The sequence below is a fragment of the Eucyclogobius newberryi genome, unplaced genomic scaffold (genome assembly GCF_026437365.1).
Source record: "Eucyclogobius newberryi isolate DKJ021-1_F unplaced genomic scaffold, fEucNew1.0.hap1 SCAF_22, whole genome shotgun sequence".
Taxonomy (NCBI): Eukaryota; Metazoa; Chordata; class Actinopteri; order Gobiiformes; family Gobiidae; genus Eucyclogobius; species Eucyclogobius newberryi.
Window position 1 is genome coordinate 10338813 of NW_027315857.1, and position 66591 is coordinate 10405403.

The following is a 66591-nucleotide window of genomic DNA, read 5'->3' on the forward strand; positions in this document are numbered from 1 at the left end:
CCTAAGGACGACCTCCCAGCTGCTCAGACTTGTCAGCTTCATGTAAACTCTGCCTATGCTGCACTATACAAACTGTCTGCTACATTTAAGTTACTGGAAGACAGGTTTTACAAGTGGAAACCAAATACATGATCTAGTTGAAACATATGACATGTTAGAACAAGTTAAGGGTTGATAGTGTTAGCCATACTACACTATATCAAACTGTCCCAAGAAGCAATTAAAAACTGAGATTATTTTCAGTCAGTCGTTGGAATTAAAAAAGTGAAAGTTTGACACATTCAGATACTGAGAATCATAATAAGTTAGCATTTAACATTTGCGGCCTGACCTGCATCGTGCTAACCTCAACATAACAAGGTTGATTTATAAGTAATATAATAACATTTTTCAAGCCAAGTGTGGTAGCTTTAAACACAATAAAGGCTCATTTATGCTCCATGTCTGCACTTTGCTCTGTGTAGTTCAAGCACCATAGCTTTCTTTATACTTCCAACAGTTTTTATTGTCTGTGTTCTGGAAAATGACCACAAGGAACTTGCATACGGACCGAACGACAGACAAACAGAGGACGGACAGAAGCTTCTGTGCGTATCTGTATGTGTCTGGAACGCAGAGCATAAATGAGCCTTTCAGATCATTGTTAGGTATCAGAATTACATTACAAAAACACGCTTGACTGTATTTACCATATTAGACATTATTTGTATTGCGTGCCTTTGGTTTTATATTATATATCTTATATTGTATACGGTACAATGAAAACCACAAATTACTTTTTACAAAGTTGTAATGAACATGACTTGATGGTTGAAAAACGAGTCTGGTGATGATTTATGGAGAATTCCAAGAATGTTTTTGTTGAGGGAACCGCTTTATAACATGGTTAAATGCTCATAATATGTGGCTATTAATATCTTTCAGTATTCCGCCCATTTGTCTTTGCAGAAGGCGCGTTATTAAAAAGATGACACAAATAGAGACAATCAATCAGCTGACTGGAGGAGGAGGAGGTATATTTGGCACAGATAATGAGACCGCGGCTGACATCTGCTGTCATCTCGGGCCTGTCTAGGAACTGCTGAACAATAAAGGATTGAATGACACGGACAGAAAAGCAAAAGTACACGTCATCACAGCACAAATGACCTGATGATACAGCATTTTGTAATAACGGAAACATTTGCCACTCGATTTTGATACATGCTAAAGGCTCAATTTGAAAAACACTTTTTAGACAAGAGAATGTTATTTTTAACACAAGATCTTATACTAGTTGTGATTCAGTAAAGGTCACTGTGATAATTATGGGATTTTCAGTATTGATACTTAATTTGAGTCAATACTCACAATGCTTTTAGTGCTGGGTTTTTAAACCTGTGAATGATATAAGATCATGTTGAAATATCAATTTTCAAAGTATATAAATTGCTGCAAAAAAAACCCCAGAAGGAATAAAATAATATTTCTGAACATTGGTGTTTAATTTGGTAAATTCAAATTTGTGTGAGACATGAGACCAAAACATTTGCAGGCATCTTACTGCATCTTTATCATTATTATTATTGGGAGAACCAAACACATACTGTAATTCTCATTTTCGCACTTGCAAATATTACCAAATGTCGCAAAGCTAAGTGTGTATTTGCAGGTCGTTTTCACCGAGCCCACAGAAACAGCATGAGTCATGAAGAGCCACTCACTGTAGAAAGCTTTGCGTCAGCTGCTTTCTCTGGAATATGCCTCGTAGGTTTGGCACCCGAGGGAGCCAGGCAGTCGGAGTCAAACACACAGCACATGAGCACATTTCAACACTTCTCACTTCCATAACAAAATGTGGGCAAATTGCAACGCTCACATTGACTATTGATCACATCTTATAGATTCTCAAGAACAAAGTGGCATTCAGGTGAGCTAGAGTTCACATTTTTGCATATATCCAACCACAACAGGTCCAGTGTTGTTTAGGAATAAACAGCAAACAAAAAATATCTACTAGGGATGGGACAAGATCTCGTGCAGCAACATCTCTCAAGCAATATGATCTTGTGAGAATGTTTCACCCCCATGTGTTTACGATTGGCTTGGACAGAAAAAGGGTGAACGATGGTGCGTTGCTATAGCTCCTAAAAGTAAGTACTACAATGACTAAATATACTGAATAAAAAAAAAAAGGGTTCAAAGGTAGTCTTAGGATACTTAAATGCACAATCAATGAATGAATTGTATGTCATTCATTAATTAAAAGTGCACAATTAGTGAGTAAAATGTACAATCCATAAATTGAATGTACAATTAATCATTTAAAGTGCAATTTAGCACCATTTATTTACAATACATCGTTTCAAAATCCCATCTCGTTATCAGGGACCTCATCTTGTGTTTCATCTTGTTGGAATTGTGTCCTGTCCCATTCCTGTTATCTAATCTGAATCATGTTGTTGCTTGACATTTCACCCTGGTTTCAAAATCATTTACCAAGAAAAAAAAGATTAAAACAAATCTGTAAAAGAGTTGATGTTGAAAATACATCATCAATCTTATCAAACTCACCATCAAGACATAATTGGTACCACTAATAAAAAACATAATTAGCCTTTAAGAACAAATATTTAATTCAAGAATTATTCAGGCTTAGTAACCATAACTCTACTTAAGGTTCGGGTCTGCATCATACTTAATAGGCCTTTGTTCATGCTTTATTATGGCTATTAAAATTGTGGTTATTATAAAGTTTGACCAAATAGTTAATATGTCAAACAATGAAAGTCCCATAAGAAAATAAGTTAAAACCTCTCAACCACAATTAATATGTCTTTTTTTTTTTTGCAACGTACATTGTAATATTTCACCAATAGTAACTGAATAGTAAAAGTCAAAGTTCAAGTCTCATTTCTTGTTGTCAAAGTACTAAATCTATCACATGTCCACTAAAGTACGTTCAGATTTACACTTTTACCAACGACTCGACAAGTGCGCTCCGTTGCCTAAAAGGTCACTTTAAGAAGCATTTGAGGATTGTAACACGCACATATTTACAAGTCAGTTTTGCTTTACGGGTATTTACTGCACTTACAGTAATTCCCATGGGGATATTGTCTATTGGGCTTCTCACGGGCAGGGTCTGTTCAGCGGCATGTCCAGAATAGTGCCGGGCGTCTGTGTGACTGCTGAACAGCGGCCAGTCATTACATCACAGTCCCAGGATACGCTGTCCTTGGATACAGCGAGACATACTATGTAGGAGTACAAGGACATGTCTGCAAAAACTGCCAAATCTAGCATGGCTTAAAATGACTTGAATGTGGCATAATAGTCTGGATGTTATTCTATTTTTTCTATTTTAGGATGGTGCATTTTGGTTCATACACTTGAGTACATCTAGACACGGGAGGCAATGTAAGTTAAGTGTAATGTTAAGACTACGCACTTGGGATGTAACGCTATCTAAATCTCACAGTAGGACTGTTTTAGTGATATTTAGACTATTCTTTACTGTCATATTCCAAAGAATGTATCAATAACTTTCAGATTGATTGCTCACTGAGCCACTGATGCACGTTATAGATTATTTCTGTGTTATTTCAATACAAAGTAGCTTGAAAAAACGAAATAAATCTGTGCAATTTTCTTGTTTTTTTCAAATAAGTTAACTTGAACCAAGAAACAATGTATTAAACTAGGTCTAGGTCAACAAATAAAGACTGCAAGTCCAAACTACTCAGAAATAATATTCCTACAGCCTTTTCCTTTTTGCTTCAATAAATGTCTGAGCTAATTCAAATATGTAAGCATGAAACAAAACACAGATAAATCAATAAATCCGCTGTCGACATGTGTTTTGTCTATTTGTGTTGAAGCACGTGGCTGGTGTGTGTCTGTGTGTGTGTGTGTGTGTGTGTGTGTGTGTGGGTAGGTGTGTCGCTATAGTCGCCTCACCGCAAAAGACTTTGTCACATTGCAATGGTTGAGTGCCTCTGTATCCATGGATGCATTAGCAAAACACTGTTACAACTCTGCATTCTAAAGCCCACAGACAAATATACAGGGTCGTAAAGGGCGAGAAGACAGGAAATATTTGTGCAGTGTTAAAAAAAACACCAAACAATGGCCCACCAGGCAAGTTAAAAATAGAGAAACAGATTATCTCGTTTTTAATCGAGAAATTAAGTGCAAATAAGGTGATTTTATGTCATATCAGGCTAAACCATATAAATTTGCAAAGGTTTCTATTTGTAATAAATTCAAAGATCATAATACTATACAAACTTTGATGGGGTGCACGCACATCCCTGAGGAACCCCACGGAGAACAACATGTTCAATACAAATCACAATATTCAATCTCACAATAAAATAACAACTTCCTTTAACGAGATGCTTTATTTATGTCAGCAACTGTAGATAACAATACCAAAGATATGAGGAAAAAAGCCGCTTGCTATTTTGAATATTAAAATACTTGTGTGGGTAAGCAACTAAAAATAACCGAATATTTCAAAGGAACTAGTATATATAGCCTGGCCTCGCATAGTTCTTGCAAATTCCCTCAACAAGGTCACCCTGCTTTGTCAAAACACACAAATCTTCCATGTCATTCCGTAAAAGCAATAGTAACATGAAGCACGAGCTGATTAAAAGTCATAGTATAATCCTGAGGCAACAAAAATAAATTGATTTGATTTGATTTGAATATGACCTGAAATACAAGGCCAATGGCTGGAGGAACATCAGAGCGGTTTCTTGTCAACTCTGGCCGAAATGGCTGAGCTCCCAGTGGCAGGCGAGCGGGCAGCTGACTAAAACAACACCGCGTCGCCAGGGATGCTCGCTCCAGACTGCCTTCTACCATATGTTTACAACCACACCATAGCATGCTTCAGTGGAAAAGCCATTAGATAACAAGAACTCTTTGAAATACCAGGTAACATTGATTAGATACGTAAAAACGGCAATTTTTTATTCAAAACTTTGCGAAAATATTGCAGAAAAACAATGTCATGAATTGAAATGTGTTACCTTTCTCCTCAGGCATGGTTTCTCTTGTTATGGTTAATATTGAATGAAGGTTGATGTAGATTTTAACCCTGTAGTATCCAGTCGGTTCAGTGGCGTCTGGAGGAATTGCGACACATCCTCCACAGGATTGGTTGTAATAATAGCCCGAGTCGGAGTGAGCGCTCTGTCCGACACTATCTGTGGAATGGGCTCAGGTCATATGACTCCGGTGCGCCTGCCTCTCTCTCTGGTAAGTGCAGCGCTCCGGTATAAATAGAAGCATGTGCACACTCCTCCTGTAAAGTGTCACTAGGTGTGTCTCCCCTCCCGCTCCTCCAGCTCCTCCCACTCCTCCAGCTCCTCCCACTCCTCCTCACACACTCCCACACACAGTGATAACACACACCGGGCAGCACTAACCAAGATTACTCTAATCGGAGTATTTCTAATCCCAGATTACTTTTAATCTGATGTTTGTATAATTGAATACAGGCTGGAATTTGAGCAAAGTGGAGCGCAAGTATGGCAAGTTTACTTCAAAAATCCTCACTGTGCTAAAACATGGATAAAAAATGCAATAGTAAAATGGTAAATATGTGTCTTCATTTGAACCACTTTATACTTTATGAACATATTCAACAGCATATGTTTTTTTTTTTATAATTTCCTAGTTTTTACTTTATTCGGTGGAATAAAACCTGTTGTAAATATAAATTATAGTGTTACACCAATCAAGAGTTGGTTTGAGAAGAAAAGTTGAAAAATATGTTGAAAATTTTTGGAGTTCCAAAACATTATGACATGATGAGTCCAAGTTTGGGGTAAATTAAACACAATAAGAATATTTCTTTCTGATCTGTGAGTCATATTTTCAACCAAATATAGCTGTGACAATAGAGGAGTTTTGGCCCAGTCCAAACGGCTTCTAGGAAACAGTTACGGATAGTTACGGTTACAGTTACAGTTAGTGTAATGTCATGATTAGAACGTCAAATTCAATATAACCTTCAATATAAACATTTTAACTGTGTTTTAATATATTTAGTTGTTCAACCTGTCACTTTAAGCAGAATTACCATAATTTTATTAGTCGATTTATCATTTTACTGGGATTATACGGTTTGGGAGCACATGTGTGAGTTTATTCTGCCTTTTGCACATAGGAATACCTACTTTACTTGTATCTATCTGCATGACATCCTGTAGTCGAGTGCATTTCACTGTACCTCATGCTAAGGGTCGGCGCATTAGTTTGTTCATCCTATAGAAGCTTGAGCTGTCTCACATAGCAACCACATAAAACTTGAGCCAACTAACCCTGACATGTGGAGAGGTTTTGAACTATAATCCCACGTGAACCCTAACAGAGACATCCATTCGCACTTCACCGTTGATGCAACCTCTCATCCACCTGTATTTAACCCAATCCCAGGTGTTCTTACCATTCACATCCCGTTGACGACTTTATAATCAACGCCGGTATAAGTACGGCTCGTCACAAACTGTTTAGGTTACACAAGCTCCTTCTGTGGGACTCTGGAGCTAACATGGGAAGAGGGAAAATGAGAATATGACAAATGATACGTCACAAAAGTCACATTAACTTTGCGCTGGTAGTTCACCCTTCCATTTACACGGCAGTGCTGGCTGTCAGAGGTCACTGTCCCCACTGGAGCGGCCCACACATGCCTCACAGGAACAGGGCATGAAGCAAGTGTCAAATACTTCGAATGTGTAACTCAAACTAAGCTGAGGAAATAAATCTCTCGGTGGATTCGATGGGCGTGAGTGCATTGCTAAGCCATTTAACTTGTATCGTATGGCATTTTAATTGCTCCGGGTTGTAAAATGAGCAATCAATTACCATTATTGTAGATGTATGATTAGGTTTCTGGTCATGGTACACCTGTTTCTTCAGATAGTGTTTTGTGTGAAAGGTACTGGAGGCTTTTGCTATTCAAAGACAAGCTTTAAGACTAAATATTGATTAAAACGGATAGATAATCAATATACAGGACGTAGAAACAAATTCCCAGTGGGAGTTAAGGAGCTCAACAGTGCACTTCAAGGTTACTGATGAATATTTCCCATTTACTTTTAACATTGAGTTTTGGAAGAAGAAAAAAACCGTGGACATTACAGAGCAGGTTAACTTCCGCTATGAATTTTCAAAAGAGCTCGGGATTGTGTCATCACTACGGATGGGAACGATTCTCGACATAGTATTGAATTGTTCGATACTTGAATTTCGATTCTCGCGTGTTCCTCTGTGCGCTCTGTGTTGTCTTTTTGGTGCGGTAGGAAAGGGTTAAGCCTGCTGTCCTTTCACAGACAGACGAAGTAAACTGCACAATTACTGCTGCTAGATTCTAACTGAGCTGGGTTTTTATTTTTGTCTCGTTTTATTTAAAGTAATGACTATATAATGAAGTTTTTAAAAGACTTTAAGACAGTTTTTGTTTTTGTTTGTGCTCACAAATCACACTCATGGTGCCTTGCGAAAAAGCTAAAGTATTTTTAGACACCTTTATGTGGTTTAGAAGTCAAATGTGAAGATATTAGAGCTGTGTGTGTTTTTGTGAGGGGACAAAGCATGGAGACAGATAAGATAAGATAATCCTTTAATACCCACACAAGGGGACTGTATGTTTAACAGCCTATAAGCAGCAACATTGAAAAAAATTAGAGCTGTAGTTTCATCATTAAACTAAATAAACAACAAACTCTTGACTTGATTGCCTATAGACAACGTTAATGTTAATTTTAATTTATTGAAAAGTTCTGTTTTATCTATCATGAGTTTACATCTTCTTACGCCCAACTAAATCAAAATTAGATTGAAATTATGACTCATGTATCAAGACAAGAATCGAATCGTGAAATCAGTATTGTCCAGTTTATCGGGTTGTGCGACACTTTTAAAAACGTTCTTATGGAGATTTGGCTAATAAGGACATTTTGCACACTTGTAACAAAAGTGGCGGTAGTTTTTGATGACATTCCATAACAAGACTATTTCAATTTCAATCGTTAGTACATTTATATTTCTGTTGTAAATGTGTTTCTAATGATGACGGCACTCGAGCGAACAATACGGTCAGCTCATAGACGATGGAGTGATGTGAACCCCGGCCGGGGGCTGAATATTGTACATAAACAATGAAGTCATTCTTCCATCGGCTGCCGTAAGGTCACCTCGGGCTAACAGACCTGGTCTCCATTTTTTTTGCGGGGCCCCAATTGAACAATGGACACTTCCACGGCGCTGAAGTGAGCCGGAAGATTCATTAGGCGCACGGCCAAGCATTGAGAGAAACCGCAAGAACAACCAGGGAACATAAGAGCGGTTGATGTCAGTGCATTACACAATTCTATTCAAGGCAGGGTCCTGGGATGTCAGGGAGTTTGGCACCAGCGAGCGTCCGACGGCGGCTGGGTCCTTTGACGTGAAGACTATACACGGCAACAACAATGAATTTGGAAAGATGACCGATTCCAGCTTGCAAACAACAAGAGGCAGGCGATACTGACTCAAATTAACATCTAGATATTTTCTTCAGCTTATCCCGGTGCCGATACTTATACCATATTATGTCAGTTTATCAAAATTATGCTAAAATGTTGAGTAAACTTGGTTGAGGTTCAAGAATTGCAAAAAAAATAAGAATTAGCTATTGAAGTGCAGACATATCATCATAATATGCTTGTTTGAAGGATTAAAGTATCTTTTATTTGCATTGCTTATTTTTTTCAGCGATCTACCTCCCACCTCAAAATGTATAATTAATTGAGAAGTATTTTTACACATCATGGTCATATACAAAGACGTAGAACAGGCAGAGATTCATCCGACATGCAAAAGGCTACAGGCTTCAAAAGGTCACAATGCACAATTTGAGCAATCATGGAGAACCAAATGTATCTTTGTCGACGTGATGAATGCGACGTGCAACACAGTCATTTCCACCAGACTAGACCAAATAAACAAAGTCTTTTTGCAAGTTCTCAGCAGAAATGGATGAAAACAATCTTGCACAAGCTTACCATATTTGACATATAAACTCTAATTAAATGGTTTTGTTATTATTATACAATGATGCAACAGGATTGTAAACTTCTCACCTCAAAAACTACTTAAGAAAATATTTTACCTTCCACGCAGTAGCAATAGATCCAAACCAAGTCTGAAACTGGACTCTTCGAGGTCTAAACTAAAGCAAAACCAGGTATAAAATAGGACAATACTAAAGTTCTAAACAAGGATTACCCCAAAGAAGAACAAAAGTGTGTATTCAAATGCAAATATTGTATGTGCAGAGTAATCAGTGTATAATCTGAAGGAGCTCACAGTTTCATAACCACTGACCTAAAGCAAGATAGATAGGTTTAGGTTTAATGCCATACTGTGGAACGATCTAGATAAAACATCACCATGGAGACAAGCAAGTGCATATAGTATAGTGCCCCTTAAAAGTATAATAAGATCATTAGCAGCTAGCAATGTAACGCTTAGCTTCAGAGCAATGACGCTAGCTTCATCCATTACACTGCGGTGACCTCATTTGGATCTTATATTGCAGGTTAATGCAGGACAGCCTTTGCATCAAATTAACTTTCTTACTTCAAAGTACTCATTCAACATTGTCTGGGACCGTTGGAGATAACAGACCTGGACCTAATCCCAAACCCAAACCCAATCCCCAACTGGGATCATAAAAAACCCAACCCCTGTGGTTTGTATGTGTGCCACTGCAATGCACCATCGACCCCAATTCGGGACACGCCGTCATTTGCACTCCACATTTGACACATTATGAAGTGAGAGCAGCTTTTCTTAAGACGCTAAAGCGAGTTAAGATGTTTTATCGTTCTCTGTTCACTTCGGTGTCAGTGCGTGGAGAGAAATGGGTCACTTTCATGCAGCGCTGGACCACAGGGATTTGAAGGTCTTCCTCAACTGGGGCAGTGGCCATTAATCAAGTTTCTTTAGTAAATCTTTACATTATCTGGTGTTTGATCTTCACTAGCGCTAACTGTTTTAATGTGTCCGCGTGCACTTCATCTACAGTGTCTACTACGGTGTACGTGAAGACTTCTGCTAGAAATGTAGCTACTCTGACTGTGATATTTGACAGAAATCTGGATTTAAGAGCCTGTACTCGATATTTTTGCATGTAATAAAATAAAAATGCCTTGGTACAGATACAATGTAAAAGCATCTATTCGAGTTTTAGTCTCCAAGAAGCAGGAAGCAAGTGCTAGCATGCTAATGTTTGTTAGCTTTACCGTGAGCTCAGAGAATTGTGAAAAGTGCCTTTAAACTCTTCGTATTAGTATTAATATTAGTATTATATTGTTGTTTTTTATGTCGTGTACAGGTAAAAATCTGGTACAGTAAGACACTTGAACATTATAAATATAGTTTGGAAGACATGCAAACTTTTAATTTTGGGTATGTTGTTAATAATTGAAAATAAATAACTTAATTATGACTTCTACAGGACCAATAATTCAACAAGCAATACTTATGCAGATAATCATGTGGATATTGCTTATAGAAACAAGATCATACAGTCTTTTAAATTTCCTCCCAAACCTGGTCTTTAACACACTGCAGCATGAGCCTGTCATCAGAACGAGGGAGATAAATGAGGCTGTAACCACTGGCAACGGGGAAGTGGGGATGGAGGGATGGAGGGATGGAGGAAGTGGGAGAAATTGTGGGGCGGAGAACAAGCTGCATGACCTAGAATGACACCACACTATGGATTATGCGTTATTACTTGCAGTATCATATACAACACAGTATATGAATATGAATAAATGCAATAAACGTCATCTTGAATATTAGTACTCAACATCAAAGTTGTACAGCAACTTTGTACTGCTGTGGTGCACTAAGTGACTGACAAAAGAGCATTGAGCCTGTCTTAAGCCTTTTATTCAAGTTTTCATTTGATTAAAATTATAGATTGTTCAAGCGGATTATTTGGCATTCATAAAAATATTAAAGTTAAATTTGAGTGAATCGGTCTTCTAAGGGCGGGGCAATATGAACAAAAAATTATATATTTTTGGTGTATTTTCTGATGCAACAATATTTAGACTATATTATGCTTATTTATACATTTATTACAATAAACAATGCTGCATTTCTTCATAGCAACACTCACAATATTGTACATTTTTGGAAAATTTACCCATTTTTTGTCTTTTTCTTTGTTATACTTTCTTTGCTTCTCGCAAGTTTCTAAATATTTGTTTAGAGCTGCACAATATATTTTAAAAGTATTGATTGCAATAATCAATATCGCAACAAAGTAAATACTGTATATCACAGTAACACCAATGTTCTCCATCTTACAGAAAGTTTCATCTTACACTGAAAATGTTGATTTAGTCTTAGTCTCTTTAAGTTTGTTGTTTTTATTTTGACAGAGTTTGACTTATACATTAAGCCTTGAACATATCAATATAACTGAAATGATTATGTCAAAAAGCATATTCAAATATTCAAACATCCCAGTTCTGCCAAGCTATATATTTTTTAAGAAAGCCGTTTTGTCTTTTTTATTATTTAACCTTGTAAAGTTGTTTTTGGGAATGATTTTGAGGCAGTGTAGCAGATAAATCACAGCAGGAGAACTCGTACACGCTCAGGGAGAAAGTGAACAGATGAATAATTCAGTGGTGCACATTGATCCATGCACCATCGTCTCCGCTCACGTCACAGTAATCTGATCAGCGTTTAAAGTGCGTACTTAGCTCTCAGCCTGGATTCTCTCCTCGTGCATCTGGACAAAAACAACATCCAAGTATTCAGTCTCTTAGATGAAACTACATTTGTAATCATGCCATCGTACTACAGTATTTCAGACTGATTAAAAAGAACTGCATCCGATTGTTTAAACCAGTGTTTTTCAACTTTTTTTTGACTCACAGCACACTTTTTTGTGAGAATATTCCACAGTATCAAATATCCTGCAGTGTCCTGATGCTTTTCTTCAAAACATTCCAGAAGGTGTCCCTTGTGGCAGATGGTTAATAATTGTGTTGGCATAAAGATAATGTAATCTGCTTAATCTTATCGCTACTTAAAATCTAATTAAAGATGCAAAGACGTTTAATGCTGTAATCCAAAAAGTGTCCTAATATTTAAAAAGACAGTTACACAAAACCAGAAGAGTTTGTCCATCATTTATGCTCCAGGATAAACTGCAGGTCAAATTATTATCATTATTTTCATTTGAAAGTCATTTTCAATCTAAAGGTGGCTTCCGGATTGAAGTTGAAATGTCTTGACTTCTTAAACAGTGTCCAGATGAAACATTTTCTACTATGAAAGATCAGGATTTAAAAATAAATAAATCATGGGACAGTTACATCATTAACAAACTAACACTGTAGACGTATTAATGTATTATATATTTTTAACATGGCAAATTTGTCATGAATGTCCCGCGGTGACAATTGATGTTACACCGATGATGTAATGCTTGTGATACACCTTCCTTACACTTTTTGTAGAACTGATTTGTTTTTGGGCTTTTTTGTTTATTAGTTTTTACTTTTTTAGCTACAACGGACAGAAAAAAGGCTTTACACCCTCAAACCTGAAGTAACCATTTGCACTGCTTTATCGGTGACAGTGAAATAGGGCGAGCAGTGAAGAACATGATTAAAAATGTGGAGAGAATGGAACCAGAGACCATAACATCTCTGAATGAACTGAATTAAAACATTTGCATGGTGTGATAATCCATTTGTACAACTGAAGTTTATGAAAGTTTTAAGAAAAGTGATGATTGACATGATGTGATGATGAGAAAGTAGCAGTAATCAGCTTTATACAGGGATGCTCAATGTAGGCACTGCAAGTTCAATCATGTTTCCAGACACAGCAATGGACCTGGATCAAAATCTAGTGTAATTCCAAATATTGTGATAAAATTACACATTGATTATTTTCTAGATTCACTTTACATTTTGCATTACAACTGAGTAAAAAATATGCAATCCATGCTTATAAAGATAGCAATAGAAACAGTGACAATGTTAAAACGTATTAACTTCTACAATGCAATTAAATAATTAAAAGTAAAGCAAGATTTTACCTTCTGACAGTATGACTTAGGGCTGGAGACCTTTAGTCGTTTAGTCGATCAATCAGTCGATGGAGCCGATCAACATCTTTATTGTCAACTCATTTAATTGTGATTTATGGACCACAGAAGAAAGGTGATGAATTGGAGTTAGTTTGGAATTGGGATTAAAGGTTGAGTATTTCTCTGTATAAATATGTCATGGTGTTACTGTAAGGCCTGTGTTTGGAAAGATACAGGGCCTGATCATAGCTTCTGCCTCCTTTTAGTCGACCGAGAATGTCTTTATCAACCACAGCCCCACAGCATAGCGGCTAACCTATACTTTCCTTAGCATATGACTGGTGCACCATTGAACCTAACATTATTATATGCCCATATGACAATTTGACTATGTTTAAATGTGCTATGTTTGTCTTCACCGCAATAAAAGCGATACCGTGTTAAAGCCATTCTTCATTCAACCTCGTTTAGCCATTCTAAACCAAGAAGTACACAATTAAAACGTCATTTAACAAGAATCTAAAGGGGCATTTGGTACCACGGCACAATGGCATGAACGCATGACTGACTCTGGATATGGTCACATAAATGTCATCGCCTCGGCATATTCATCTCTCCACAGCTCAATTAATAGAAGTCTCCGTGATGTTTGCGGCACAGTGAGAAACAAGCGAGACCTTTAGGCTGGTGGCACACTGCAATAGGAAATCTGGATCTTTGTTTCTTCTTGTCATGCGTGCGTGTCACCTTTTGTGGCCATCATTTCTAAACATAAACAAATACAATAAAATATGGTGATTTATCACAAAATATGCTTATGTGTTGTGTAGTTTTCATCAAAGTCTGCGTTCTGGCTTATACAATCAACTCCGGGAGCACAAAAGCAAGCCATTTTTTGCACTTTTGACCTGTTTAGATCACTTGAACTTAATTAAGACAATTTTGGGCTGTCCCGACTGGCTCCAAAGTGAACCAGTTGAAACGTGGCTTACGTGATTGTCTCTAACTAACTCACTGACTTTCAACACGAGCCGAGCGTGACATTGCACTTATCGTCTACGCTATGGCATTTTATCACGGTTGCTTGGTATATTATGATAAATTTGTACAAAACTTTGGGTAGTGGACCTTGAACTTGTGGTGTGGTCTAAAATGTTGAATCAAGCAGAAACATTTGCAGGAAAAAATGTGACAAAATAAACAGAAAGTGAAATCTGATCATGAACTGTCGATTTAAAAACCCCAAACCCCCCAAAAAACAGGCAAAATAAAAAAGTAAACTGTGTTCCAACTTTAATTACACGTACTTCCCAACCTACCACCCACAAGTCTCCATTTGTTGTGTCTGGTGAAGGTGCACTCATTTACTAAAGTGCCACCAGTCCAGTGTAATCACATGCGTCTATTTGAATCCCTGGAGCCACATGGCGCTAACAACATGCCGTTCCCACCTCCATCAAAGCTCCATGTAAAGCAGCAGGCGGCAGGGAAATGTCACGAGGCCACGCCACATTGCAGCCTTAATTACCACTGTCTGCGTGCGTGTGTGTGTGTGTGTGTGTGCGTGTGCGTGTGTGTGTGTGTGTGTGTGTGTGTGTGCGTGTGTGTGTGTGTGTGTGTGCGTGTGCGTGTGTGTGTGTGTGTGCGTGTGTGTGTGTGTGTGTGTGTGTGCGTGTGCGTGTGTGTGCGTGTGTTAAAACGGTAGAGTCCATTCGCTGTGCCACTTAGTTCGACCACTCCCGACTAGAAGAGGAGTGCTGTCATTCCAAGTCCAGTCCGAGTCCAGTCTAATTCAAATTTTGGTGTAATGTTTATTTTGAGAATATCATAGCGATTTAATGATTATTCGACATTATTTACATCATGGGTGGGCAAACTACGGCCCCGTTTGTCTTTATAATCCGGCCCGCCAAACATTCCAAGTCATATTTTTACTTTTTGCCCTCAGGCGTCCGTCTGCACTTGTATCCTTAATAAATATGACGTGAAGTGAATTTAGTAATAGATTCAATAGCCTATATTTGACAGAAAAGTAATATTTGATTTGATATTTAATATTTTAGATTTTTTGTTTTCCACACCAATGGTCGCGGCCCTCCGCTTCTTGCCTGGATTCGAATATGGCCCTCGGAGGAAAATAATTGCCCACCCCTGATTTACATCATGACCAAAACAACAACAAAATACAGGATTTTGTGACCTGCTTTATGGAGTCAAACTTTCTGAATTATCAATTTGACATAAACAGCAAGATAAAAAAGAACTTTACATTTACTTTTTTGAGGAAAGTCTGAGAAGAAAGGACTTTTCTTTTATTTTAATTTATTTTAATTTAACTAAAAAAGACCTGATTTAGTTCGGAAATTGTCACTTTTCTATAAATTTAATCTAAAATATATATATATTCTAAAATTCTCTCGATTGTAATTTTTTAGTCTTTACGATTACGTGACTAAACTGGTAAAAAGTCACATTTATATATGGGGGCAATCTAAATCGCTCCTACATAGATATTGATTGAGATTATTGGCCATTGGTTTCTTTGGATTTGGTATCGACCATGAAAAACCAATATTGATCGATCTGTACTTCTGTAGGAATGATGTGCAGAAGCAGAACAACCTGATTTTATGTAAATACACATTCATATTTGTGCTTCACAGTCACAGCTGGGACAGAAACGGCTTCAAAAAACGTTTGGTTTAATGAGGAGGACATTTTAGGAATCCAGGCCAACTCATGTTATTTAAGGGTTCGTCCATTTCTCTGGGATCAAAAAAATCACATACTAATTGATACTAAAACTAGAATAAATTAAATAAATAAGTGACATCAAAAAATACATTCAAACAAAGCAAAATCTTCAGGATCAGGAAAGTCTAGCTTCAAATAAATTACAAATACTGTTTTGAATAGTTTTGTGAATGGCACTTTTATATCATACACTATCAATTGTATGAAAGGCAATTTGATCCAAAAAGATATATAAAAAGATATACTGTACCATAGTTAACAAACAGTATATATATTTTGTGATTTCTGTTTTTGAATCATTGTGCAAAATTCAAACACATCCAGAAGTGTTGACATTCGAGAAGACTGAAATATGAACTGCTAGACTAATACAAGAAGAATCTCGTGCGTTTCAGTTTGTTTCAGAATTCGCAGACTTTGCATTCATTCATTCATATTTCCGACCAGTCAAATAGCAAAAAGCCCTACATTTGATTGGTCGATTCTGTCATTCTTCCTCACGCCTCCTCTCCATACGCTCTGCACGTGTCCACATAACTATTGTCATACCAGACACACCGCCAAAGCCAAACAAACACGCCCACAGCCACAAGGCACAGACCTCGTGTTTTGCCTGTCGCCGCTGCTGCCGCTGCGACGGCCAAACCTGACACTGCTTCACGGGACAAAGGTGTAGTAGGCTGAAAACTACGACAACAACAGCCTACTGCTATTATGATTGGTCTCCTATTAGTACTTTGCAGTCAAAGTCATTCAGTTGTTGAAAATACAACGTTCAAAAAGAGAAATGGCGTTATGTGAAAAAATAATAATAATAACATACAAATACAAAAAAAAACTCCAACACTTGGAAAGATGGGTCAAATGCAAAGGACTGTCTGCAAATAATACAAATACATCATTATTAAGACGAATTGTGGGTTTAGATTTCACGATATTGTAAAAGATTGCAATTTGCTGCAATATAGAGCTGCTCAATTATGTAAAAAATACTAATAACTATTATTTTATAATTGAAATCCTGATTTATTTTCAAACAATTTCTTGTCAGAATCAATACCAACATTTTATAACACTTTTGTTTCAAAGGCACTTTAAATTTGCCCCAGACACACACATTATAAAAAGAGGTTTATTACCGGTACTTGTGTTACCTTTTTGTCTTGAGTAGAGCAATAATCGCTATCATGATTATACATTTGATTAATTGCACCACCCTTACTACATTATGGATGTTATTACCATATTTGAATACTTTTGGCACAATAATTTCACTTGCATTGAAAACATACTGTGCATCCTTTAATTTGCTTGTCCAACACAGAAAAACATATGATTAAATCAAGGCTCATTTCACACTTAAGGAAAACAATGAATAATATCTGCCAATATCGCCGTATCAATGCTTTTGAATTTGATCAAATATTGTTCCAGTTGTTTTAAAAAGATGTCCATTTGGTTTGAAACAGACGGATTATTCTGCTAACGAAGAAGTTAAAAATCTAAATTAACCTCACACGCCCAGATTGATGCCAAGACTTTGCAAAGGTTGTACGGACACATCAAACGACAATACCTCATTTTGTTCACAAGTCGCATGCCACGTGATGACTGACAGCGCTGTACACAATATGATTTCACCCGAGGCCTTAAAGAACACAACTGGCTCGACACGTATCAGCTCATTTACGCCATTAGCATTGAAGCAGGGGAAAAAAAAGCAGTTTGGAAACAAAACAGTATCGATCCTATGACCTGTGGCTGTAACGTGAGCCGGAATTCACCTCCATTCTCCGATCATCCATCCCTTTTAGTCCCTGACATCTGGTCCCTGCGGTGACAGATCCACTCAGTCCGGTAATAACATGGAAACCAAAGTTCTGTTGCTAATCGAGGCTAATGTAATTGTTGCGGCAGAGACTGTAATCAGCTAATATAGTGGGGCTTTATGGAATCGTACGAATGCAGACGGGGTTTATAGCAACGTGCCAGTACAGCATGGGTGTGGGGTGTGTTCAAGTCGAGCCTGTTGGAGAGGTTTATCGTAACTAAGGTTTTACCACTCCTCCACGAACGTGCAAAGAATAACAGTGCACACTACGGGATTTTAGAATATCAAACTTGTTTTTAAGTGTGAGACAAATCCTGCGGAGAACACAGGCCGCACACTCGCTAACAAAGATAGCGCACCGTAGCGTCGGCTGTTTCCTGAAAGTGACTGGCTTTGACAACGGGGTCAGTCCTATTATTCCCCGGGTAACTTCGGTGCATCCAGTTGCGAAAGGTACCGATGTTCCCCCTCTGGCTATGCTGCACCGGGCGGTGGACCTTTGGTGATATGATGATATGATTATGCGAAGGTGAAACGGCTCTAGATGTGGTCGCTCGCTCTGTGCGTCGGGCCGTTCTCTTCGCATACAGCCGAACCGGGCTCCACTCTCCATGACACACGGCTCAGAGCTATTAAACGTATAGGAAAAGCCTATGGTGGAAAAAATCCACGAGGATCCTGGCAGCGTGAAAAGAAAATGAAAATGTGCAGATTTAAACAAAAATAACGAGCCCATTTTGATCATGTAAGGCAGGGGTGTCCAAACCTTTTTCACTGAGGGCCGCATTTTGAAACTTATATGGAGCAAAGTGCCACAAACAACCTGACAATGTCAAATTTGAAGTGATTAATTTGAAGTTTTGCATTTGACATTGTTTTGATGCCTCCACAACTTTCATAAGACTTGGAACATTATTATTAGGTTGGTTTAACATCAAAATGCTTGAATGTACTTAATGTAAATGTACTTCTATTTGTTGTTTGGGCCAACTTAGCAGCAAGCCGGAGGGCCAACAAAAATTGGGCCGTAGTTTGGACATACCTGATGTAAGGAGTAGAACGTACAGATATTTGGGTTAAAAAGTAAGGAATAAAAGCATAAAGTCAGGAGTAATTTTAATATTCAAGTAGCGTACAGAGAGTTGAAAAATTGTCTTATGAACAGTAACAAATACCTCATTACTTACCACCTCTGCCTATCTATTTTATTAGGTATAAAATATCATCATAATTAAGAATATGTTAGAATAATATAAGCAGCTTGAACCAGGCTAACAAAGGGTTAGCCTACTTCATGACCTGTGGGCATCTGTGTGTGAAAAGGCGCACAGATGAACGGGGGAACTACACATATACTAGCATAGGCTACTGGTTCAGGCTCCACATCCCCAATAGTTGTGCATAAATGTGGTTTTACAGCATAAAATATAGCAGCACACAACCCAAACTAGAGAATCCGGGAAGAAAAGAGGTGGAGGTCTGGCGGTGTATGTGAACACGAGCTGGTCCAAACCTGAACACTGCACAGTGAAGGAGCAGCTATGTAACGGGGATATTGAACTATTGGCTATTGGCATGAGGCCATATTATCTGCCCCGGGAGTTCTCACATGTGATTTTGATCGCAGTCTATGTGGCCCCGTCTGCCAATGCTGAAGATGCTTGTGAAGCACTGCTCTCCTGCACTTGTAGGCTGCAAACACAGCATCCACAGGCTCTCTTCCTCATCTCTGGTGACTTTAACCACGCTTCTCCCTCTTCTGTTCTACCAACATACACCCATTATGTTACCTGCCTCACCAGAGAGAATAGAACATTGGACTTGTTTTTTGCCAACACCAAGGAGGCTTATTCTTCTTCCCCCCTCCCTCCCCTGGGCAGCTCGGACCACAACCTTGTCATCTGAGGCCTGTGTATGAACCCATCGTGCGCAGGCAGCCTGTGGTGTCCAGTGAGGTGAGGATGTGGTCTGCTGAGAGCGAGGAGGCTCTGAGGGACTGCTTCAGCACCACTGTCTGGACTGAGCTTTATGACCCACATGGGGAGGACGTCAACACCATCACAGAGTGCATCACGGACTACATCAACTTCTGTTTTGAGAACATTGTTCCCTCCCGGACGGTGCGGTGTTTTCCAAACAACAAGCCATGGATTAACCGTGAACTGAAGGCTCTGCTGAAGGAGAAGAAGAGAGCCTTCAGGTCAGGGAACAAGGAGGAGCTGAGGACTGTGCAGAAGGAGCTGAGGAGGAAGATCAGGCAGGCTGAGGCCGGCTACAAGAGGAGGATGAAGGAGAAGCTGCAGCAAAAGAACATTCAGGGAGTGTGGAGGAGCCTGAAAACCATGGACCACCTCCGCTCCACCGTGAGCTCAGCCATGGACCCGCTGCAGTTTGCATATCGGTCTGGCATCGGAGTGGAGGACGCCGTCATCTCCCTGCTGCACCGCTCTCTCTCTCACCTGGAAAAGCCTGGCAGCTCTGTGAGGATTCTGTTCTTCGATCTTTCCAGTGCCTTCAACACCATCCAGCCGCTGCTCCTGAGGGACAAGCTGGAGACGGCTGGTGTGGAGTATGACCTGGCAGAGTGGATCCTGGACTACCTCACAGACCGACCCCAGTTTGTGAGAGCCCGGAACTGTGTGTCTGACACTCGGACCTGCAGTGTGGGGGCGCCCCAGGGCACTGTCCTCGCGCCCTTTCTCTTCACCCTTTACACTGCAGACTTCAGACATGACACGGACAGCTGTGTCCTGCAGAAGTTCTCTGACGACTCTGCCATCATCGGACTCATCACGGACGACGATGACGCGGAGTACAGAGGACTGGAGCAGGACTTTGTGGACTGGTGTCAGCGGAACCACCTCCTCATCAACGCGGGGAAGACCAAGGAGATGGTGGTGGATTTCCGCAGACGCCACCCCACTGCCCCCTAACCAGTGAACATCCAGGGACGGGACATTGAGAGAGTGGACTCATACAAGTACCTGGGTGTTCATCTGAACCACAAACTGGACTGGACTCATAACACAGACGCACTGTACAGGAAGAGCCAGAGTCGGCTCTACCTCCTGAGGAGACTCAGGTCTTTTGGAGTGACAGGGCCACTCCTGAAGACCTTCTACGACTCTGTGGTGGCATCAGCCCTCCTGTACGGTGTGGCCTGCTGGAGCAGCAGCATCACAGAGAGGGAGAGGAAGAGGCTGGACAGAGTCATCAAGAAGTCCAGCTCCGTCCTGGGCTGTGCTCTGGACTCGGTGCAGGAGGTGGGGGACAGAAGGGTCCTGGCTAGATTCACATCTATGCTGGACCATGAGTGTCACCCCCTGCAGGACACTCTGTCCACTCTGGAGAGCAGCTTCAGTGAGAGACTGATCCACCCTCGCTGTGTGAAGGAAAGGTTTCGCAGGTCTTTCCTTCCTGCTGCTGTCAGACTTTATAACAAAAACTGTTAGTACTGAACACTCGCAATACTGACCTAACCTAATACTGATGTGCAATTCTGTCATATGTGCAATTACTGTTGGAATTCATGTGCAATTACTGTGAAATTCATGTGCAATCTATGTGCTGTCGTGACACATATTCATGTGCAATTACTGTCGGGATCACATGCAATGGTATTTATTTATTTATTTATTTGTCTATGGGAGTTTTTTATTTATTTATAGGAGATCTTCTACTGAAAGTGTTTTTCATACTTCCTATAAGTGGTCTGTTCTTCTGTATCTACCTCTGTATCTACCTGCGTTGCACCAATGAAATTTCCCCATGTGGGACAATAAAGGAATATCTTATCTTATCTTAAACCCAAACCCAGGTCTGAGGAACATAGGGCTGACCCCGTCTCAGCGTCCATCCAGATGAACCCACTCAAGGCAAGCCCGGGGAACATCGGTACACACCCCTCTGAGACCCCAAAGTGTTCAAAAAGATCAGAGCGTTACAAGTCAAAAATGATTTCATAAAACATGGATCAGAACAATATTTAGCACAAAAAGCTGAGAACAGGTAGTGCGGAGTTTACTGAAGCTAATCTGTAGCAGCTTCGCTAATCGTCTCAGCGAAAACACTGTACACACGATGAACTACTCTCGCCTTTTACCACTTTGATTTTTCAAAGAATGTTTCATAGTGGATTAACAGCATTGTTTTGTGGACTGGGTGTCACGACTTTGCAGAGAAATGGATGAGAATTGTACAGTTTAACTTTAAAGCTTTACAAGAGGTGAGTTTTAAAGTAATTATTGTCCTGTTCCTCAGTGTCCGTCTGCTCCTGACGCTCTGCTTTTTTTGGCTGCTGCAGTAGAGATGATGTTTTATGATTGAAAATCGTTTACGAGGATTCAAAGTCGGGTCGTGAAGTCGGGGGAGAAGCAAATCGGGGGCTTTAGCTGAACTATATCATCGGCAATAAGGAGTGAGTGATTAGCTAGACTCATCGGACAATTGTGGACGTATCCAAATGTGGCTTACACGCTACTTTTCTCAACAATGGTCTTAATAAATGTGGCTTGTGCAAATACATTAGAAAAACTACAACATACAGCCAAAAGATTCCAGGAGCCGGGAAATAACAGGATAAGTTTAGAAAAAGACAACAATAAATGAGCAAATCTGGTGGGAACAGGAAAGAAAGTAATCAGAAGTGGTGAAGGCAGGAAGTGCATTGTTCTGTGACCGTCTTATCTTAAGGCACATGTCCTCTGGAGAAAACACCATCTTTCCCTGGAACCATTTATTCAAATTCCAATGAAAGGCAATGCCATTTCCACAATGCACATTCAAATAAATCCACTTTAAATGTTAGCACAAACAAAAGCTGGCCATTAAGCAACATGGCCATACAATCACAATGCTGTAATGAGTGCGGTTTGATGGCAGAAATGCTCAAAACGAGTCTGACAGTGATTTATGGATTTAAAAACCACATCTCCCTCGACCTATGAAATCTGATCAAACTGAGACGGAGTATTTTAGTGAGAGAGAAGGAGCAGAGAAGACGAGCTTGTAAACAATAGCAATGAAACAAGCGTGAATGAAGCTAAATACAAGCTAAATACAACTCTATGTATGTTTTGATGGGGAAAAACAAGGTTAAAATTTTTAAATAATATATGTACTTTGAGCACATTAAGCATCCGAGCACAGGGGAATGGAAGCGACTGAACTGCTTTACTACACAATAATAAATCAGTGACGGACGGGACGGACTATTTTCAACAAATCCAATGCACAGAGGACACAATCGAGCTGCGTTAATGCTAGATAATTTAGATGGAGTCGTCTAACGTGAGCTTTTCCATGCGTTATGACGTGAAAAGGCGTCTTACCCAGCGTCAATAAAGCTAAATACAAGCTAAATACAACTCTATGTATGTTTTTGAGGGGGAAAAACAAGGTTAAAAGCGCAAAAAAGCCAATTTTTAAATAATATATGTCATTTAAGCGCAGTAAGCATCCGAGCACTGGGGAGAGGAAGCAGTATGTATTTAGCTAAAACGAATGGCAGCTATCGTCCAAGATGCTAAGCTAATGAAGTCAATTCCAGGTATGTTTTTGACAGAATATACAACATTATGATGACTAAAAGCTCAAATTGTGACTTAATACCATTAAAAAACATAGACAAACAACATAGTGACGCATCAGCGGTAAAATTACTGAAAAACAAAGCACAAACATCAGACAGAGACAAGTCCACTGTCACGGCCGCATTCTCGCAGGGGTGAAAGGTCAAGCGTCCCAGACAAACGGCAGCTCGTTCCGAGACGCTTTACAACTGCTTCACGACGGTTAATGGACATTTCTCCCTCCACGATGCAGCGCTCTCATTAGCAGCCCGGCCACTTCTGGTCCGCAGAGCTCCACTCATTAAACCCGACGTCCATCAGAGCGGGAGCACGTCGACGCGGCAGATACGGTCACCGCTAACGTCTGCGGAAGCGGAAGACCAGGGCGTGTTGTGTAACAGCAGATGCGTGAAAACATCAGCGGGAGATCGTCCGCGGTCAAATATTACAGTCGTTTTAGTCATTTTGAGGCGGATGATAACAAACACGCGACTTGCTAATACCTATTTTTGGTATTTGAGGTTTTAAAATGTTGATTAATGGAGGAAAAGGTGCAAACCGAGCACTAGAATGAGCATAAACTTTGAGAAGATATTCATGGTTTTCAGACGAATGACAACTTCCTGAACTGAAGGATCGCAACTTTTCTCCATTCGTAATATATTATATTTTCGTCTGAATTTGAGCTGTTCCGATAACAACAAAGGAGCGTCGCCATGGCAAATCCTTCAAATTAGAATGGAATAAATACAAGATTTCCACTTAAAAAGTCAATCTAAAAGTAATAAGTAATATTGACGATTTAAATGTAAAAACATCTGTAAAAACGTCTGTAAAAACTTCTTTAATTATTGTACTTTTGAGGAGGATAGCTGGTTTGGGCTGCCTTCCATCTCCTGACTCATTTTAGTGCATAACTGTATCAAAATAGATACTTCTTACTCACGATACGATAACATATCATAATACATCTATAATGCGATACATGCGATAATCGATATATTTGCTCACGACATATCACGATTTCTTTAATGAACCCGATACATTTATCAATATTGTTCTTTGCTACTAACAAATTTCAAATGAAACACCCCCATTTTAATAATCAACACAGTGAATATGTCAAAAGTTTTGCATGAACAAGTTTCCAAGCAACTAAACTGTCACGTTTACTCACGGCGATACATCGATAGAGCAGCTCCCGATATCGACACTGTACCACCAAATTTAGTATCACGATATATTGATATTTCGATATTCCGACACACCCCAACTTCCCCTACTTCAAACAAATCACAGCACCCCCTCGTGGGCGAAATCGGATCACCTGGAGTGAAGCAAGTTTTCAAGGATTTCACAGGTGTTTGTGGAGGGTCCCGGTGCCGCTGTCAATCAAACCCGTCAATCAAACTGACTTTTTCTTCATTTTCCGCCACCGCTGCTCAGACAACGGTGGCAGCCGGCGCAGGCACCACCAGACACGGCTTCAGAATAAACTGCAGACGCGGAAGATGGAGCTGGGGGCTGTCGGAACCACCACACGGGACGGATGTCAACAGAATGCGTAATGACGTCTCATCCATCGCACTGAGAACACGACTTACCCGCTTTACTACACGATAATGACTCAGTGACGGGACGGGACGGACTATTTTCTAACACATCCGCTGCACAGAGGACACAATCGAGCCGCGTTCATGCTGGGTAATTTAGATTAGGAGTCGTTTTCCATGCGTTATGACGTGAAAGGGCGTCTTACCCGCGCTCATGGTGGCGGTCCCGGTGATGATAAAGACGCAGCGGGAATCAGACACAATATCCTCATTGACGGCGCGCGCGCGAGCAGTGACCGCAGACGCAGACGCAGGATGCGGCGGATGGAGGGCGGTTGTCGGTGGGATTCCGCAGCAGCGTGGATGAATGCGTCCGTGTGGACAGAGAGACAGAGAGACAGAGAGACAGAGAGACAGAGAGAGGGGGGGTTCACGGAGAGGCGAGCGTGACCCGGGCGCGGCGCACACTGCAGCGGACAGCGCGCGTGTCGGTGTCGGTGAGGCGGAGGCGCACGCAGCGGCGCAGGTTGTCGGGTGCGTCGGGTGTGGGCGCGCCGCGCAGCATCGCGGCAGGAGGGAGAAATGTGAGCGAGTGGTGTTTCCGGAAAGGGGCTTCAAAATAAAAGTGCAAACTGTGAGGGAAATGAGTTAGGCCAAGAAAGTATAGCTGTCAAGAAAAATGTTGTCTAAATGTGACTGGGTTTATGAAAGAAAAAACACAAAAAGTCTTCTACTAACACAAAATATGATTTATGATTTATGATTATGTGTATGTTTATGCTTATTATTATTATTATTATCATCATCATTAACTTGTCTTACGCTAGCTGTTTTTTTTATTTTATTTTAATTTTATTTTTATCTTTATTTATTTTTCCCCTCCATTCCTTATTAGGAAATGAGAGGTTTTGTCAATAGGAGTTTTTGTTTATAAGAGTTTTTGTTTATAAGAGTTTTTGTTTATAAGAATTCTTCTATTAAGAGAGTTTTTTAAACTTCCTGTTGTTATCTGTCCTTTTCCTCTGTATCTACCTGCGTTGCAACAATTAAATTTCCCCATGTATGGACAATAAAGGATTATCTTATCTTATTATTATTTAATGTCTACAAGATCTTTCGTGCTCATGTAGTATAATACTTAATAATGATAGATGGACAATTTTGGGGGGGAATTAGATCTTAGCTAATGTATAGTTGTATTTTGATAAATAGGCCTACATAAACGTAGACAAGCTAATTACATTAATAGTAAACTTCCCCTGGTGCAGACATGCGTCAGGCTGTGGGTCGAACATCGGTGTGATGTCCTTTGGCGCCACCTTGTGTAAATGTTTGTAATTGACAATCAACAATTCGAGTAGTAATTCCCCCGCCCCCTGTAATTAGAAACGTACTTTTTACAATAATGTGTATGATGTTTTTTATACGTAATTTGTTATGTCCAAATGATATGCAGGTTGTCAAATGTGGCCCTCATGCCAATTGCTTCTTGGCCCTAGGCTTCCTGGCCCAAATAACCTTTTAAGTAGTTGTTTTGTTTTGTTTTTGTATTACTATTATTATTACTTTTGCACACCCCACTGTAGGCCTCTCCAGGCTGTAGGTTACTCTACATCAGAAGAAGCTTTACAATGACAATATCCTTTAAGAAAGTATATTATATATGAAAAATAGCCTGTTTACAAACCCCATGCGTGTCGACGCCACGGCACCGCAGCCAATGGCGTCTCTCCCTGTGGACAGCTGACTGCAGACAGAGGAAGTGCGGGACCAGAACTGAACAGAACTGAACAGAACAGGGCAGGGCAGAAGTTGCGCGCTTGGAGAAGACAGATAAGAAGTCGGGCGTGAAATCTCTGCCAACTGCGCAGTTTATTGACGCTCAGCGCGACATGGCAGGTAAATAACGGTCACAACTCTATGGACATGGTTACACTCCAGGAAAAACATGAACAATCGTGTTGATTGCGTTAACGAAGCACCAACGGTGTTCATAGTGTTTTTTTTTGTTTTTTGTTTTTTCAGAGACTGCTGTTGTTGAAGCGGACCTGGGATCGCCGGACAGTCCTCTGGTGACTGTGTCCTTCCAGAGGAACGATCAGAGGAAGCTCAAGTTTCTGGAGGGAGAGCCCAAAATCCTGGGGGTGAGTCTGTGTTTACTCTTTTGTATCCTTCTTTCCACAGTTTATTAACACTTATGCCGATGCCAATGTCCAGCTCACACAGATATGCTTGACCATCTTCCTCTCCAGCTGTGTGGCCGTGTTATTTGGCTTTGACCTAACCAAGTTTCAGCTGGAAACACCATTCTTTGTTTCATCAATGTTTGTAAGTACAACCAGCAGATTAACAACCTTCACTGTAATGAGTTATGCATTTTACTCCGGCATTCCTTTACATCATGCTGAAACTAAATGAATGTTCCCGTTGCAGATTTTTATTGCAGGAAGTGTGGCCATAGCAGCAAAAAATCTCCATCGTCCTACGGTATTAAGAAATCACAACTCATCAGCAGAAATACACACGAGTCACATTTCCTGTTTTAGCACCAATGTCTTCATACAAGTGAGAGTAGTAATGGTGCAAACGTAGAAGAAAATATGTAGGAATATATACATACCTCTTGACATCATATACGTGTTTACAGATTCCATTCAAACGTATTGTAATACTACTGTAGTAATGTTTTATATACATTTTTAGCTCAAGGCTTGTCTGGGAATGGAGATTGTAGCCGCTTTGGCCTCCTTCTTCAACCTGATCCTCACCCTGGTTCAAATGCCTGATTTTAATTGCTATTATTATGATCGTGGAAACGAAGACAGAGAGTCCTGCAAGAACATACAGGTATGCATATTTTATTATTTAATATGTTCAACCTATACTCCAAAAACCTTTTTGACATTTAAGAGCAATAAATTCCCCATTGTTCTGTAATTGTAAAGAGTTTGCTGTCCATCCTCTTCTGTCCACAGGCTGCTCGTCTGCACCTGTTTTCTGAGTTCGTGGTCATCCATGTGGCGCTCTTTGCCATTTCTGTCACGCTCATAGTTTATGCCTGTAAGGTGGTCAACTGCTGCTCTCCTGGTCCAAAAGTGGTATGACGATGACACACACACACATTCTGTACAAATGTCTTGGGTTTAATATATTTGAACTGTATATTCTAAATAAAACAATGAAACTGCTGTAGTACATGTATACTGTTGTGCTTTCAGCCGGTGATCACCATCCACGCCGCTCCTGCCCCACAGTGAGGACGGCTGCAGACAAGAATGTGATTTACCACAATGTCATAGAAATGTCTCTCAGTACTGCATGTTTGCTTTGACAGCTGCTAATATTCGCTACAGTATTACACCCTTATAACAACGGTTTGCACTATTATGTTTGCATTTTTATTGTTTTTGGTGAAAATTTAGGATTACAATAGTCACTTAAAGAGCTGCAACAATGAATCTCAATATGTATGGCTAGTCCACTATTAAAATAATCATACTCGTTATTGATACCTGGACAATACAGACTCCGCCAGAAGATCTTTTAACATTTAATTCAAATATCAAAAAGAGTGTTTAAATTATTTGCTGTTTTTGTCATTAATACACTTATTCTCATATTTCAACCTTTATTTGGTAAAAAATGTATTTCAATTAAGCAGAAATAAGCGTTGAATACTGTACGACTAAAATAACCTTTATTAGAGCCACTTTTTGCTTTTGTTTGTTTGCATGTAAATTTTGAGATGTATTTTTGTAATAAAGACATGATTGATATAAATACTTGCTTTTATTAAAAAATAAATATATTTAAAAGTTTAGTATTTATTAAATCTTCACATTAAGTAGTAGAAGGAGTTAAAATGACAACACAACTTTCAATGTACTTTTTGAGACTGTGTTTATACTTAGATAGTAGATTACTTAGGTGCAAATTGGGGCATTCTGGAACGCTCATCTTCCATTTGGGCCTAATTGGAAGACAAAAACTGGAGAAAGAATGTGTTAAACCACAGCCTGAAACCATAAACTCATACAGTCGATAGTCTTCCCTGAGAAGTTCTATATTTCGTTGGACAATTTTACAGAAAAGTCATAAACATTTCCTGACTTTTGGCTGGATTCATAAATTTTTTAAAAGACAATGTAAAATCTCAGAAATAATCTTTAACTACTTCACAGTTATGCGTTTTATATGTTAAACTTTCTCCGTTGTATTGGATCAATTTCTGTTCCGCAAATACGTCTTTAGCAACGACTTATTTATTATCAATATATTTGCCATCATACATAACTATTATTTATACATTTTTAGTTTTTTTTCCCCCGAGCAATAAAATAATATATACCCTTTAGATCCATGCGTTTTATGAATTATGTTTGTTTTTTTCCTGAAAGACTTCCGGGGTCGCGTTAACTTCAACCAATCAGATTTCTGTGCGACAGGTGACGTCATACAGCAGCGACCCTTCAAGCATGGTGGTGTATTTCTCGTGGTTTACGAAAACTTTCTTGAATATCAGAGTTTGCGCTGCGTTTTCTTTTCAATTCTAGTGTAACTGAGCTTATTTTATAAAGGTTTAAAACGGCACAATTATGGAAAGCTGTGAGTCTTTGGGAATAGAGCTAGTTCTTCACGAAAAAGACCGGGCTGCGCCTTGCTGTCCCCACGGTACTTATCCAAAACTGAACTGCCACGAGTTGATCCATGATATTGATTTATTGATTTATTGATTGATTGATTTTCGTTTCCAGGTCCCACTTTGTTATTCGAGAAAGTTGGTGAAGGAGGCGCTACAGGCAGAAGGTTCTACGCCTGCTCAGCTTGCAGAGACAGAAAAGAATGCAACTTCTTCCAATGGGAGGATGAGAAGGTGAAATATCTGGTTTATTGCGAAAAGCCTTGTCTAAAGGTTGTGGCATTACTGATTTTTATGTTTGTGGCAGGTGTCAGAGGCCAGGCACTTGGCAAGAGAAGAGGAAAATAAGTCAAAGATGCCACCTTTTACCCATAAGCAGTACTGTGCCAGGTAATACATGTTTATATCCATTGATCCATATCTGTGACTGCGCAATATATAGTAAAGATTACATTTAATAAACAGTTTAATGTATTTGTTTTATTTAGAAACGGATGTATTCATGTTTTTGTCCTCCTTTGGGTTAATTATCATCTAGATTCTAGAACCACCTTGTCCATGGTTTAGTCTCATTTTAGACCTGGATTAGCCCTGATTTATGTCTGATGTATTCCGTATTTCGTTTCTATTTTAGGTGGTACTTTGAGTGAAAAGTTTGACTGATTTAGGTATTTGAATGTCCACTGTAAACAATAAAATATTGTTTTTGAGAAGAAAAAAACACGCTAAGCCAGGGTGTCCAAACCTTTTTCACCAAGGGACACATTTTGAACATGCACAACCGCTAGGGCCAAAGACTGATGATGATATAGGGAATCATTCAGACTGAACAACTACATTGTTATTAAATGTTTGTAATTATTTTTATTTTTGGTATGAAATTAATAGTATGAAAACAATCATAGTTGTATTTAGATAATACCTGGACTATACAAACTCTAAAACACACAAAATTACTTTTTTAACAAAGAAAGCAGCATTTCTGAATCAAAATGTCAAAAAATAATACATATTTTCAGATTTTTATCAATAATACACTTTATTCCTAAATATTCTCTATCTAAAAACCTTCGGTCACCATGTCCTCACTGTTATTTGCTTAAAAATGTGTTTTTAAAAAAACTCATTGCACATTAGAAGTATTCATTTGACTAGTCAACCAATCTGAAAAAATTATTTACTTGTCAGCTAAAATAGAGAGTTATCTGATGATTGTTTTGCAATGTACAATCTTAAACTTGCCTGTAAATGTTGTTGGAGGGTCAAGTACAGCAGACATGCGTACCACTTTATACCCTGATTTAAATGATTAACCTGCACATTGCCTTTTTTTTAAATACATTTTTGGTTGCCCTGTATCTTGGATTAGCATATCTTTAAAACCCACCTTTTTCCCCCAGTGTAGTTTTCAATGTGTGTTCCTGTATATTACTCGGCCCTTAACATCGTGAACATTTCCTGTAAAATACTGACTGATAAAGCATGTATTCCCTTTCCTTTTGACAGATTCAAGAAGTTTGTGAGCTTGCCGCTGCACGAGAAGAGGTTCTGTGTAGAGTGTCAGTTACTGCTGTTGCCAGGGGAACACTCAGCCCATTCCTCTCACAGACTGTCAGAGGTGTCCAGTGCCCAGCTCAGAAGGCCCAGTGTCCTTCTGCGACCGCTGGAGAACAAGAAAAGCAACGCCCAGTTCCTGTTCGCCGACCGAAGTGCAAACTTTCTGCTCGACACGCTGGTCAGGCTCGGGTTCAAGAAGGTGCTGTGCGTGGGCACCCCGAGGTAACAGTATTTATGGTATTCATGTTGATACGCATATGATTTTGCATAAACTATGGAGCATTAGGATAGTGTATTAGTTGGGCCATTATTAAATTTTATCAAATGACAAAACTTGCAGAATTTGATGTGGGGACTGGAAAAAAATGAAGGATGAAACTGATGTATCCATCCTATTTGTACAGTAAACCTAGTATGAAGTGTTTTGTTTTACCAACCAGGAAGTACAATTTAAAACGCTAACATTGTCAAACAAGGGAGAACATTTTTAGCTTAAGCTTGAATAGAAACTAGTATTAACTACAATGTTTTAGTGAAAATTGTAAGCGGCCTTATTTTCTTTTTTATAATTTTGCCTCTTTTGCCCCCTATCAGACTCCATGAGCTGATCAAGTTAAGAAACCTGGAGAAGAAAGACGAGCCCTTAAAGAGCCTGTTGTTGGACATAGACTTCAGGTCAGTAATAACAACATACAGAAGTGTCTAATAAATGCCCTCACTACATACAACCTTTAGTCTCACACATTATATTGTTTTATTTAGGTGATTATTCATGTACATGGGAAAATGACAAATAAGATAAATGTGTTCATGTCTGTGCTTGTCACACAGCGTCATATAAACGCATATAGTTTTACCCCACAACAAAACCTCCATGGGAAATAGCATTTTTCAGACCCTCCACCTAAAAACTTACATAGTGCCCCTTTTAATATGGCTGTGTGATTATTCAAAAGCGTGACAACCTGAGCGCGCTGTGACAGAACTCCACGTGGTTGGGCCGTGCTTGAGTGTCCGGTTTAACCAAGCGCACGGCGGGGTACAGGGGCTCGGTGAGTTGATGGTGAGCCCGGTCGAACATGGGCATCACGGCCTTGGAGAAGCTCTGCAGAACTCCCATAGTGTCTGCGTCGTAGAACACCAGCAGGTCCATATCGAAGTGCACCCACACGCCCACCCTCTTCAGCTGCGGCTGCCCCGCGCGCTGACATGCCACGTGCCTGTCGTTGTGCCACGCCGACAGCCGTCCGTTCCTAAACTCCACGCACCACGAGTTCCGATTCCGGCCGAGTTTGCATCCTTTGTCCTGCCCTTTCCTCTCCAACTTCCCGTAAGCCACGCCCACTGCCCAACCGGAGAAGCAGCAGCGCAGGTCCACCTCCCAGTAGCCCTGCCCCGAGGAGACCGGGGTGGAGCCAAGAGCGCAGCACACACTGTCGAACTGCAGAGGGAGCAGCTCCGTGGATGAGCGGGCGGCTCCGCAGAAGAGGCCGCTGCCCTCTGGGGTAACGGTGAGCTGGGGGTGGCACGTCTGAGCGTCGACCGTGACAGGCAGCAGGTCTGGGAGGAACAAAAACTGGAATTCATGGTTTGGTTTTGGACTGTGCAAAATAAAAAAAAAAGAGGTATTGTGTGTTAAAGTTATACACAAGAATGTATGTATTTGTTAAAGGAGACAGATTATGTATTTTCAGGTACTTGTATTCAACTATAACACAAGTAGATCATCAATTTACATTATGTTCATTGTAAACAGCAATATTGATCTAAACGGGCTTAAATATACCAACAGGTCCATTGACTTCCTATTTAAAACTCCAGAACGGATAAGCCCCGCCTCTTCATAGTGACATTTCACTGTAACAAGCAGCAGATTGTCATTTACAGGTTTTTAATTCGTCAAAAGTGGCTACATGACATTTTAGAACTCTACATGTGTCACTCATTCTTCAAATAATCACTAAGTACTGGGATGTGGGCGGGGATAGGGGGGGTAGGTGAAAACAGGCATTTTCTGAGCACTGCAGCCTCAGTTTCAAGACAATACAGGAATGAATCACAATAAAACATTGACTACTCTACAAATGTGTTGCATATAAAATATCCCAAATCCCATATGATCATGGTAAATGGCTTTCTCCCTGTATCTTTATATATCTTTATGATTATGGATCCACAGTATTCAAACGTACCGAGCAGCAGCGTCTTCCTCTGCAGCTCGACCCGCAGCTGTCGGCACAAGTTGGAGAGCGTATGAACAAGCGTCGCAAACCGCTCCTCGTCCAGTCGGATGTTCGCCCCGTCAGATTTCTTTAAACTGGAGAAAAGTCACGCAGTTATAGTTGAATGCAAAATCCACTATTTCAGTTTGAATGAATTCTTACCTTACATTCTCCATTTTCCCCTAAAAACAACAAGGAGGGTTCTTGAGTAATTGAGTAAACATTCAGCAAACTAAAATATCTAAATGAAAACCAGGACAATGAAAAAGTTAAATAAGTTGCTTCTGATGTATATATGGGAGAAAAAATCACCGCCATTCTTTATCAAGATAACATTATTCAGTTCTTTAAAATCTGTGAAATATAGGTCTATTATTCTAAAAGAACATTTTAAAAGGAGTACTTCAATACTTTTACTTAAACATAAGAGCTGAAAGCAGCGCCCTGATTGGCGACTAAACGACTAAAATGAATACACATGGATATTATCAATGAGCCAAAGTGTCTGACGAGTTACACAGATGCAAATATCCTCCTTTTGTTTTGAAAATTTGAGAGTTTTTTTTTTTTTTTAATTCATATTCATATTTTTTTTTTTTTTTGACTTTTTTCCCTTTTTTATAGTAGTAGTAGTTGTAGTACCGGTAAGTATTTTCAGCTAAAATAAGAAAAGCTCTGTCTTTACCTCTATCTTTACACATTTTGGGCTATGTCCAACTAAATCCAAACTATATTTATTGGGTTATGTCATACTTCCATTTCTCCTCCAGAGGTCGCCTTGGAGTCATCCTTGAGTGTTTTCTGAGCACTGCTTATGGTCTTTGTGACTTGGTCTAGATGTTGATTCCAGGTCTTGAGGACTTGGTCTAGCTTGGCCCTGGTTCTCTTCAGGTCTATGTCCTGAGTCTCCATCGCTGCCTGTTCATCCTGCTTCAGCGCTGCTCGCATCGCCTCGTAGCGCCCGTGAATCTGCTGCTTCATCATCTCACTCCTGGCCTGCGGCAAATGTTAAAAAGTCAATTATTAGTACTTTTTGGGGGGGGGGGGGGGGGGGGGTTTGTGTGGAATAATCCAGGACTCACTGCGAGGTCTGCCCTGCGTTTCTCTAGAGATTGGATCCGGGCCTCAGCCTTGGCCTTCTCTGCTCGTAGTTCTTTCATACTTTTTGACAGCGGCCCCTATTGGATAATTAAGTTCAAACTGAGCTTGGATAAAGTCAGAAATAATAGCAAACACCACAACATTTTAAACATTATGCAAAATCAGGAAGATAACTTAGAAGAATACAAGGAACAATCTCAGAGTTTAAATATTGCTATTGACATTTGAAAGGCTAATAAGTCTGTGAAGTGAATATCTCAGTATTTTTGGGGATTATTTGACAATATTCTGAATACGTTTATTGCAATCCATCAGGCATGTGCTAAAACGTGGAAGTATGGTATAAAACATGATAAGACTGTAAAATGAACCCAAAAAAGTGCAGGAACATCACATTATTGTCTTTACATGTTCTATTTTTACTCTTATACTGCTTATTTTACAGCCATTATAACAGTTCTTACTATAAATGACATGTCTGTGTTCAAATCTTGTGTATCTCCCAAACAACAATTGTGATATCATCAATTTTTTCAATATATTTCCCACCTCTATGGGTAATTAATTAATTGAGTAGACGCTGCACAACGACACATAATAATGAAATGACATTTGCGTGGATTAAAAAAGCTACAGTTGTGTTTTATACCTGGGCGGGCAGTGCTGCTTTGGCTAACTTCCTCTGCAGCTGCGGCGAGCGCGGAAAAGGCTGGACCCTGACTTCAGTCGAGGCCTGAAGGGTCAGCCTCGTAGCGTCCTGCAGCGCTCCCTGGTCCCCTGCAGAGGGCGCCCCTGAGCCCTTCTCACTGGACATTTCTGCTAAAGAACTGTCATTTTCAACTGTTTTGAGCTAGTTTTACATGTCGCAGTTGTGTTTTTAAAGAAACCCAGTCCTGCATGTTATGGGGAATATAAGAAACGGAGCAGGAGGAAGGTTGTTGAAACACAAAGGCATAAAGTATTGTAATACCAGAACATGTGAAGCAACTACTGTCAGCCAATGGTGATCAGTTTTGAATGACAGTTGGGCTTTCAGGGCTGTCACTAATTGTTATTTTAATAATCCTTTAGCAAACTATTATTTCTACTGAACGTTGAGACCTTTTAAAGACATTATCAACCAAATAAAAGTTGAAATCTACAGTCTAAAGGCTTCTAGATAAAGAGTATTTACAAATTAAGTCTATTATTAATCAGAATCAGAAATTGTTTATTCTTTTTTGCCATTTTGATTTAAAATGTCGCTGCCTTCGTTCTAAAAAGGTCTTTTCATCTGCGTGTTTGAGTGCAGATAACGATGACGATTAACAAAATGCAACTATGATTTTTTATTTTGTTGTTACAGCTCTAATCCACATGATTTAATAAGATTCTGTAAGTAAAAGGAAAATAACTTCACACCTAAACATTTTCAAATATTTGCCACTTTGATTCTGAGATTACACTTTTAAGACCGTAGGCAAATTGTAGCGACACAAGGTTTACGTCGCACTAGTGTTGTCACAATACCAACATTTCAAACTCAATTTAGATACTAAGGAAAACACTCTATTCCCAATACAGATTCAGATACCAAAAGCATAAATAAAAATGCTCTTTTTTGGGGTCAATGTTTTAGACAAATGACAACACAAAAAATAACAGTACTTTCGTCATTAAAACTGTTTACTAAAGGTCAGATTTAGTCTCATTGATGTTTTTAAGCAACGCATCATTGTTTTTGTCTTAAAGGCGCACTAGCATGTCCACCCAGTGCTCGTCTCCATGAAGATGTTATTGCTTTGCCTGGAATGTTCCGCAGTACGGCATTAAACTTGCATCTCGCATTTGATTCAATCACAGTGGCTTTAATCGCAACACAAACTCAAAAAAACACACTTTCTCACTGCGACCCGGGCCGTCTGTCCACAGATCCATGGAGATACAGTACATAATGCTATACGGTGGGACATTTGAGGGAAAGCTATGACATCTCCATGGAGACACAGACACCAGAAAAGTCGCACAGTGCACCTTTAATAATAAGCTCAGCAGAAAAGGTCGATGTGCTCAATTCAAGAAAGTTAACGATACACACTGTCCCTGAAGTAGAAGTCGTTACTCAACATTACACACACTTAAGTACATGACACGCATACTTAGATATTTAACTACTTTCTACTGCTTTCCTCGTCTTGTTTCCAGTAGTTTTACCTGAGAAGTGGTTCTTTCCGGAATCCTGTGCCTGTTGGCTTTTCTCTGAAGGGAAACTCGAGGTGCTCTTGCTCTGGGTGTGGCACACGCTGGAGCCTGCAGTGCACCCGGCCCCCCCCCGTCACATGACCCGCGGGCCCCATTTGCCCCAGTCACGTGCGCATAGTAGATGAGCCCCGACACGCTGAAGCCAATAGCACGCGCATTTACCTGCCAGTTTGTGTGTTCCAGGTACGCCCAGTTCTACAGCCAGGGGGAGTTCTGCCACTACAACATGTTCAACCATCACTGCTTTGGAGCAGAGGTGAGCAGTCGCTTTAGTCCTCGTGTAATCCGGCTTTAGACCTGTTTTGATCCTGGGTTAGTCCTGGTTCAGACCTGGTTGGTACTTGTCTAGTCCTAATTCCGGTTCATAACTGGATGGGAAGTTTCGAAAAGCAATGTTGGTAAAGCATGCTATTTCTCACAAAAATCAAATGTATCAGTAGTTATTTTACTGTATTATCTCAATATATTTTCAACCAAATAAGTCTTTCCATGACTGGGTTTGACTCGAGTTTATTTGCTTTTCAAGAAAAATATGTCATAATGATGTAAATTCATTGTAATTTAAAAGTTATATTTCTGTTAACGTCACAACAAATAACTTGAACTAAGTCATCACTGGTGTTTTAAATAAGACGTACTTCATTTGTATTCAATGAACATAAACTGTAACTGTGCGTTTGCAGACTTCCAGGAGCGTTCTCCAGGGTTTCCTCTCAGAGTCCGATGGGGATAAGGTGGTGATGGTGGCAGACCCTCCATTTGGCGGACTGGTAAAACCTCTGGCCAACAGCTTCTCTCTCATCTCTCAGGCGTGGAAAGACCAACAGAGCAGTGGTAACAATCATTTATTGAACTTTAAATCCACATTACAGTGACCAAAGTGAACATTTGCAACAAAAAATAGGGCATAAGGACATAACAACAGTATCACTTTAAATTACTTTGAGTTCAACGCTACACTGTACAAAAATGTCTTCTAGAAAGTAAACATACTTAAAGAATAAGTTGCGTTTTACTTTTTTGTATTCTTAACAAAAAACACTCAAATGTCTGTGCGGCCCCATCTAGATTAGTCCAAAACATCTATCTTTATACATCTTTATTAGTAGATTTCCAAAACATTGACTGTCTCAGCCAAGCTTGGTTACGTGCCATACCAGCGGCATGAGCTGCAAAGAAGCCAAAAACATACAGTTTTTATGAAGGGGCATCTGACTTTTGATTCACAAGTGCATGTGTCTGATCTGCGGCTCCAGCTGGCGGTGGGTAAGTGATGGAACACAGTGGTGCAGTCTATTATGCCACAAAGGCGCGTCACACGTCAGGACAGAAGTCACCACTGCTTCCTCTTGCTGCACTTTAAACCTTTTCCTTTCACTGGTTTTGACTACAGACGGCAGCGTTGCCGAGATGCCCATGATCTGGAGCTTCCCGTACTTCTTTGAGCCTCGCATTGTAGAGTGTCTGCCCTCGTTCAGAATGCTGGATTATCAGGTACGAAAAACACAACAAACGACCAAAACCTTTCTCTCAACCGTAACCGTTTTCTGTGTTTTTGGACCAGGTGGACTATGACAACCACCCTCTGTATAAACACGGGAAAACTGGTCGGAAGCAGTCTCCTGTCAGACTGTTCACCAACATCTGTCCCAGAGACGTTGTCCTGCCTAAAGAGGAGGGCTACAGGTATCCACGCAAGCAGAAAACACGCTAATTTAAACAACAATATACGTATCAACGGTGCGCACGATCAAATGAATGCTTGTATTTTCCCCGACATCTCCCAGATTTTGCTCTGCGTGCGAGAGGTACGTCTGGTCCCTCAACAAACACTGTCCCAAATGCAACGTGTGTCCATCTAAGGTACCGCGCCCCGCTGCAACCCACTGTAAAACCTGTAGTAAATACATTGTTAATCGTTTTAGTCACTTTAAGCTGTTTGTTTTCACAGGACGGACGGGAATGGAAGCACTGCTCTACCTGTGAGAAGTGCGTTAAGCCCTGTAAGTACCATCAACTGCCGTTCTGGCGTACAAAATATCACCAAACATGAATCCAGAAGAGTCAATATGCTGTAAATATTAGTCAATCGAAACTGTAAACTCTGTGATGTGATGAAATGGTGGCGAGGGCATAGACAGGAAGAGTTTTGCCATTTGTAGCTAAAAAAAAAAAGCACAGTGATTGAGAGGAGAGAGAGTGCATTTACAGTAGGACTCGTTTGGGAGGTGATTGGTTGAGTGGCAGATTTGGCAGGCTGTGATTGGGTGTCAGTAACAGATGGAGAGGGAAAAAAGTGTGAACGTAAAATGGCTCAATCGCAAATCCGCTTCTTGATTGCGGCTTTGTAGCTTCTATTTTTGGAGAGTTTGTTGTTTGGAGGGCTTGCTTCTGAGGTGCTTCTTCACATCAGAATAGTTGAGTTGTTTTTAGCGTTTTGGTCGTACTGTTTTACATTTTTAACCTTTTGCGACACAGGAAATTTTGTGCAACTGTTTTTTTTTTGGGGGGGTTGGTCGGCTTTTATCTCTCTGAAAATCTGGAAACATTGCTTCCAGACTGTATCAACTCCAAGTACCGTAATATAGTTAAACGATTGACTTTCTTTTCAGCCTGGAGACATTGCGGAGCGTGCGGCCGCTGCGCCCTCCCGGATCACCCCTGTGGCATCAGCGGAGAGCAGGGCTGCTTCAACTGTGGAAGTCTGAAACACAAGCGCAAAGTCTGTCCACGTAAAGACACCCAACGGACCAGCAAGTAAGTCTTCTAGAACATCCTAATTTCTCCTTTTTGTTGTATTGTAATGTACCGTAACATGTTGTTTTGTTTAGATATGGATCCAAAGCCAAGATGGGCAAGAAGATTGGACCTGTCTTCAAGGCTAAAGCGAAGAGGAAGTCGGGTGCAGCAAGAAGAGCCAAGAAGGCAGCGGCTCAATCTACAGAGGTTACACAGCGCCTCATAGTCTAGTAATAGTATATAATTAACATTGCTATTATATCACAAATAAAAAATATTGGAACTTTAACCTAGTCAAGTGTGTTGTCTAAATGCGTTAGGAGTAGCTTTAAATGACACATGTGCAAAATGTACTTCTTTTAACCATGTTCTAACATCATTCCTCATCAAAAACATACCTGGAGTAGCATGTTTGTTGAATCCTGGTTTAAAAATCATCTCCCCTCCGAGCGTCAAAAACACTGTTCTGAATCTCCTCGATAACTGACCTTTTCTCGATCTGTGACGTGGCTCAGAGAATCTGCTGTTTGTAAGTCCATAAATCATCGCCAGTTCTGTGAATTTCTCCCGTCCAATCACAATCAGTACATGCGCGACTGCTAGCATCGCTTATTATTAACTTGTGGAATTCCCCCACTAAAGATACTCTGAAGCATGTTTAAAGGCTGATAACATAATCCATAATATAAGTACTTTAACACTATACAAAGAGAAGGGTATGGACTATATTATACACAATTTATATTTCACAGATTAATTTCATTAATTTAACTTGTTTTGTAATGATTCTGTAGTTTGAAACCTGCAATGACAGAAAAAAAACATAATCCTGCAGTATATTTTTGTAGTATGTGACAAATACCAAAGCCACATTATGTGTAAACATTTCAAATCTTAATCTTAAGTAATTTAATTAATAATTAGATTCAACAGGACAAAGGAAAATCACTCATTTGAAAAAAAAAGGTTAAAATCTGTTTTCCGCAGTTTGGTCTGCGCCGACTTGATGCGGTTTTCCGTGTGGCCAGGAACATAATATATGTTCAACAAAATAATCAGCATTGACATGGCCAGTAATGATCAGATAATTCTCTAGTGGAAAATGTTGACACCCACAATTGCCTTTTATGTATTCAAATTAAAATGATCAGTAACACATCTAAACTTATTCCGCACAAATAATTTTTGTAAAGCCCAAATTTAAAACGGCAAAAAAAAAAAAAAAAAAAAAGATTGTATCAACATAAAGATTTTTATGTCACAATTAACCAATGATGTTTATAGTAGAGACGGGACAGTGAATTTTAAAAACTTTAACTTTTTCGATTTCATTTTTGTCTTCGAATGATGACAAAGAAACAAGAGTACCCATATCAGATGTGACTTCAAACATGACCGAAACCAGATACTCAACTAAACTGATTTACCATAACTGGGTCAAAGTCTAGTCACTGTATGTTGAGTTAAGAACCACTAAAACTAAATATGAAGTATTCAACGTTTGACATTTTATTGACTGTAGAATGAATGAAGTGTGTCCAATGTAAAATATCTGTAAGTTCTTGCCATATTTACTTTGAGAGGCAGATGTGTTTTACTGTATGATCAGATGGAAAGTCACCGGTTGACCTAGTTAGACAGCATTAAAAGCATAAATATTCTCCAGCAGACACAGATTTAAAACTAAAAGTGCACACAGTAGAGATAATCAAAATAAACCAAAGTAGTTCTTGGTCATCTAGCGATAAAGTAGATGGTGGATGTTTGCATGCATTTGAGCAAACTAACTGTAGGAGAAAGTGTGGCCGCCAGGAGCAAAACCACTATCACATGTTTTGGGACAGTCCTGTTGCTCAGATACCATCCCACTGGATTTCAGTGACAATCAGTGACTGGACTAACATGATATAGGTTTGTATGTGCCTTGATTTCTTCATTTTTGTTGAAAGGCGACTGTTTTTGATTTATGGGTATTGTTCTCTCTCTGGTCTAAAATTTGAAAAATGAAAAGAATTTCTTATAAAAAAGAACAATTGAGAATTAATTATGTCATTAAAAGTATTAAACAATTTAATTCTATTTGGTTTTGCCATTTTTGTAATAAGAAATACAATAAGGCATTTAGAGTAAATGTCCAACCCACCACATTAAACTACATGTCATTATGACCTTTTGTGACAGTTTAATGTTAATAAGGTAGATGTTGACTCAAACATTAGCAATTTTCTTTACCCACTTGATCAAATAATACCTGACTCTTTGACCTTCCTGTAATTTCCTAGGTTTAACATTTGAAAATTACAAAGCAGAAGTTGTTTTTATTGAAATAACTCCATTTAATGGACTGGTTACCGGATATCTTCCGGGACCAAAGGGGAATGCCTGAAGTGGGACAATACCTCAAGGTTTCACATTAGCTGATAGACGAGTTTGTACAATGCACCTCGCCGCTGGCACACAGGTTGGGTTTGTACAATGCACCTCGCCGCTGGCACACAGGTTGGGTTTGTACAATGTGCCTCCCCGCTGGCACACAGGTTGGGTTTGTACAATGTGCCTCGCCGCTGGCACACAGGTTTGGGCTGTCAGAATGCCTGTGCTCTGGACTCTTCTGGTGGTGGGGGCATGGCTCCCAGCCTTGGTGCCCGGCTGTGCTGTGATGGACTGCGGGGGGAGATATGTGTGCGGGGCCAGAGTCGATGGTGATGTCATGGTCGGACTGATGCTCCCCTGTCATGGCTCCATCGACAACCTCGCCACAAGGACCAGGCCGGAGATGTACCAGTGTTCAGAGTGAGTATGCAGCTTTTACCATGTATGTATAATTATTTTTTAGCAATTTTTCAAAGTGGGTGCAAAGCAACACCTTCCTCCAGTTCACATGTGTCAAATACAAGGCCCGCGGGCCAAATCCGGCCCGCCAGACGTTTTAATCTGGCCCGCTGAACATTTCAAATTTATATTAAAAAAAAATATATATTATTATTATTATTATTTTTTAATCGATTCATAGAACCGTAGTTACATCCGTAACCGTTTTCATCGCTAAAACTACGCGCCCCTCCCCCACGGGGCTCTGCTGCACTGCTGTGTGAGCTGCCGAGGGAGAAGTGCACTTTAAGCACTTTTGAGCAGAAGTTTAGTGGTGTGTCAGTTCAGGTGTACAGAGAACTACACAGACGTGGAAATGTTAGTTAGTACATTTAAAATGTTTTTTAAATCTTGAGAAGTTTATTTTGTTATAAAGTCAAATGTTTATCTCTGTGTAGATTAACTCTGAAGTTGTAATGCACATAAACTGAAGCACAATATTGGTGAAATTACACTTGTTTTTCTAAATACATTTCAGTTTATGAGAACAACGTTTTGTAATTTAACGTTTTGTAATTTTTATTCAATCGATACAGTAATTGCTTCAAAACAGCGTAGGCTATATAAAGCTATGTATTGCTTATATTTTTAATAGTTTTATGTTTTGTGTTATGTTCGGCCCACGACCCAGCCTGAGCGTCGAAATTCAGCCCGCAGCCCAAATGAATTTGACACCCCTGCTCCAGTTGATCAAGTAAAACAGTTTACTGATCAAAATTTCAAGATAGAATATTGGTATTGCTGTTAAGTTGCATAAATATGTTTCAAATTTCAAAACTTTTAATGTAGTACTTTTTTTAATGAGAATATTTTCTCATTTACAAAGATGACCTGGCCAGGAAGCGGCACTAAATCAACACAAGAAACAAACACTCACAAACATATACAATCATTCAAGTAAATAAAAGATGCATTTGGCTTATGTTTTGCTTTTCGTCCACTCAGACAGTAAACACACACATAGTCAAATATATGAGGTCGAGTAAAGATGAAGTAGTTGAGGAAGCACATCAAAGGAGCCGTCTGCACTAGGAGCAGAGCGCCGCTTGCAGCTGAAGGCCACAACACAGGGCCCAGAGGAGAGGTGATGCAGAGACACCAAACTTCCACCAGGGGCCCACTAAAGAGGCCCCTGCAGCCACAGCCGACCCCTTTTCTCTCTTTTCACACTTTGAATGTCCTGTCTAATAAAACCTAAATGGATCCTGTATCATCAAAGCTATTTCCTTTAAAGCTGCAGTCATTCATAACGTGATACATTTTACCAAAGCCATGATGCATTCTTTAAAATGCATGGGCAGGTGCTGCCCTATGGTGGAGTGGTTAAGGCGGCAGCACACATGCCGGGCTCCATGTGCAGCTGGCTGCAATGTTCAATTCAATTTAAATTCAATTTATTTTTGTAACGCCAGTTACCTCTGAGGGACAGTGAAAAATGAATCAAGCAATGTCTGTGGTGGCGAGGGACGATGTCCCAGCATCCTCTGTCCTGGCCTCCTTCTCGGCCAGGAAAAACTACAAAATGTTGTGTGTTCAAATCCCGATGTCAACAATTTACCTTCTTCTCATCCCCATTTCATGCTCAGCTGTTCTGTCCATGGGCCAAATAAAACAAACATTTACCTGCAAGGCCTACTTTATATTTATATATTGCAGGCAGGAGGCTTCAATCCTTTTATTGCCTTCTGTCACCCATCTGATAAAAGGGAACTCTCAAGCTTCTGGGTAAACATAAAAGGAATGCTATGACCCACTTATTGTCATATTTAGTGATTTAATGACATTGGCTTCAGAAATGGGAATTGTCAAGACACAAATATCTATTGTCTATTAGTCCAGTCCTCCAACAGCAGCACTACTCATGTTTGAGAGCATAGCTTCTTCCCACATATCATTTGAGTGGATCAGACTCAGAACTGGGGTACATTTTGGACAAAAGCCAGATCCTCAGTTAATACTAGAAGGAAAGCTTTGTAATCATGAGTGTCAAAAGAGCTTTATAAAAATACTTATGAAATCGTTCCAGCAAATAGCTCAAATATTTGAGTTTGCATGTCTAGACCAAGTTACAAGAACACCAGACTAGCAAGTTTGTAGGAGTTGAAATTCTGTTAGTTCCAAATGTAACTGTTTAGTGTTGACAGAAAGAAACATCCTATCATTTTACCATTCCCCTAACATTGTACCTCAAGTTTATTAAATGTTGTCCCATTTCCAAAAGATATCTGGCCTCCGATCAAGGTCTGAGGCGTATGTTCATATAAACAATCAAGGAACTAACCCAATTTTAAATCATGTGATAACATCTTGAGACATGTATCATGGACACTGCCTCTGCCACCAATCCGCTGGCACACGTGTTGTTGACATAGTACTTAGTGGACTGAGACCGATGTTTTTGCCTTTTCAGTTTTGACCTTGTGCCTTTCCTGAGATCCTTGGCTGAGATCCATGCCATTGAGGAGGTGAATGCTGCTGGAGTCCTCCCAGGGATTCGTCTGGGGTACATGATGTGTGACACCTGTAGCCATCCGAGCAAAGCACTGAAGAATGTGGAACTAATGCTGGCATATAACCACTCTCAGTATACGCAGTGTGACTACACTGACTACAGGCCTGCAGTGAAGGCCATATTAGGGGCAAGGTACTCCGAGACATCCATATCTGTGGCCAGACTTCTCAGTGTCTACATGATCCCTTTGGTAAGGCTTGGTTTGTCAGATTGTGTTTCCATGTATTTGTCGCCTCTAATCTTATGGGGTGAAATGTTTCTCTCAGCTCAGCAGCACATCCTCGTCCCCAGCGCTGAGTGATAAGCTGAGGTACCCAGTGTTCCTGCGCACTGTCCCCAGTGACGTGCACCAGACTAAAGCCCTGACCCAACTCATGGCCCACTTCAGCTGGAACTGGGTGGGCGTGGTATACAGAGATGATAATTATGGCAAAGCAGCTTTGCAGAGCTTTCTGCAAGACGCACGGAGAGCAAATGTGTGTGTAGCCTACCAGGAAGTGCTGCCCTTTCAGTTTGAACCTCAGAACAATGCTGCTGAAGTCCAGCAGGTGGCCAGGCAGATCCGCTCCTCCACTGCCCAAGTGGTCTTGCTCATTCTTAAACCAAACCAGGTGGAGGCCATCTTCAAAGAGATGATCAGGACCAACACTAAGAAGATCTGGATAGCCTGTGACAGTTGGGCAGTAAACGGGCAACTGGCACAAATGGAAGGCATTAACAAAGTTGGGGACATTTTGGGCTTTATGTTTATTGCAAGTAAGAGTGAATCCTTTGACAATTATCTGAGAAATCTGAGCGCCCCTCTTGGAGGGTACAATCAGTTCATTGAAGAGTACAAGAACCTTAGATTCAACTGCTCTCCTGAATGTTTCCAAAACAACCCTCCCTCATACTGCCCCTCCCCTGACCTTCTCAAAATGAAGTCTCCCAAAGCCTGTGAGTCCGGTGACCCACAAACCCAGAATGATGACTACATAGTGCGCACTCTGGACACTGGAGAAGCCTTTCTTGAAAGAGGAGCCATATGGGCTGTAGCTCATGCTCTGAAAAAGGTACTGCAGTGCAACAGTTCTTCATGCACAGGACGTACTGACTTCCCACCCTGGAAGGTAAAAACGTGTGCTTTATTTTTTCATTCTTCATAAATAACTATGTTTAAACATTTGTACTTTATGTTTTCAAGCTTTTGGAGGAACTGAAAAGAATCCGTTTTGAGTATGAAGACCAGAAATTCTTCTTCGATGAGAATGGGGATTCTTTGAATGGCTATGATCTCGTAATGTGGTCAGAAGATGATCATCGCCGGAAATTTAGTAAAATTGGAAGATACAGTGCCCTTGATGAATTGATCAAAATAGATCAAACTCAAAATTTAGTCTGGCTTTCAACAAGGAATTCCACCGTAAGCAGAGCTTTTATATTTTAAGTAGTCACCTCCTGAGCTAGTAAGAAGGTTACCACAGACCGTTTCTTTTGTTTGATGTAGGTGCCCATTTGCAGATGCTCAAAGCGGCGCTGTCCACCTGGATATGTCAAGAAGATCCTCAACGTCTCCTGTTGTTACTCATGTGTTCCATGTGAGGAGGGCAGCTTCACAGACGGTTGGGGTATGTTTTTACTTCTACACTAAATATACTATTTTGTGAAATTAATCAGAACCAAAAAAGAAGTTCAAATTATAGCACCTCCAGATTCATCAGAGAGATACAAAGGCTATAAAACCTGTAACAGAAAACATTTTTCTCTCAAAACAGACCATGAAAACTGCAAAATCTGTCCAAACGAGACTTGGTGTCTCAAAGGTAAAGACCGTTGCGTCCCTCGAAATGAGTCTTACCTGCGCTGGACCAATGCTCATCCCATCGCAATCATGGCCGCCACAGGGTTTGGTTTCCTGCTCTTGCTCGTTGCCATGATTCTTTTTTGGATCTACAGAAACTGCTCGGCAATGAAAAGAGCAGAGGTGTCAATCTCTACTGTCATGATTGCTGGTTTGTCTGTTAGCTTTGCAAGTGTCATCTGCTTTATGGGGAAGCCCAATATCCACCTGTGCAGAGCCCGCCAGGTCATGTACGCCTTAGGCTTCACCACGTGTGTCTCTTGTATCCTTGTCAAAGCCTACCGCACCTTCCTGGCCTTCCTGCCTTTCGGACGAGTGCTACATCGCAGACTAAACCAGCTCTACCAGCCAGCTGCCATCATCATCGTTTTAACAGTTCTCCAAGGAGTCATCTGCTGTCTTTGGCTCATCTTCGATTCCCCCGATATCGACTCCACTGCGCCATCTCCACTGAATTTGAAGAAAGTCATCCAGTGTCACGAGGGAACCACATACATCGGGTTCGGAATCATGCTAAGCTACATTGCCTTGTTAGCACTGGTTGGATTCGTCTTGGCGTTTAAGGGCAGAAAGGTTCCTCATCAGTTTAGCGAAACAGGCTACATTATCTTTAGCATGCTGATGTACTTGTTTGTTTGGGTGTGCTTCATCCCTGTCTATATCACCAATAAGGAAGAGAGAACAGTGGTCCAGGCTTCTGCAATTGTAGTTTCCAATTATGGCATTATCTTCTGTCATTTCTTGCCGAAGTGTTATGAAGCAATATGGGGGCCGGATACAGACACGATGGAGAGGTTTTACAATAGAATGAGGGCAATGGCTCATTGCACATCCCCCATTGTGAATCCAGTTCCAGTACCTCATATTGACGTCCCATCAGAAGTTACAATGGCTGAAAATACAAATACGCTAACAGGAAACTTAAGCCCCGCCCAAACTGGGGGGTCACTCAGACATGTCAATCAACGTTATCACAACTCATTGAGGTATCGGCCTCCAAACATTCAAGGCCAACTTCGACTTAGAAGCAAGTCCTTTTAAAAAGTTGTGGTACATACATGTTTACTTATTTAAAGAATTTGTATTTATGAAGCATCTTTTTGAGATCTAATCCATGGGTTTCAGAATTATAAGAAATTAGGAGCATTTTCAAACCAATGGTTTATTATAATATTATGTTTTATGAATTATAGATATTCAAGGACACACAATTCTCTCTCTCTACTTGATGCAGATACTCGGTCACTTGGCGAGCCGATGCTAACAAGAGTTACGCCAAATCAAACATTCCTTACAAATAAATGGTGAAGACAATCCGCATATCAAAGTTTTAGAATGTGGGGTGCACGGTGGCAGAGCGGTTAGCGCGCTCGCCTCCCAAGATGAAGTTCGATTCTCAGGCCAGACCAACATCACATTGTGACAATGGTTGTAGGCTAAATTGGCAACTGTAAAGTGGCGACAGTAAAGAGAATAAATGTGAGAGTGAATGTGTGTCTATGTCTCTGTGTTAACCCTGTGACGAGCGGGCCCCTGTCCAAGGGCGTCTTTATGTGGCAGCCAATCTGTGATAAAAGCTTAAGCTCACTCATACACCATATTCATGTGGATAAAGCCTCTTGCACAAGGGAACAGTTGTTTTTTTTTTATTTTGCAACCTTATTTAAAGTGTACTGGAAATGACCCCTTGCCATTTTTTATTTATGTGTGTATATATATTTTTTTTACGTAAACTGTGCTATTATAGCACGCCTCAGAAGTATTTGGTCTGACCTTTTTTGTCTTTTTTGTTGAGGAAATTGCTTCTGCTGTATGATTGGAGCTACTTAAAAGGGTAATTCTTGTAAATACTTACTATTGTTTGACCAAGAAGTGAAGTTTTTAGGTAGAATTTCTGGAACCTTTTCTCCATGGAAATGATGTTGCTTTGTCTGGAATGTTCCTCAGTATGGCATAAAACTAAAAGGAAGGTGAGACCAACAAGTGCACCTTTATACCACTTTGGTTGACTATTCAAATTCTGAGAGAACACTAATATTTATCTAATGTATTTATGTATGCATAATTTATGTCATATTTGAAAAATGTTATTATTAAAAACAAAAACAAAAAAAACATTCAAATAAATGCACACTCTATTGACACTCAAATACAGTTTAATCACTGCTTAAAACTTCAGCAAGATAAAGAATATAAAGAAAATAAAAATATATATAATTCAGCTCTAATTCCAAACGTGTATTTTCAGGGCTAAACTGCATGTGTTAATGGATGTGTGGCTCTAACCATATTTGTGGTAAAAATATGTGAAAAGTTCATGTTTAAAGTCTTATATATATTATATTATATTTATAGTCTTGTATTACCTGCAGTGTTCATAATAATACCTTGTTGGAACCTATTTTTGAATTCTTCCAAAAAGAATAACAATATTGAAAAACAACCTTCTTTTTATTATGCATTTCATTTTTTAATAATTTTTTTTTTAAACAACTCTAACACCAAAATGACAATGTTCTGGTTTTGAATGCCATACTTTGACACACAGTGTATAATTATAACCATCATTGGAAACAGGTTCATCTTACACTGCCCCCTGGTGTCCAAACAGTAACACTCCAATAGCTTATGATAATGATCTTTTTTCACATTAAAAATCTCAACAAAGTATGGGCATCTGGTGGAAAATATTTACTTTAGAAGTAGTAAAGTTTATGTATCGACCCTAGATTAGTATTACATTTTATTATTGTTTCTTTTTATTATTTATTTTTTCTCACATTTTTCACATTTTCTGAAATGTTCATAAATCTGGCAAATCTTTTGAACACTTAACATGAGGGTTTACTTAAAGGACATGACACTAAAACGTACTGAACATGTTTATATTTAAGATTTTACTATAGAATATACTGAATTATTATTAGTAGACTATTAAAGAGAAGCAGAATACAGAAAACATTTTAGGAGAAAATAATAGTCCTATTATTCTCTTGCTAAATAAGTAAATGAATATGCAAAGAGGCAGATACTTTTTACTGTTGATGAGGTGTTTTGGTTTTGGCTCAGACGCTCTTCTGGAATGCACCTGATATTCCCAACACATGACGTGCAGTTTGTGTGTGACACTGAGTCATATCCTGTAAATAATGCTCATTACAGTAACCGCTTTTCTTTTGCAGAGCCATTAACACAGACACTAAAGCTGGGATGCATGGCTTTTTTCTTTTCTTGTAAATTAGTCAATTCTGGGTTTTCTCCAACTAATAATTCAGTATTTTTTTTCTTCAACCAGGGAATAAGAGCCGAAAGCAGCGCTCTGATTGGCTACACTCGGGTGGTCCGCCACAGTTTCACTTCGCCATCTGAAAAAACTGTTCAAAAACTGTTCAAAAGTGTTTGTGGGGGCTACAGATGAGTTTGATAGAGTTAAATACCAATTTCCTCATATTAGGGTTTGAAAATCAGGCACCGCAGCACAACTTCTTAGGGGAGGGTCCAGCACCTGCTTGTTTCTAGGTGAAGATATGGATAATGCCATGCTGATGATGTCATACTGTGGAATATTCTAGGCAAAGCAACACATTTCCATGGAGACAGCAGGCGGTGGCACACCCTCCACAAGAAAAGTGACATAGTGCCTCTAACTTTCAGTTCCACATTTCTCTCGTATTATTTGTACTGAACTTTCTGACAAAATTGTGTCAGTAAATGTACAATAGATTGAAAGTTGAAATACACTTACATACATTTGTTAATCTGGTTTATTCTGCATAAAAACTGCCAGCCCTGTAGATTAGATTAGTGCAAACGTCTTTCATAATATATTGGATTCTTTTATTAGTCAGTTCAGACCTATTTTAATCTTTATGTAAATTCTATTGGACATGCTTAAAATGTGAACGTTGAACAGAATCCTTTTAAGCAATTACAATACTGATCAAAAGAATTGCTTAGATATATTTCCCAAATTGTGCAGCCCCAGTGTCTCCTAAAGACTTAGAGTAAAACATTGCTATTTTGGATATTTATGCCTGGTTCTACTTATTATACAGCAGACGATCAAAAATGTACGCATACAGTTTACCTTTGAGCAAGCTTTACATGCATCTATGCTCCATCCAATACAAATATTAACTGAGCAGAAAACAAACAGTAAGAAACAGTGTTTTTGTTTTAATGACATCATGACATCTTATGAGTAATAACCAAATTAATAACAAATAAATACAGGATAAGAAGGGATAAGAAGTCTGAATCGTGCACCCAAAGTTCACTACAGCATCTTGTTCAGTGCGTTTATTTTGACGGTCATATTGTCAAATTCCTCTTCCATTGTGTCCATTTGTTGTTTTGTGAAGTCTTTGGTTTCCTCCACGAAGATCTTCAAAGCCTCCATAAACTTAGCCAAAGGTGGAAACTCCTCCTCTACGCCGAACTCGTGCATCAGATCGTGCATTTGATCCACCAGGTTAAGTTCTTTGTCCAGGATTTCAAAAATTAAGTCACGACTTGACCAATATCTCTGCAGTAAAAGTATTGTTAAGTAGTTATTGTTAAGTTTAGCAGTAACAGAAGCACAGAGGAAAGCTCCTATACCTTTTCAAGTTCCTGCTTCCTCCTCGCCAGCACATCAACGTCTCTCTTGATCCGGGCCTGAAACAAACACCACAATTGGTCCAAACTCTCAAGATACTGACATCTATATATTTAACAGTTACAAAAACAGTAGTAATAGTTTTCCCTGTAGTCATTATCCTAAATGTATTCATTATGCACAGTCTTGTATCACTAAATACTGAGTTTGTCATATTTACCCGTGTCTGGTCGTCCCAGGCTCCAGAGGTGAGACTCAGCAGGCTGAACAGGCAGAGCAGAGCCACGGTGAGCTGGAGGCTGGACATCACTGCAGACTGTGAGGCTGTGAGGCTGTGAGGCTGTGAGGCTGTGAGGCTGTGAGGCTGTGAGACTGTGAGGCAGTGAGGCTGTGAGGCTGTGAGGCTGTGAGGCTGTGAGGCTGTGAGGCTGTGAGGCAGTGAGGCTGTGAGGCTGTGAGGCTGTGAGGCTGTGAGGCTGTGAGGCTGTGAGGCTGTGAGGCTGTGAGGCTGTGAGGCTGTGAGGCTGTGAGGCTGTGAGGCTGTGAGGCAGTGAGGCTGTGAGGCTGTGAGGCAGTGAGGCTGTGAGGCTGTGAGGCTGTGAGGCTGTGAGGCTGTGAGGCTGTGAGGCTGTGAGGCTGTGAGGCAGCTTATACTCCTCAAACATGAGCACAACCACTCTTAAATAGTGCACTGTCCCGCCCTCACCTGCTCAGGTAAGTCTCTTTGTTTCAATTAGTATTTGTTGGAACAACACACCCATTTAACAGAAAGGACCAAGTGAAAAGAAATGGAAACTGAATTTAAAAATTGAATTAAAGCTACTTTTAATAAATACAAAATACTAGAAAATGTTTGTATGTTTTAATTTGTGGTTCAAGGAGCTGTGACTTTAGTTTCACGTTAGCACAAACATTCAGTAACATGTTAAATAAGCCTGAGAGTGACCCTGCCGTGCCGCTGCCATACTGATGTTCCTCACTATGGCATCAAACTAAAAGGAAGGTGAGACCAACAAGTATTTTTTTGGCAAGAAAGAAACTGCTGTAACTGAGTAAATGAAAGCTACGTATGTGGAACATTCCAGGCAAAGCAATGAAATAAATAATGTTCAGGAGCCGAGCAGGTAACAAACCTTCCCACAGAAAAATGACATAGTGCACCTTTATACCACTTTGGTTGACTATTCAAATTCTGAGAGAACACTAATATTTATCTAATGTATTTATGTATGCATAATTTATGTCATATTTGAAAAATTTTATTATTAAAAACAAAAAAACATTCAAATAAATGCACACTCTATTGACACTCAAATACAGTTTAATCACTGCTTAAAACTTCAGCAAGATAAAGAATATAACGAAAATATAAATATATATAATTCAGCTCTAATTCCAAACGTGTATTTTCAGGGCTAAACTGCATGTGTTAATGGATGTGTGTGGCTCTAACCATATTTGTGGTAAAAGTATGTGAAAAGTTCATGTTTAAAGTCTTATATATATTATATTATATTTATAGTCTTGTATTACCTGCAGTGTTCATAATAATACCTTGTTGGAACCTATTTTTGAATTCTTCCAAAAAGAATAACAATATTGAAAAACACAACCTTCTTTTTATGATGCATTTCATTTTTTAATAATTTTTTTTTTAAACAACTCTAACGCGAAAATGTTTGTTATTTTAATGACATCATGACATCTTATGAGTAATAACCAAATTTATAACAAACAAATACAGGATAAGAAGTCTGAATTGTGCATCCAAAGTTCTCTCTGTTCACTACAGAATCCTGTTCAGTGCCTTTATTTTGACAGTTTTATCTACATATTCCTCTTCCATTGTGTCCATTTGTTGTTTTGTGAAGTCTTTGGTTTCCTCTAAGAAGATCTTCAAATCCTCCACAAACTCAGCCACAGGTGGAAACTCCTCCTCTACGTCGTACTCGTGCATCAGATCGTGCATTTGATCCACCAGCTTCAGCCCTTTGTCCAGGACTTTAGAAGTGAAGTCATGACTTGACCAATATCTCTGCAGTAAAAGTATTGTTAAGTAGTTATTGTTAAGTTTAGCAGTAACAGAAGCACAGAGGAAAGCTCCTATACCTTTGAGAGTTCTTGCTTCCTCCTCGCCAGCACATCAACGTCTCTCTTGATCCGGGCCTGAAACAAACACCACAATTGGTCCAAACTATCATGATACTGTCATCTATATATTTAACAGTTACAAAAACAGTAGTAATAGTTTTCCCTGTAGTCATTATCCTAAATGTATTCATTATGCACAGTCTTGTATCACTAAATACTGAGTTTGTCATATTTACCCATGTCTGGTCGTCCCAGGCTCCAGAGGTGAGACTCAACAGGCTGAACAGGCAGAGCAGAGCCACGGTGAGCTGGAGGCTGGACATCACTGCAGACTGTGAGGCTGTGAGGCTGTGAGGCTGTGAGGCTGTGAGGCTGTGAGGCAGTGAGACTGTGAGGCTGTGAGGCTGTGAGGCTGTGAGGCTGTGAGACTGTGAGGCTGTGAGGCTGTGAGGCTGTGAGGCAGTGAGGCTGTGAGGCTGTGAGGCTGTGAGGCTGTGAGGCTGTGAGACTGTGAGGCTGTGAGACTGTGAGACTGTGAGGCTGTGAGGCTGTGAGGCTGTGAGGCTGTGAGGCTGTGAGGCTGTGAGGCTGTGAGGCTGTGAGGCTGTGAGGCTGTGAGGCTGTGAGGCTGTGAGGCTGTGAGACTGTGAGGCTGTGAGGCTGTGAGGCTGTGAGGCTGTGAGGCTGTGAGGCTGTGAGGCTGTGAGGCTGTGAGGCTGTGAGGCAGTGAGGCTGTGAGGCTGTGAGGCTGTGAGGCTGTGAGGCAGTGAGGCTGTGAGGCTGTGAGACTGTGAGGCTGTGAGGCTGTGAGGCTGTGAGGCTGTGAGGCAGTGAGGCAGTGAGGCTGTGAGGCTGTGAGGCTGTGAGGCTGTGAGGCTGTGAGGCAGCTTATACTCCTCAAACATGAGCACAACCACTCTTAAATAGTGCACTGTCCCGCCCTCACCTGCTCAGGTAAGTCTCTTTGTTTCAATTAGTATTTGTTGGAACAACACACCCATTTAACAGAAATGACCAAGTGAAAAGAAATGGAAACTGAATTTAAAAATTGAATTAAAGCTACTTTTAATAAATACAAAATACTAGAAAATGTTTGTATGTTTTAATTTGTGGTTCAAGGAGCTGTGACTTTAGTTTCACGTTAGCACAAACATTCAGTAACATGTTAAATAAGCCTGAGAGTGACCCTGCCGTGCCGCTGCCATACTGATGTTCCTCACTATGGCATCAAACTAAAAGGAAGGTGAGACCAACAAGTATTTTTTTGGCAAGAAAGAAACTGCTGTAACTGAGTAAATGAAAGCTACGTATGTGGAACATTCCAGGCAAAGCAATGAAATAAATAATGTTCAGGAGCCGAGCAGGTAACAAACCCTCCCACAGAAAAATGACATAGTGCACCTTTATACCACTTTGGTTGACTATTCAAATTCTGAGAGAACACTAATATTTATCTAATGTATTTATGAATGCATAATTTATGTCATATTTGAAAAATGTTATTATTAAAAACATAAAAACATTAAAATAAATGCACACTCTATTGACACTCAAATGCAGTTTAATCACTGCTTAAAACTTCAGCAAGATAAAGAATATAAAGAAAATAAAAATATATATAATTCAGCTCTAATTCCAAACGTGTATTTTCAGGGGTAAACTGCATGTGTTAATGGATGTGTGTGGCTCTAACCATATTTGTGGTAAAAGTATGTGAAAAGTTCATGTTTAAAGTCTTATATATATTATATTATATTTATAGTCTTGTATTACCTGCAGTGTTCATAATAATACCTTGTTGGAACCTATTTTTGAAATCTTCCAAAAAGAATAACAATATTGAAAAACACAACATTCTTTTTATGATGCATTTCATTTTTTAATAATTTTTTTTTTAAACAACTCTAACACCAAAATGACAATGTTCTGGTTTTGAATGCCATACTTTGACACACAGTGTATAATTATAACCATCATTGGAAACAGGTTCATCTTACACTGCCCCCTGGTGTCCAAACAGTAACACTCCAATAGCTTATGATAATGATCTTTTTTCACATTAAAAATGTCAACAAAGTATGGGCATCTGGTGGAAAATATTTACTTTAGAAGTAGTAAAGTTTATGTATTGACCCTAGATTAGTATTACATTTTATTATTGTTTCTTTTTTATTATAAATCTTTTTCTCACATTTTTCACATTTTCTGAAATGTTCATAAATCTGGCAAATCTTTTGAACACTTAACATGAGGGTTTACTTAAAGGACATGACACTAAAACGTACTGAACATGTTTATATTTAAGATTTTACTATAGAATATACTGAATTATTATTAGTAGACTATTAAAGAGAAGCAGAATACAGAAAACATTTTAGGAGAAAATAATAGTCCTATTATTCTCTTGCTAAATAAGTAAATGAATATGCAAAGAGGCAGATACTTTTTACTGTTGATGAGGTGTTTTGGTTTTGGCTCAGACGCTCTTCTGGAATGCACCTGATATTCCCAACACATGACGTGCAGTTTGTGTGTGACACTGAGTCATATCCTGTAAATAATGCTCATTACAGTAAACGCTTTTCTTTTGCAGAGCCATTAACACAGACACTAAAGCTGGGATGCATGGCTTTTTTCTTTTCTTGTAAATTAGTCAATTCTGGGTTTTCTCCAACTAATAATTCAGTATTTTTTTTCTTCAACCAGGGAATAAGAGCCGAAAGCAGCGCTCTGATTGGCTACACTCGGGTGGTCCGCCACAGTTTCACTTCGCCATCTGAAAAAACTGTTCAAAAACTGTTCAAAAGTGTTTGTGGGGGCTACAAATGAGTTTGATAGAGTTAAATACCAATTTCCTCATATTAGGGTTTGAAAATCAGGCACCGCAGCACAACTTCTTAGGGGAGGGTCCAGCACCTGCTTGTTTCTAGGTGAAGATATGGATAATGCCATGCTGATGATGTCATACTGTGGAATATTCTAGGCAAAGCAACACATTTCCATGGAGACAGCAGGCGGTGGCACACCCTCCACAAGAAAAGTGACATAGTCCCTCTAACTTTCAGTTCCACATTTCTCTCGTATTATTTGTACTAAACTTTCTGACAAAATTGTGTCAGTAAATGTACAATGGATTGAAGTTGAAATACACTTACATACATTTGTTAATCTGGTTTATTCTGCATAAAAACTGCCAGCCCTGTAGATTAGATTAGTGCAAACGTCTTTCATAATATATTTGATTCTTTTATTAGTCAGTTCAGACCTATTTTAATCTTTATGTAAATTCTATTGGACATGCTTAAAATGTGAACGTTGAACAGAATCCTTTTAAGCAATTACAATACTGATCAAAAGAATTGTTTAGATATATTTCCCAAATTGTGCAGCCCCAGTGTCTCCTAAAGACTTAGAGTAAAACATTGCTATTTTGGATATTTATGCCTGGTTCTACTTATTATACAGCAGACGATCAAAATGTACGCATACAGTTTACCTTTGAGCAAGCTTTACATGCATCTATGCTCCATCCAATACAAATATTAACTGAGCAGAAAACAAACAGTAAGAAACAGTGTTTTTGTTTTAATGACATCATGACATCTTATGAGTAATAACCAAATTAATAACAAATAAATACAGGATAAGAAGGGATAAGAAGTCTGAATCGTGCACCCAAAGGTTGACTATTCAAATTCTGAGAGAACACTAATATTTATCTAATGTATTTATGTATGCATAATTTATGTCATATTTGAAAACAAAAAAAACATTCAAATAAATGCACACTCTATTGACACTCAAATACAGTTTAATCACTGCTTAAAACTTCAGCAAGATAAAGAATATAAAGAAAATAAAAATATATATAATTCAGCTCTAATTCCAAACGTGTATTTTCAGGGCTAAACTGCATTTGTTAATGGATGTGTGTGGCTCTAACCATATTTGTGGTAAAAGTATGTGAAAAGTTCATGTTTAAAGTCTTATATATATTATATTATATTTATAGTCTTGTATTACCTGCAGTGTTCATAATAATACCTTGTTGGAACCTATTTTTGAATTCTTCCAAAAAGAATAACAATATTGAAAAACACAACATTCTTTTTATGATGCATTTCATTTTTTAATAATTTTTTTTTTAAACAACTCTAACACCAAAATGACAATGTTCTGGTTTTGAATGCCATACTTTGACACACAGTGTATAATTATCCCAAGAGTCTCTAAAAGTACTGTAGGAGGTAGAGCGTTTAGCTACCAAGCTCCTGTGTTATGGAATCAGCTCCCGACCCATGTTAAATATGCTGACACAGTCTCTTCATTTAAGTCCAGGCTTAAAACGTTCCTCTTCGAAATCGCTTATGGTCAGAGTAGTTAGGAACAGAAAGATAAACCCACAGCTTTAGCTACGCTGCCCTAGGAGTAACTATGCTGGGGGAAGTATGACAGCTTGAGCACTATCCTCTTCTTCTTCTGACTACTTATGCTATCAAACAATATTTATTTTTTAATTCCACTTGCAAACTGTTGACCGCCTTCTTTTTCTTTCTCTCACTCCTGAGGACCTGTGGACCCAGATGCCCCTCTCCTGGTGAAGTGGTCCCTGCCCTGTGTGGACGGTCCCTCATCTGCCTGAAGAGTGGGTCCAGTTCGCCTCAGTCGGTCCCTCATCTGCCTGAAGAGTGGGTCCAGCTCGCCTCCGACGGTCCCTCATCTGCCTGAAGAGTGGGTCCAGTTCGCCTCAGTCGGTCCCTCATCTGCCTGAAGAGTGGGTCCAGCTCGCCTCCGACGGTCCCTCATCTGCCTGAGGAGTGGGTCCAGTTCGCCTCAGTCGGTCCCTCTTCTGCCTGAAGAGTGGGTCCAGTTCGCCTCAGTCGGTCCCTCTTCTGCCTGAAGAGTGGGTCCAGCTCGACTCAGACGGTCCCTCTTCTGCCTGAAGAGTGGGCCCAGCTCGACTCCGACGGTCCCTCTTCTGCCTGAAGAGTGGGTCCAGCTCGCCTCAGACGGTCCCTCTTCTGCCTGAAGAGTGGGTCCAGCTCGACTCAGACGGTCCCTCATCTGCCTGAAGAGTGGGTCCAGCTCGCCTCAGACGGTCCCTCATCTGCCTGAAGAGTGGGTCCAGCTCGACTCAGACGGTCCCTCTTCTGCCTGAAGAGTGGGTCCAGCTCGACTCAGACGGTCCCTCATCTGCCTGAAGAGTGGGTCCAGCTCGCCTCAGACGGTCCCTCTTCTGCCTGAAGAGTGGGTCCAGCTCGACTCAGACGGTCCCTCATCTGCCTGAAGAGTGGGTCCAGTTCGCCTCAGTCGGTCCCTCATCTGCCTGAAGAGTGGGTCCAGCTCGACTCAGACGGTCCCTCATCTGCCTGAAGAGTGGGTCCAGCTCGACTCAGTCGGTCCCTCTTCTGCCTGAAGAGTGGGTCCAGCTCCAGTCTCCTTGTGTCCGTCTGTCCGTCTGTGAGAGTCGGATCTCTCCTTCACTGGAACTCCTCCAGGTTTCTACGCTTTTTTCCCAAATAGGTTTTTTTGTAGTTTTTCCTGGCCGAGAAGGAGAGTCTAAGGACAGAGGACCCTGGGACATCGTCCCTCGCCACCACAGACATTGTCTGACTTCATCGCCACCACAGACATTGTTGATTCATTTCTCCCTGTGGCCCTCAGAGGCGACTGTTATTGTGATTTTGGGCCTTACAAAAATAAATTGATTTGATTTGATTTGATTATAACCATCATTGGAAACAGGTTCATCTTACACTGCCCCCTGGTGTCCAAACAGTAACACTCCAATAGCTTATGATAATGATCTTTTTTCACATTAAAAATCTCAACAAAGTATGGGCATCTGGTGGAAAATATTTACTTTAGAAGTAGTAAAGTTTATGTATTGACCCTAGATTAGTATTACATTTTATTATTGTTTCTTTTTTATTATTCATTTTTTTTCTTCACATTTTTCACATTTTCTGAAATGTTCATAAATCTGGCAAATCTTTTGAACACTTAACATGAGGGTTTACTTAAAGGACATGACACTAAAACGTACTGAACATGTTTATATTTAAGATTTTACTATAGAATATACTGAATTATTATTAGTAGACTATTAAAGAGAAGCAGAATACAGAAAACATTTTAGGAGAAAATAATAGTCCTATTATTCTCTTGCTAAATAAGTAAATGAATATGCAAAGAGGCAGATACTTTTTACTGTTGATGAGGTGTTTTGGTTTTGGCTCAGACGCTCTTCTGGAATGCACCTGATATTCCCAACACATGACGTGCAGTTTGTGTGTGACACTGAGTCATATCCTGTAAATAATGCTCATTACAGTAACCGCTTTTCTTTTGCAGAGCCATTAACACAGACACTAAAGCTGGGATGCATGGCTTTTTTCTTTTCTTGTAAATTAGTCAATTCTGGGTTTTCTCCAACTAATAATTCAGTATTTTTTTTCTTCAACCAGGGAATAAGAGCCGAAAGCAGCGCTCTGATTGGCTACACTCGGGTGGTCCGCCACAGTTTCACTTCGCCATCTGAAAAAACTGTTCAAAAACTGTTCAAAAGTGTTTGTGGGGGCTACAAATGAGTTTGATAGAGTTAAATACCAATTTCCTCATATTAGGGTTTGAAAATCAGGCACCGCAGCACAACTTCTTAGGGGAGGGTCCAGCACCTGCTTGTTTCTAGGTGAAGATATGGATAATACCATGCTGATGATGTCATACTGTGGAATATTCTAGGCAAAGCAACACATTTCCATGGAGACAGCAGGCGGTGGCACACCCTCCACAAGAAAAGTGACATAGTCCCTCTAACTTTCAGTTCCACATTTCTCTCATATTATTTGTACTGAACTTTCTGACAAAATTGTGTCAGTAAATGTACAATAGATTGAAAGTTGAAATACACTTTCATAATATATTTGATTCTTTTATTAGTCAGTTCAGACCTATTTTAATCTTTATGTAAATTCTATTGGACATGCTTAAAATGTGAACGTTGAACAGAATCCTTTTAAGCAATAACAATACTGGTCAAAAGAATTGCTTAGATATATTTCCCAAATTGTGCAGCCCCAGTGTCTCCTAAAGACTTAGAGTAAAACATTGTTATTTTGGATATTTATGCCTGGTTCTACTTATTATACAGCAGACGATCAAAAATGTACGCATACAGTTTACCTTTGAGCAAGCTTTACATGCATCTATGCTCCATCCAATACAAATATTAACTGAGCAGAAAACAAACAGTAAGAAACAGTGTTTTTGTTTTAATGACATCATGACATCTTATGAGTAATAACCAAATTAATAACAAATAAATACAGGATAAGAAGGGATAAGAAGTCTGAATCGTGCAGGCTGTGAGGCAGTGAGGCTGTGAGACTGTGAGGCAGTGAGGCTGTGAGGCTGTGAGGCTGTGAGGCAGTGAGGCTGTGAGGCTGTGAGGCTGTGAGGCTGTGAGGCTGTGAGGCTGTGAGGCTGTGAGGCAGTGAGGCTGTGAGGCTGTGAGGCTGTGAGGCAGTGAGGCTGTGAGGCTGTGAGGCTGTGAGGCTGTGAGGCTGTGAGGCTGTGAGGCTGTGAGGCTGTGAGGCTGTGAGGCTGTGAGGCAGTGAGGCTGTGAGGCTGTGAGGCAGTGAGGCTGTGAGGCTGTGAGGCAGTGAGGCTGTGAGGCTGTGAGGCAGTGAGGCTGTGAGGCTGTGAGGCAGTGAGGCTGTGAGGCTGTGAGGCTGTGAGGCTGTGAGGCTGTGAGGCAGGTTATACTCCTCAAACATGAGCACAACCACTCTTAAATAGTGCACTGTCCCGCCCTCACCTGCTCAGGTAAGTCTCTTTGTTTCAGTTTGTATTTGTTGGAACAACACACCCATTTAACAGAAAGGACCAAGTGAAAAGAAATGGAAACTCAATTTAAAAAATGAATTAAAGCTACTTTTAATAAATACAAAATACTAGAAAATGTTTGTATGTTTTAATTTGTGGTTCAAGGAGCTGTGACTTTAGTTTCACGTTAGCACAAACATTCAGTAACATGTTAAATAAGCCTGAGAGTGACCCTGCCGTGCCGCTGCCATACTGATGTTCCTCACTATGGCATCAAACTAAAAGGAAGGTGAGACCAACAAGTATTTTTTTGGCAAGAAAGAAACTGCTGTAACTGAGTAAATGAAAGCTACATATGTGGAACATTCCAGGCAAAGCAATGAAATAAATAATGTTCAGGAGCCGAGCAGGTAACAAACCCTCACACAGAAAAATGACATAGTGCACCTTTATACCACTTTGGTTGACTATTCAAATTCTGAGAGAACACTAATATTTATCCAATATGTATTTATGTATGCATAATTTATGTCATATTTGAAAAATGTTATTATTAAAAACAAAAACAAAAAAAACATAAAAATATATATAATTCAGCTCTAATTCCAAACGTGTATTTTCAGGGCTAAACTGCATGTGTTAATGGATGTGTGTGGCTCTAACCATATTTGTGGTAAAAGTATGTGAAAAGTTCCTGTTTAAAGTCTTATATATATTATATTATATTTATAGTCTTGTATTACCTGCAGTGTTCATAATAATACCTTGTTGGAACCTATTTTTGAATTCTTCCAAAAAGAATAACAATATTGAAAAACACAACCTTCTTTTTATGATGCATTTCATTTTTTAATAATATTTTTTTTAAACAACTCTAACGCGAAAATGTTTGTTATTTTAATGACATCATGACATCTTATGAGTAATAACCAAATTTATAACAAACAAATACAGGATAAGAAGTCTGAATTGTGTATCCAAAGTTCTCTCTGTTCACTACAGAATCCTGTTCAGTGCCTTTATTTTGACAGTTTTATCTACATATTCCTCTTCCATTGTGTCCATTTGTTGTTTTGTGAAGTCTTTGGTTTCCTCTAAGAAGATCTTCAAATCCTCCACAAACTCAGCCACAGGTGGAAACTCCTCCTCTACGTCGTACTCGTGCATCAGATCGTGCATTTGATCCACCAGCTTCAGCCCTTTGTCCAGGACTTTAGAAGTGAAGTCATGACTTGACCAATATCTCTGCAGTAAAAGTATTGTTAAGTAGTTATTGTTAAGTTTAGCAGTAACAGAAGCACAGAGGAAAGCTCCTATACCTTTGAGAGTTCTTGCTTCTCCCTCGCCAGCACATCCACGTCTCTCTTGATCCGGGCCTGAAACAAACACCACAATTGGTCCAAACTATCATGATACTGACATCTATATATTTAACAGTTACAAAAACAGTAGTAACAGTTTTCCCTGTAGTCATTATCCTAAATGTATTCATTATGCACAGTCTTGTATCACTAAATACTGAGTTTGTCATATTTACCCATGTCTGGTCGTCCCAGGCTCCAGAGGTGAGACTCAGCAGGCTGAACAGGCAGAGCAGAGCCACGGTGAGCTGGAGGCTGGACATCACTGCAGACTGTGAGGCAGTGAGGCTGTGAGGCTGTGAGGCTGTGAGGCTGTGAGGCTGTGAGACTGTGAGGCTGTGAGGCTGTGAGGCAGTGAGGCTGTGAGGCTGTGAGGCTGTGAGGCTGTGAGGCTGTGAGGCAGTGAGGCTGTGAGGCTGTGAGGCTGTGAGGCAGTGAGGCTGTGAGGCAGTGAGGCTGTGAGGCTGTGAGGCAGTGAGGCTGTGAGGCTGTGAGGCTGTGAGGCTGTGAGGCTGTGAGGCTGTGAGGCTGTGAGGCTGTGAGGCTGTGAGGCTGTGAGGCTGTGAGGCTGTGAGGCTGTGAGGCAGTGAGGCTGTGAGGCTGTGAGGCTGTGAGGCAGTGAGGCTGTGAGGCTGTGAGGCTGTGAGGCTGTGAGGCTGTGAGGCTGTGAGGCTGTGAGGCTGTGAGGCTGTGAGGCTGTGAGGCAGCTTATACTCCTCAAACATGAGCACAACCACTCTTAAATAGTGCACTGTCCCGCCCTCACCTGCTCAGGTAAGTCTCTTTGTTTCAATTAGTATTTGTTGGAACAACACACCCATTTAACAGAAATGACCAAGTGAAAAGAAATGGAAACTGAATTTAGAAAAATGAATTAAAGCTACTTTTAATAAATACAAAATACTAGAAAATGTTTGTATGTTTTAATTTGTGGTTCAAGGAGCTGTGACTTTAGTTTCACGTTAGCACAAACATTCAGTAACATGTTAAATAAGCCTGAGAGTGACCCTGCCGTGCCGCTGCCATACTGATGTTCCTCACTATGGCATCAAACTAAAAGGAAGGTGAGACCAACAAGTATTTTTTTGGCAAGAAAGAAACTGCTGTAACTGAGTAAATGAAAGCTACGTATGTGGAACATTCCAGGCAAAGCAATGAAATAAATAATGTTCAGGAGCCGAGCAGGTAACAAACCCTCCCACAGAAAAATGACATAGTGCACCTTTATACCACTTTGGTTGACTATTCAAATTCTGAGAGAACACTAATATTTATCTAATGTATTTATGAATGCATAATTTATGTCATATTTGAAAAATGTTATTATTAAAAACAAAAAAACATTCAAATAAATGCACACTCTATTGACACTCAAATACAGTTTAATCACTGCTTAAAACTTCAGCAAGATAAAGAATATAAAGAAAATAAAAATATATATAATTCAGCTCTAATTCCAAACGTGTATTTTCAGGGGTAAACTGCATGTGTTAATGGATGATGAATGACGTGCAGTTTGTGTGTGACACTGAGTCATATCCTGTAAATAATGCTCATTACAGTAACCGCTTTTCTTTTGCAGAGCCATTAACACAGACACTAAAGCTGGGATGCATGGCTTTTTTCTTTTCTTGTAAATTAGTCAATTCTGGGTTTTCTCCAACTAATAATTCAGTATTTTTTTTCTTCAACCAGAGAATAAGAGCCGAAAGCAGCGCTCTGATTGGCTACACTCGGGTGGTCCGCCACAGTTTCACTTCGCCATCTGAAAAAACTGTTCAAAAACTGTTCAAAAGTGTTTGTGGGGGCTACAAATGAGTTTGATAGAGTTAAATACCAATTTCCTCATTTTAGGGTTTGAAAATCAGGCACCGCAGCACAACTTCTTAGGGGAGGGTCCACCACCTGCTTGTTTCTAGGTGAAGATATGGATAATACCATGCTGATGATGTCATACTGTGGAATATTCTAGGCAAAGCAACACATTTCCATGGAGACAGCAGGCGGTGGCACACCCTCCACAAGAAAAGTGACATAGTCCCTCTAACTTTCAGTTCCACATTTCTCTCATATTATTTGTACTGAACTTTCTGACAAAATTGTGTCAGTAAATGTACAATGGATTGAAAGTTGAAATACACTTTCATAATATATTTGATTCTTTTATTAGTCAGTTCAGACCTATTTTAATCTTTATGTAAATTCTATTGGACATGCTTGAAATGTGAACGTTGAACAGAATCCTTTTAAGCAATAACAATACTGGTCAAAAGAATTGCTTAGATATATTTCCCAAATTGTGCAGCCCCAGTGTCTCCTAAAGACTTAGAGTAAAACATTGTTATTTTGGATATTTATGCCTGGTTCTACTTATTATACAGCAGACGATCAAAAATGTACGCATACAGTTTACCTTTGAGCAAGCTTTACATGCATCTATGCTCCATCCAATACAAATATTAACTGAGCAGAAAACAAACAGTAAGAAACAGTGTTTTTGTTTTAATGACATCATGACATCTTATGAGTAATAACCAAATTAATAACAAATAAATACAGGATAAGAAGGGATAAGAAGTCTGAATCGTGCAGGCTGTGAGGCAGTGAGGCTGTGAGGCTGTGAGGCAGTGAGGCTGTGAGACTGTGAGGCTGTGAGGCTGTGAGGCAGTGAGGCTGTGAGGCTGTGAGGCAGTGAGGCAGTGAGGCTGTGAGGCTGTGAGGCTGTGAGGCTGTGAGGCTGTGAGGCTGTGAGGCTGTGAGGCTGTGAGGCTGTGAGGCTGTGAGGCTGTGAGGCTGTGAGGCTGTGAGGCTGTGAGGCTGTGAGACTGTGAGGCTGTGAGGCTGTGAGGCTGTGAGGCTGTGAGGCTGTGAGGCTGTGAGGCTGTGAGGCTGTGAGGCAGTGAGGCTGTGAGGCAGTGAGGCAGTGAGGCTGTGAGGCTGTGAGGCTGTGAGGCTGTGAGGCTGTGAGGCAGTGAGGCTGTGAGGCAGTGAGGCTGTGAGGCAGTGAGGCTGTGAGGCTGTGAGGCTGTGAGACTGTGAGGCTGTGAGGCTGTGAGGCTGTGAGGCTGTGAGGCTGTGAGGCTGTGAGGCAGTGAGGCTGTGAGGCAGTGAGGCTGTGAGGCAGTGAGGCTGTGAGGCTGTGAGGCTGTGAGACTGTGAGGCTGTGAGGCTGTGAGGCTGTGAGGCTGTGAGGCTGTGAGGCTGTGAGACTGTGAGGCTGTGAGGCTGTGAGGCTGTGAGGCTGTGAGGCTGTGAGGCTGTGAGGCTGTGAGGCTGTGAGGCTGTGAGGCTGTGAGGCTGTGAGGCTGTGAGGCTGTGAGGCTGTGAGGCTGTGAGGCTGTGAGGCTGTGAGGCTGTGAGGCAGTGAGGCTGTGAGGCAGTGAGGCTGTGAGGCAGCTTATACTCCTCAAACATGAGCACAACCACTCTTAAATAGTGCACTGTCCCGCCCTCACCTGCTCAGGTAAGTCTCTTTGTTTCAATTAGTATTTGTTGGAACAACACACCCATTTAACAGAAAGGACCAAGTGAAAAGAAATGGAAACTCAATTTAAAAAATGAATTAAAGCTACTTTTAATAAATACAAAATACTAGAAAATGTTTGTATGTTTTAATTTGTGGTTCAAGGAGCTGTGACTTTAGTTTCACGTTAGCACAAACATTCAGTAACATGTTAAATAAGCCTGAGAGTGACCCTGCCGTGCCGCTGCCATACTGATGTTCCTCACTATGGCATCAAACTAAAAGGAAGGTGAGACCAACAAGTATTTTTTTGGCAAGAAAGAAACTGCTGTAACTGAGTAAATGAAAGCTACGTATGTGGAACATTCCAGGCAAAGCAATGAAATAAATAATGTTCAGGAGCCGAGCAGGTAACAAACCCTCACACAGAAAAATGACATAGTGCACCTTTATACCACTTTGGTTGACTATTCAAATTCTGAGAGAACACTAATATTTATCCAATATGTATTTATGTATGCATAATTTATGTCATATTTGAAAAATGTTATTATTAAAAACAAAAACAAAAAAAACATAAAAATATATATAATTCAGCTCTAATTCCAAACGTGTATTTTCAGGGCTAAACTGCATGTGTTAATGGATGTGTGTGGCTCTAACCATATTTGTGGTAAAAGTATGTGAAAAGTTCATGTTTAAAGTCTTATATATATTATA

General features: G+C 40.0%; 6 protein-coding genes across 7 annotated transcripts in view; 3 read left to right on the plus strand and 3 right to left on the minus strand.

Moving 5' to 3' along the window:
• The window catches only part of ablim2 (actin binding LIM protein family, member 2), a 73087-nt gene extending 67838 nt beyond the window's left edge, over window positions 1-5249 (minus strand). Inside the window, exon 1 of one of the 2 annotated variants that reach the window (XM_072458557.1) lies at window positions 5019-5249. In XM_072458557.1, the coding sequence (XP_072314658.1) occupies window positions 5019-5034 (16 nt within the window). In that variant the 5' untranslated portion in view covers window positions 5035-5249. The remainder of the gene's footprint in view (window positions 1-5018) is intronic. The other variant, XM_072458558.1, reaches the window with a different exon arrangement.
• A 21345-nt stretch (window positions 5250-26594) lies between these two features.
• LOC140371745 (membrane-spanning 4-domains subfamily A member 4A-like) lies at window positions 26595-28590 on the plus strand. The gene is made up of 7 exons (XM_072458953.1): window positions 26595-26709; window positions 26836-26954; window positions 27028-27138; window positions 27244-27297; window positions 27514-27657; window positions 27786-27908; window positions 28029-28590. The coding sequence occupies exons 1-7, from the start codon at window positions 26703-26705 to the stop codon at window positions 28065-28067; spliced, it is 597 nt and encodes a 198-aa protein (XP_072315054.1). The 5' UTR covers window positions 26595-26702; the 3' UTR covers window positions 28068-28590.
• Window positions 28591-29242: 652 nt separating this feature from the next.
• zcchc4 (zinc finger, CCHC domain containing 4) lies at window positions 29243-39555 on the plus strand. The gene is made up of 13 exons (XM_072459103.1): window positions 29243-29481; window positions 29565-29683; window positions 29757-29839; window positions 30956-31228; window positions 31601-31681; window positions 36754-36826; window positions 37254-37404; window positions 37964-38064; window positions 38135-38256; window positions 38358-38433; window positions 38522-38573; window positions 39183-39327; window positions 39402-39555. Exons 1-13 carry the CDS (start codon window positions 29406-29408, stop codon window positions 39538-39540), a joined length of 1491 nt encoding a protein of 496 aa, XP_072315204.1. The 5' UTR covers window positions 29243-29405; the 3' UTR covers window positions 39541-39555.
• On the minus strand, window positions 31777-36665 carry LOC140372102 (E3 ubiquitin-protein ligase TRIM62). Its single transcript, XM_072459385.1, has 7 exons — window positions 36523-36665; window positions 34979-35156; window positions 34311-34406; window positions 33982-34224; window positions 33391-33410; window positions 33199-33323; window positions 31777-32566 (listed from the first exon to the last, which is right to left on the minus strand). Exons 1-7 carry the CDS (start codon window positions 36663-36665, stop codon window positions 31956-31958), a joined length of 1416 nt encoding a protein of 471 aa, XP_072315486.1. The 3' UTR covers window positions 31777-31955.
• Window positions 39556-41899: 2344 nt separating the features above from the next.
• Window positions 41900-47573, plus strand: olfcb1 (olfactory receptor C family, b1). Its single transcript, XM_072459425.1, has 6 exons — window positions 41900-42102; window positions 44591-44882; window positions 44959-45801; window positions 45876-46094; window positions 46179-46299; window positions 46447-47573. The coding sequence occupies exons 1-6, from the start codon at window positions 41900-41902 to the stop codon at window positions 47571-47573; spliced, it is 2805 nt and encodes a 934-aa protein (XP_072315526.1).
• Window positions 47574-61926: 14353 nt separating this feature from the next.
• Window positions 61927-66591, minus strand: part of LOC140372145 (uncharacterized) — a 5568-nt gene continuing 903 nt past the window's right edge. Inside the window, exons 4-6 of the mRNA XM_072459426.1 lie at window positions 62585-62872; window positions 62367-62423; window positions 61927-62292 (exon numbers count right to left, since the gene is read on the minus strand). Of these exons, the coding sequence (XP_072315527.1) occupies window positions 62044-62292; window positions 62367-62423; window positions 62585-62872 (594 nt within the window). The 3' untranslated portion in view covers window positions 61927-62043. The remainder of the gene's footprint in view (window positions 62293-62366; window positions 62424-62584; window positions 62873-66591) is intronic.

Bases quoted from the DNA above. Each gene is read 5' to 3' on its own strand.
- LOC140372102 (XM_072459385.1), bottom strand. From the start codon at position 36,665: ATGGGGCCCGCGGGTCATGTGACGGGGGGGGGCCGGGTGCACTGCAGG. The intron at 33,411-33,981 runs GTATGACATAAC...TGTTGTTTTTAG, and splicing joins CCTCTGGAGGAGAAATGGAA to GGGAAAATGGAGAATGTAAG. The intron at 32,567-33,198 runs GTACGTTTGAAT...TGTTCCTCCCAG, and splicing joins GAGGAAGACGCTGCTGCTCG to ACCTGCTGCCTGTCACGGTC.
- olfcb1 (XM_072459425.1), top strand. From the start codon at position 41,900: ATGCCTGTGCTCTGGACTCTTCTGGTGGTGGGGGCATGGCTCCCAGCC. The intron at 45,802-45,875 runs GTAAAAACGTGT...TATGTTTTCAAG, and splicing joins CTGACTTCCCACCCTGGAAG to CTTTTGGAGGAACTGAAAAG. The intron at 46,095-46,178 runs GTAAGCAGAGCT...TGTTTGATGTAG, and splicing joins TTTCAACAAGGAATTCCACC to GTGCCCATTTGCAGATGCTC.
- zcchc4 (XM_072459103.1), top strand. From the start codon at position 29,406: ATGGAAAGCTGTGAGTCTTTGGGAATAGAGCTAGTTCTTCACGAAAAA. The intron at 38,434-38,521 runs GTACCGCGCCCC...TTGTTTTCACAG, and splicing joins GCAACGTGTGTCCATCTAAG to GACGGACGGGAATGGAAGCA. The intron at 39,328-39,401 runs GTAAGTCTTCTA...TGTTTTGTTTAG, and splicing joins GACACCCAACGGACCAGCAA to ATATGGATCCAAAGCCAAGA.
- LOC140371745 (XM_072458953.1), top strand. The intron at 27,139-27,243 runs GTAAGTACAACC...TTCCCGTTGCAG, and splicing joins TCTTTGTTTCATCAATGTTT to ATTTTTATTGCAGGAAGTGT. The intron at 27,909-28,028 runs GTATGACGATGA...TTGTGCTTTCAG, and splicing joins GCTCTCCTGGTCCAAAAGTG to CCGGTGATCACCATCCACGC.